The sequence below is a fragment of the Cupressus sempervirens genome, chromosome 6, assembly GCF_028749045.1.
Source record: "Cupressus sempervirens isolate cs-2001-9-10 chromosome 6, ASM2874904v1, whole genome shotgun sequence".
NCBI classification, from domain to species: domain Eukaryota; kingdom Viridiplantae; phylum Streptophyta; class Pinopsida; order Cupressales; family Cupressaceae; genus Cupressus; species Cupressus sempervirens.
Genome location: NC_143123.1, coordinates 559,985,299 through 560,057,387, shown reverse-complemented (window position 1 = coordinate 560,057,387; position 72,089 = coordinate 559,985,299). Strand labels below are relative to the sequence as shown.

The following is a 72,089-nucleotide window of genomic DNA, read 5'->3' as shown; positions in this document are numbered from 1 at the left end:
TTGGCATTATTGTCAAATAGGGAGATATAAGTAAAGAGAGGTATAAATACTAAGGGGGATAAGTTGTATATCAGGAAGATAGAGAGATATTCCAAAGAGGGAGATAAAGAAAGAGAAGAATATTATGATAAGGGAGATATAAGGGAGATACATTGAAGGATATTGACATAGCTCAAATTACCCTATACAAAGGAAGGACGTATAGTGATAGAGGGTGAAATTTCAAAGATATTATTTTCTTTTTGGTATTCTATTTAGTAGTTTGCCATTAATGCAAAAGACGGAGATTGTTGATATGATATTGCTTTGAAGTGAAGAACTTGTAATGGAACAATTATTATTTTTTCAATGATGTCAAACTTGCTACTAGCTAGCGAGGTGATTTCTTTTTGGTTTGAAAGCTATCATTTAGTTGATTGATGAAGAGGATTTGAAAAGAGGAGATAACAATAGCACCTAGAGAAAAGTTGACTTATTTGGTATGTAAAAGAAGCACTAAGACCAAGTGAGATGTTGATATATAGTGTATTTTTATCTACTTAAAGTTGGAAATGAACAATTACTCAATTTAAGACTAGAAGAAGTTCAAGTAAGAAAAGTGTCTGCTAGGCCTTCCCGAGTAGTCAATACAAGCTAAGAAGAAATTAGTAGAAGCCAAGAAAAAAATAAGAGGTGCTAAGAAAAGAAGAAAAATAGTGCAAAAAATGTGAATGCTAGTATATGCTGAGTAAATTTTAGATGGTGTCAAGCATCAATAAACTTTAGTGCTTGTCGAGTGAACTAGTGTTGGCCAAGTGATAGAATAGTAGAGATGCTGAGTGAACTAGTGTTGGTCGAGTGATAGAATAGTATAGATGTCAAGTGACAACAAACTATGTTAGATTAAAGATTTGATGAATCTAAGTTGACTATTTTTCTTTCTTGAATTATGTCAAACATGTGGAAAATAACTATAATGAGCTAGTGGCACATAATTCAAGGTAAACCATTTTGAGGTGAATACAAGGAAGATTGTAAAGTGTGTTTCTAGAGGATCCAAATGGAAAAGTGGGTACATTCATTGAATCCTACCTAATCATACCCAACCCTAAAATGGATGATTATGGTTAAGAAAAAAGAGATCTAAATTATCTATTTATAGAGATAGTCAAAAGAAAATGTTGTCATGTGCAAGAACCTAATGAAGAAACAAGATTCCAGTGTATTGCTTCATTAAGTGGTTGAATAGAAGAGATAAGAGTTGGCATACAAAGTAAGAAGGCTGAACAGTATGAATGCTTGAAGAGTGAAAAAGCTATCAAAGATAAAGAATATGAATGTCAAGCTGAACAGAGGACAAAAATAGAGATATGTAATCTCCAACTGAGTTCTGATTTGTTATTAGATAAAGTGTTACTATTACTTTTTAATCATTGTATCAATCTAGCATAAATCATTTGGATTAAGGTTGACCTAATAGCCATTTGTAAATCCTTTAACTAGGTAACAATCTAATGGAATGGTCTAAAGGCTTCTTACAAGGCTCACTCCTAATAGGGTTATTGAAATCCTTTGACTGGTTCTCTTTAACAGTGTATATTATAACATTTAATAGGGTTGGCCTTTCACAATGTATCACTTTAAAAGAGTGAGAATTGGTAGCATGTCACTAGTGGTTTTACGCAAATTGGGTTTCCATGTAAAATCCCTATATCAAATTGTGTGAATGTTCTTTTGTTGTTTCATGTTTACATTTCTACAAAGTTTTTTTGACCTAGGATAGTAAACTACAAAGTTTAAGTATTGTATGATCTAATGGAGGCATACATATTGAAGTTTTATGGATATGGGCCTACTAATCATTGAAAAATTTTATTTGTACATCTAGACCTTGGATAAATGATTCACCACCCCCCCCACACTTCCCCTAGTTATTCTAAAGAATTTTGACAATTATAAGGACCAAATTTGGAAGTGGGATTGTTATAATCATTATTATATAGTTTTTCATATACATTTGATAGAGAAATTTGATTCCATTATCTACTTTAGATTGTGTTATCTGTATGCACCAGCTACACATGTATTTATGGTGAAAGCATTTCATGTCCAATATGAGGGTTTCATGTGCTTGATTGATCTTTTGGTGATATCATCTCTATCTCATACATTTTTTTTCCTTGGATCAAATTACAAATTTTCTTTAATTGATTGTTTAGTTGATTGAATGTAATAAGTAATTTAAATATTTTCATAACATTAATATTTTGTTGATAAATCAATCCTCATTATTGTCTTATTTGTCTGTTTACAAAAGTTAAATTCAGTAAGGATGATTATTGAAATTTATTTAAGTATTCAACAATTAATACATCATTAAAGTAATGACAATTTGTCACAAAGGGATTTTTTGTTTGTCTCAAAGGGTTACTTTAAATATTTTGAATGATAGAAACTCCATCAATTAAGGCATTGGTCTATTAATTATTGTTTTGAATCTTCATGCTTATTGCAAAAAGGACATACATCTAACAAATAAAGGTCATCAAATTCATTATATATTTTACACCTACAAACATTTTTCAAGTTTGAAAATTCTTAAAATACTTAAATCTCATGAATTATCTTCTATAAAAAACCTCTAGGATGTGAGGTATAGGCTTACTAGCCTTGGTTCTGCAGAGCTAGAATCGTAGAGGTTTGCATTCAGTTAGAGTTGAACCTATCAATTGGAATTTTTTTATTCATAATTACCATAACCAGATCATCATTTCATAGGAAACCAAATGTACTAATTTTTCCACCAACAACAAGCTCTAGGTTCTTTCTTTAATCCATACAATGCTTTCATCAATCTGCAAATCATATGCTTTTCATATGTCAAAGGAAAACCATCAAGTTTTCAATGTATACTTCTTTGAGTTCTCTATTCAAAAACTATGACTTAACATCCATTAAGTAAAATTTAAAGTTCTTATTAGCTACATATGCAAAAATCATTCTCATTGTCTCTAATCTAGCAAAGATTGTAAAAGTTTCCTCCAAATAAATTCCATGTTCATGTGAATATCTGTTACAAACCAATCTTGTTTTCTTTCTCACAACTTAACCTTGTTCATTCATTATTTCTCTAAATACCCATTTAGTTCCATTAACATTCTTATCTTTAGGTATAGTATTCAATTCCAATGTTTTGTCCTTTTCAATCTTCTCTAATATCTCTTTTAGATATTTTATCCAAGAGCCATATTTACAAGCTTCATTATAATTCGTATGTTCAACTTGAGCTTTTAAACATAATCCATCACCAACCTTACTTCTTTTCATAACTCCTTTGTTCACACTTCTAATGATTTTTTCAACATGGTGATTCTTTGCTAGAATTGTGTAAGTGTGACTTTCCCATTTTTGATATCTACTCTATGTTGTAATCCTTGATTTTATCTTTTTTCTTCTCTTTTTAATTTAGTTTGGAAGTCAATGTTAGTTTTACAAAATAATTCCTATTGAAAAGCCTAATTGTTAGCTCTCTAATTAGTCTCTACATAAAAATTAGGATAAACTATCCCCTCTTGAATTCTAAAATTTTCATCAAATCTGACATTAGAACCTTCAATAATAATCTTCAATCTATAATTAAAACATCTGTATTCTTTTCTTTTCAATGAATACCCAACAAAAATTCCTTCATCACCTCTATAATCAAACTTCCCAGTATTGTCATCTCTCTTAAATTAACATTTTCTTCTAAATATTATAAAGTATTTCATAGTAGGAGTATGTCCAAACCAAAGTTCATAAAGTGTCTTACTGGCACCTTGTCCAATCTGTACTGCACTCATAGTGTATGCTACAAATTTCAATACTTCTCTCCAAAATATATGTGATACATTGTTCTCAAATACCATTTATCTAGTTGTCTTAACCAATGATTTTTTCCTTCTCTTATCTATCTCATTTTTATGGAGAGTCATAGGGGTTGAAATTTGTCTCTTTTTCCATTATCCTCACAAAAGTTGTTAAGCCCATTTGAAATAAATTTTCCACCTCTATATGATCTTGAGAATTTAATCTTTGAAATAGATTTGTTCTCAAATCTACACTTAAATATATTTAATTTTTTAGAGGCTTCAAATTTCTCTCTAACAAATGCAACCCACATCATTCATCTAAAATCATCAATAAGAAGGATAATTATCTCCATAGAAAGCACTTATTCTTGTAGGATGACTCAAATCAGTATGTGCAATCTCCAATTTCAATAAAGTAGTAAATATCTTCAGCTTACCAACACACATTCTTTGCAAATCATATTTTTAGGTTTCACAATCTTAGGTAAGTCTTTATTTGTAAATATAATACTAGCCTTCACAATTTTATCAAAGTTGATGTGTGAAAATATCTTATGTCATAGCCAACACTAATCCACTTATGTAGCGAAATATGTCATTTCATCAGGGTTCAATTGAAATACATTACATCTTTCTTTTATAAAAGTACAAATAAGTTTACAAACACTCAAAATATTGTATTTCAATCTATCCATAAACTTAAAATTTGTAGTGTTTGTCTTTCCATCAAGACTAATAGATTATTTTCTATTTATGTGACAAGTGGCATTACTTCCTACTCTAAATACATCACCATAATAGCTATTGAATTCCACAAATTTGTTCATATCTCAAGTCATGTGATGTGAATAGCCAATATCTATAATCCACTTTGATTTTTTCTTATTAATCTTTTATACTACGATTTTTATTTTTTACTCATTCCTTTATTTCTTTTTTAAGGTTTTTTTCATTAATGTCAACAACTATTATCTCAGGTATCCCCACACCATTATCATTTAGTAAATTTACCATCTTAAAATCAAGTTAACCATCTTCATTAACAAAGAAGAAATATTTAGGTATTACATGGAAATGTAGTGTTTTCTAGGCTTGAATGTATTTTCTCTCTTGGGACATTTAGATGAATAATGATCAATTTATTTACATGTCCAAGAAAAAAGCATTCCCTCTTTATAAGTAGGGCATGTCCTTGATCAATCTTCTATTTTTCCTATTGTTTTATTGCTCAACTACCACTAGCATAATCTCCACTTGTACTAGAACTTCTTGTCAATGTGTAGGTCTTTCATTTTTTACATTGAAAGTAGTTTATACTACAAGAAATTCATCATTATGTTTCGTCTATAACTCACTTCTCTTCAACCTTTCAAGAAGAGTCTCATCTATAAAGTTATGTGTACATAGAATAACTTCTTGAATCATTTACACCTTCTGACTGTAAGAAGGTGTCAAGATCTTCAAAAAAATTCACATAATCTCATTTATTGTTTACATGTTTCATAATTAATTAATATATTGAGATTTATTTTAAATATATAATTGATTCACCCTCCCCCCCCCCCCCCCCCCCTCTAATTTATCTTGGTCGAAATTAGATTCTAATAATTGTATCATAGCATTAGGTCATTGAAGGAAAATATTAACAACTTGACGATATCTATGGTGACTTATTTCAGAAAAGAAAGACCAAAGTTTGATGGAGTTAACTATGATAGTTGGAAAGAGATATTGAAGGCCCACTTGATATTCATGGGTCCAGAATTTTTGTTAGTTACATTAAATTATACAACTATGACAAAATAATATAGGCTTCACTTTGCCACATTATATATGGTGTTTAAATGTGAGATGGGTGAGTAATAACCTAGTGTACTTGCCATTTATTTTCTCAAGATCAAGGAATACAAAGTGTCATTGATGTGTTTTATTGTATTCCTTTAGTTTTAGGTGTCATTAATGGGAATTTTTATATTCTCAACTTTGGCGCCCCGATAGTTTTTGAGAAATATTTTAAGAATATTTTCCATATTGAGAGGTATTTCAAGATGCTTTTGGAAGAGTGATACGTTCATTTGTTAGGCAATGAATTCTCACTCCATTTCGTTATAAGGAACATAGGTTAGAGAAGAGATATTTCTTTAATGTATTTTGGTTACTCCTATAGACTAGACCATTCACTATTGTTTATGAGGCAAGAGAAAAACTTAACCATTTCTCTAATAATAACCTCAAGATCCTCTTTATGTGTCTTACTTGAAACTTTTAAAGATGTTATTCTATTCAATGATCTTATCTTCTTTGTTAAATTGTGAAATTATTTATTTTTCTATCTTGTGCATTTTTATGTATTATTGTGGATTCTTAACACCAAATGAATATTGCTTGAAAATATATTCACATTGTTACATCATTTCCTTTACTCTAGATTATATTATTTTATGAGAAACTGGTATATAATATCATCTTCTATACACTAAAAATATCCTTTCATATGACTCTTGGTCTCCAAGATATTTTTAATGTAGGTGAGATTCAAAAATTTAATTTCTTATTTAATTTGGTTTATTTTATCTACAAACTAGAACATCTTAGAGCCTATTGGTTGCTCTTCCTTGTACCATTCTTTTGAAAGAATACACAAGTTTTAGAAATCCATCCACATATTTGTAAACAAGATTAGGCAACTTTTAGTTCTGCTTTCATCATTGACATATTAGGCTAAATAGGAGTTGGCATGATTTAGATAATTTGGAAATTATACCTATTAGTGTGAGAGAAAAGGGACTAACTTCAATAGAAAAAGATATGTCAATTCAGTTCTTGTTTAATATAAGTAGACCTTGAATTATTTTATGTGTATAAATATATGCTCTATTTGAAATGTCTATTAGAAAAAACTAATGTATGTTTTCCTAGAATAAAAAATTCCTCATATATTGACTTTCTTATAATAAAAATCTTCCATGTAATTATCTCGTACTATAGTGTCCTAAAATAATTGAATATGGTGAATTTTTATTATATTATGTAATTCAAAGTATAATAGTCATTTCATTATTCATGATATTAGACTATAGACATGCACCAATTTGGGGGAAAAGACTCTTTTTTAAATCCTTTAAACCTTGAGGTTTGTTAACAATGGGTGCCCTCAATAGATTTCATAGGATTCAATAATTTTGGTTCGTAAAACTATGTCATCCTACTTCAGGAACCCATGTGTTTCTCATCTAGAAACTTACAAAAAACCTCCTCTTTCTCATAAGGAAATCAAAAAAATTTCAATTATCAACATTAATGTTTGCATAAGAATAATTCCAAGATTATAAATCTTCATCTAGTACTTTCTAAATGCTTCTTGTTAGGGAACATAAGCCCATAACATTACAAGATGTGAACAACATGGTTCCTTTGAAATTGATGATTCCTTCCCTAGCTTCAACAATATCATTTTTTTCCTCATTCAATCACATCTCTAGAAATATATTGTTGTACATGTATGCTTATTATTTGATAGAGTTTCTTTTTTTGGAAATTTCATTTACTCCTCTAGGGAAATTATGAGAGATACCAAAATTTGTAATGTCCTTCCTTGACTCTCTAGCTAGCTCTTTTGTTTTTCTCTCTAAAGAGAAGTGACTACTAACCAAATTAGATATTATTTGATTCTTCCATATTAATTTGCAACCATTCATCCTTTTCCATGACTTAGTTATTATCCAAGCTACCTTGGTTCCAATAGACCTTTAAGGAATACTATGGACTAGTCTTGTCACATGCAATTTTAATTTAATAGATAATATTGTCCCCTAATTGGTCCATCTATTTTTTTAAAAATTACCACATGTCGTGACTAACTTCTTTTCCCTTTTGGGACATCTAGCTTAGGGATTCTATTTGGGATTCCATTTTATACAGATCTTGTATTCCTTTTTGAAGTTTTTGTTTCTCTTTTTCTATTTGTTCCTCCTATAGAATATACTCCAAAACTTTTCTATAGATTTATTTTATTACATTAGCCTTTTCTTGATCATAATCAATTTACCTAAATTTTTATACAGAAAGGAATCTCATCCAACAAACCAAGTTGTAGATCAGAGATCATCTAGTGTTTCATCTTGACAGGTGGATTAGTCAAATCCTTTAACAAGGTAGACCTAATAATCTTTTGTTAACCTCTACAAAGCGCATACTCCATTGTATGTTTGTAAATCCTTTCACAAGGTGGACCTAGCAATCCTTATTGCTCCTAATAGGGTAGATCATCAAAAGTGATTGTGGTAAGCTTTAATAGGCTAACTTTATACTATAGTACTAAAGCTTGTGGGCATCATGCCCACCCCAGTTTTACTTTCTACTTGGAAGGTTTTTGGGTCACCAAATCTTTGTGTCAAAGTGTTATGAATCCTTTCATGTTTTTAGTTTCTTATGCATGCAATTAGATTAGATTTTATGTGATGGAATCACAATTTTCCCAATCTATCTTTACATCATGGGGTATTCTTGCTTGCTTACCTTTTTATTAGTCGAGTTGAAGTTTCTTCAATTTTTGTTGTCAAAACTTTTAAATGGTTTCTACAATTTTTTATTATTTTTCTTAGGTTGAGCAAAGCCACCAGCCTAAAATCATTTTCCTAAGAAACATGAGCTTCTTGAATGGTATGTTTTCATTTACTTGCTAGAACAATTTACATTTTTTATCATAACATGTTGACAATTATGTATGGCTTTTTTGTGAATGCTTGATTCAATTTATATGGTTTCTACTTATTGAGATATCCAAAGCATAATTTATCTTTAAAAGCGAACAATACTACAACACTTCCCAAATTTTCTATAGGGCTTCCATAAACTAGTATTATATGGACATTTCTTCCAATCTAATCATTTTGTAAAATCATCCCATATTATGTCTTGATGCATTAAAATTATAATTTGAGTCAAAAACAAAAAACTAAATCCTTTGAAGAACAAATATTCCAAATTTTTTTTTTTTTTTTTTTTTGAGAAATTTATTGACATGCTACGCCCTATGAGGAAGAAGCTATATGAGATCAATCTTATACCTATGAGACCACCCTAGTTTTCAACACCATAATTTATGATATGCTTGATTGGACAATTCATTATGCACTATTTTAGGAAGAAGGTGCAATTGGTCAAATGATCCTAAGTTGGTGTTGTTGGAAATATTCAAGACTATGCTAAGTTACTGAGAGGGGAGGGGTGAATCAATAACTTCTAAAACTTCAACAATTTAACTCCTTATCCAATAGTCTAATTAGAATTTATTCCATCACATAAAATATAATCTAATTGCATGCATAAGAAACTAAAAACATGAAAGGATTCATAACACTTTGACACAAAGATTTGGTGACCCAAAAACCTTCCAAGTAGAAAGTAAAACTGGGGTGGGCATGATGCCCACAAGCTTTAGTACTACAATATAAATTTATCCTATTAAATCTTACCACGATCACTTTTGATGATCTACCCTATTAGGAGTAATAAGGATTGCTAGGTCCACCTTGTGAAAGGATTTACAAACATACAATGGAGTATGCACTTTGTAGAGGTTAACAAAAGATTATTAGGTCTACCTTGTTAAAGGATTTGACTAATCCACCTATTAGGATTAAACACTAGATGATCTCTGATCTACGACTTGGTTTGTTGGATGAGATTCCTTTATGTACTAATCACCTTGCTATGATAAAAATGACTTTGTTGCTCCTTTTATTATTGTAGACTTTGTAATTCACTCTTTCTACTCTTATCTAATTATATTTGTTTACATTGCATTCACATTTAGATCTTCATCAGTCACACTTTTTACACATTTAGATATGATACAATACATTAGATTTATACCAATCTAATTATACAAATTACAAAGTTGGTCACAATACAAGTTTACACAAATATAATAAAGTTGGCCCATATGAAGACACTCAAGTTTTGAAGAATGACTCAATGAGGCTCTGATACTCGACATCCACTGTCAATACTTGGCATTGTCATGCACTTGGTAGATGTAGAAGCTTGGTCCATACTGATCACTTCCAAGTAGTCTTGAACTCGGTCTACACTAGTGACTCAGTAGATACTATGAAACTCATCATATAAACTAAGTCTCTTGGTTTACATTGTATGACTTGGTAAACACTATCACCTCAAGCTTGGTATAAACTAAGTCACTTGGTTAACACTGAGAAGCTTGGTTAACACTAGGCTTGCATCACATAAACTATGAACTCGATGAACACTGTATAGCTTAGTTTGCACTGGTAAACTTAGCATACACTAAGATGTGTAGTTTACACTGCTAACCTTTATTGTAACTGTGATTGCTCAGTAACCACTGGGATTTTTCCAAGGGACTCAATAGCAACTGTAGAACTCGGTGACAAATGAAATACTCGGCAAACACTGCGAACTATACAATGAGCTCGGTAGCTATATATAATTTGAATAAGTGTGTGTCACTAATAACAAGCTTGACTGATATGTCAACAATCTCCCCCTTTGACATTAGTGACAAAAAAACTTATCATACAAAAGTGAATTTAAAAGGTTTCTTGAATACCTTTATCCATCACCATGTGATACTAGCTTGGTAGAGTTTTTTTTTTTTGAGATTTTTCAAAATTTATGTTGTAATATATATATCTATACATGGTAAAGTTATTTCATATAGTATAATGTGCATCTTCTTGCTATATACAACATATCTTTCTCTACATATCTTACTCCCCCATTGATTTTTCAATTTATTACATTTATCCTCCCATAATATATGTCTTTCTGCCTGTTTTTGACATTAATGCCAAAGATGTATTCTATTTACATAGTAACACCAAAATGAGATAAAAATTCTAAATCTACCTTAAGAATGATTGCAAAAGTTATATCCCAATTTTCTTGGAGGACCTTATATGTGTGAAGTGTAATTTGTACTTTTGCTAACAATTTTATGATATGGTCCGCTATGGAGAAGTTATTGCCATGGATAAGAGTTTTTAAATGTACAATGTGCTTTTATAGTGCATCCATGTTGAGAACAATCATATTCTATATATCTATCAATGTAGATCTGATCCTTGCTTCTTCTCTAAGTAATTCTGCTTTCATATCTGACAAAAATCTTATCTTTTGGAAATGTGCAGAACTTGAACTAGGGTCAAGTTGCAATTGCTGAGCACTAGCTTTGAGATCTTCATCTATTTTGGACAATTTTTCCTTTATTTCCTTGCTAAACTTTGAAACATTACATAACTTACCATAAAGTGACAACACATTTGTACAAGATGCTTCCAAAGAACACAAAATCATAGAAAGTTCTACTTGATAAATAGCTATCTCCTGAGCAACGTGCTCCAACACTTTATTATAAAACTTCTTTACTACTTTTGCACTAGCTTATCTTGTCCCTTAGTATCTTCATTAAATTTTTGTATTACCTTTTCTAGCTAAAACAAAATTGGTTGTGAAGGATCAACCTCAATACCTATTGATGAAAGGCCACACCACCCTACCAACTCATAACCAAAATTGCAACACTATGGAGACAAAGAGAGACCAAATGCTTCCCAAGCAATTTTATTATACTTGAAAATCCTTACAACATCCACAAGATGATATCATAGATATGACTTCTTTAAAAAGAAGTTTACAAATTGTTCAACATAAGAGAACTCGTAAATAAGAATTTCCACAAGAAGAGTCTCCACACCAAGAGCTTCACCAAGAAGAACTTCCAAACTAAGAGCCTTCACCTCCAAAGCTTTCACCTAAGAACTTCTACTTGAAGAGCTACACCTTAAGAGCTTTCACACCTTGAAGCTTGACCTTCCAAAGCTTGATTAGAAATGCTCATATGCCTTGCTTAAATAGGCACTTACCACCCAATGCATGATTTATCCACAACCTTCTATAATTCCACCTACACAATATCCACAACCTTCTAAGATTCCACCTACACAATATCCACAACCTTCTAGAATTCCACCTACATAGCTCAATAAATGGAATGATAACCATTTCTTTTTTCTATTATGCCACTTATGCACCTCAAAAATAGAAATTCCTTTTTTTTCTTTTCTTTTCTCCTTTTTCCTTTATTTTATTTTATTATTTTTCCTTCTATTTTCGTCACTTTCTCTCTCCTTCAAAAAATTTTTTTTTTAAAATTCCCATGAAAAATGCTCCTACATCAAACTCTCTGGTAGATAGAAAAGTTTGTCCCACACTTTGACGCCAAAAAGAAAGATCTACAACCATCTTCATCTTAAACACCATAATCTCAATCATCTAATCAACGTGCTCACTCTTAGGAACAAATTGAACATACTGCTTCATCACTAAAACCTCATCCACATCAATAACTAGTGAATCCACACTAGCAACAATAAACTCCATATCAGCAGCAACAAACTCTACATCACCAACAATATGTAGATTTCCATCAACGCATACCAAAATCACAACACCAACAGTCTCATTGCTCACAACAAGATTCTCTGCAACATACAAGCCACCACCAAAAACAACTAGATCATCCACGACTGAGTGCTTTACAATCTCCATGTTAGAATCAATGAATTGATCATGAAAGCTAATCTCCATCTTAACATCAACAAGGTTAGGAATATCTTTAGCAACAATCTCTAGCTACTTTGTAAGTTTTGTATCAGACTCCACAATCTAATTAAGAAAATTAAGTTCTTCCACCTCAACCTTGTGATGCCATCTTCTCTCTCAAACAAGTCTCTTAACTGGCCAAACAACTCTCTTCTGGATTAGTAGACTCCAGCTCCACAAACATCTATGGAATGCCTTCCTCATCCTTTCCTTAGCCAAACTAGTTTCAAATTGATCAACCTCCTTATCTTGATCAGCCAAACTAGCATCAATCTGAGCAGACATCTCAAAAAACTTCCTCTCCACTCTATCATGGAGTTTTGCAATCATCTCATGGTTCAATCCTCTTGGATCCATCTCCCAAGATCTTTGTAAACCCTCTGCAACAAATCATTCCCACACTCCTTGTGACAACTTTGAATTGTTTGCAAGTCAGATCATAACCTGCTACCTCACATGAATAATCAGGAACCACATCACAAGTCTAAGATAATGGATCTGCAATCCACAAAATCTATGTGATCATACCTCAACAAGATCAACCTTACATCTTTGCACCCATTGATCAATCTGTATGTCCTCCCAAGGTCCTAGTGCAAACTGCCTCAGCTTGAGCAAACTATCTACGTACTTAGAAACTCCTACTCTAATACCACTTGATGAAGGGCCACACCACCCTACCAACTCATAACCAAAATTGCAACAATATGGAGACAAAGAGAGACAAAATTCTTCCCAAGCAATTTTATTATACTTGAAAATCCTTACAACATTCACAAGATGATATCATAGAGATGACTTCTTCAAAAAGAAGTTTACAAATTCTTCAACATAAGAGAACTCCCAAATAAAAATTTTCACAAGAAGATTCTTCACACCAAAAGCTTCACCAAGAAGAACTTTCCAACTAAGAGCCTTCACGTTCAAAGCTTCCACCCAAGAACTTCTACTTGAAGAGCTACACCTTAAGAGCTTTCACACCTTGAAGCTTGACCTTCCAAATCTTGATTAGAAATGCTCATATGCCTTGCTTAAATAGGTACTTACCACCCAATGCATGATTTATCCACAACCTTCTAGAATTCCACCTATACAATATCCACAACCTTCTAGGATTCCACCTACACAATATCCACAACCTTCTAGAATTCTACCTACACACCTCGATAAATGGAATGACAACCATTTTTATTTTATTTTTCTATTATGCCACCTATGCACCTCAAAAATATAAATTCCTTTTTTTCTCCTTTTTTTCTTATTTTATTTTATTATTTGTCCTTCTATTTTTGTCACTTTCTCTCTTCTTCACAATTTTTTTTTATAAAAAATTTCCAATGCAAAATGCTCCTAAATCACCTATGGCCTCTGCCAAAATTTTCTTTGCATCCTCGATAATTTTGAATTCCTTATCTCTCTCCTCTCTTAATCTTTGTTGGTTAGCCTTCTTCTAGAGGAGTTCACCAAATGACTGCATTTGGTCTAGAGTAATCTTATAAATGTCTCAATTTGGGATTACAATTTCCTCATCTAAATCAATTTCTTCCTCCATCTCTTTTCCTCTACCCAAAAATTTTGTGCTCGGTTGAACCTTGGGCTCAACTATCCTTACAATCATTGCTTGTGTACCCAGAATAGAAACAATAGTAGACATGCTAGGAGTGGCTGTGAAAATTGATACTACACTTACTAAAGAAATATTTATAGAAATTCCTAAAGAATCCAAATTGATGTGCTAAAAAATGAAGTAGCCAACTTGGTAGAAGAAGGAAGAGTCTACAACTCGATAGATGAAGTGGAGGTCACTTCTGTCAATCATGTGCTAAGCTAAGTGGGAGAAAAGAGTGATTAGACATTTGGGTTCACACAAGTAGTCACAATCAAACTTTTTGGGGTTGTCCTCATGCTTGATGTTGTTACTAGGTTACTTAGAGAGTGAGGAAGTTACATAATAACTACTATAGCTATCTTAATTGGATCAGTTTCCTCATAATCTTGTTTGTCTTCCTTGGTAGCCCCTTGTCCTTGTTCCTCGTCATCTTCGTCACTGTCGAAATGAGTTGCTTCTTCAATATTTTCTTCTTCATCTTTCCCCTTATCCTCTTCATTACCATCATCATCTTTAACATCAATAGGAAAATCACTTGATTTTTGTAGAAGATAGACATTCTTCCAAGTGTTTGTTGCATTCTTCACAACATGTTCAATATCTTTCATCAAAATCATATAGGTATTAAATTTTAGAGTCATTTTTTCTCTATTTTTCTTTAGTGACTCTTTTACTTCAACATCTAATATGCTTAGTACTAGTTGCCTCAAGGTTTTCCCATATATTTTTTTTATAGTTTGCATGGAAAAATCTCATCTTGGCTTGATTTTCTCCAACAATTCATTAGGAATTTGAGAAGAAAGCCAATTTGGTGAGTATTTCCATTTTCCCATCTTATCCATCATCAAATCTTCTATCTACTTCTACTCCTCTACTATCTTGATTTCACATTTTAACGATTTGAAGTTGGTTATATAGGCTCCTCCTTCTAGATCTGTCGATATGTCTTGGAAGGTGGGTGGACATTTTCTGAATACAATGTCTCCTCCTTCCTTGTTAGAGTCTTCTCCTTGTTAGATTTCTTCCTAGAGGACCTTCTTGTGAATACTGCAGTAGTCAACTTTTGTGGCTTGGTGATAATCACCTTGCCTTTCTTCCTTAATGAGTCTTCTTCCTCAAATTTGCCATCATCCTTTGCTTCCATGTCTTACACTTTCTCATACTCACCTTTTCTCTCATTTAACAAAAGGGTAGAACTAGTTTTCAATTTAGAAATCATTTTCTTTCCTTTTTTGACCACTTGAGGGAGCTTTATTTCAAGTTCAATCTTGGCCTTTTCTTCATCATATGTTCCAAAAGGATCAACTAGCTTATTGATAAGTACTTCAATTATATCTCAATATTAACCTAAAATCCAAGAGGTTTTACCCATGAAATTCTAGGCTTAACTACTTGAATGTAGACTTTGTCACAATCCACCATGAAACATGCATCATCCTTATAATCTTTAACTTTTTTCTTGGGGATTCAGTATCTATTTTTCATTTTCTCCTTAAATGCATCAAAATAATTTTCCATAATACTATTATATTTTTCACCCATTTCAGCAATAAAACTCATTTATCTGATATAACATAGGCACATCTTTTCTCCAAGAAATAGTGCCTTTTGAAGGGAAGAATTTCTAAACATAAAAGAATAAACAAGTTAACAAGGAGCCAAACTTACAAGGGTAGTTCTTTCATGTCCTTATGCATTCCATATTCTTGTTGAACTATTTTTCAATAATTGTTTGGCAAGATCAAAAGATCAATTGTTCTTCACTAATTTGTATGCCAAGTCCACAACTTCACATGAAACACTACTCAACCTACTAGAGTTGTATATATTATGTGAAATGATGTGAATACCAAACTTCAACTCCATATCTAAAACACTACTAATTTTCATTCCTCTGCCATCCCATTCTGCTAGGGTTTTCTTTTCAAGTTCTTCCTAACCTAGGGTTTTTGTCATTTTGGCTTTTGCTAGCATTGGGAGACCAGTGATTCAATGAATCATCTTCTTTTTTATCAACATTGGTTGTTCCAACCACAACTGATCATTGTGCACTTAACTAAGGATAAACCTAATCCATTTAACTTGAAATTCACTATGCATGTGAGGGATGTCAGTTAACCCTTTCGTTTCTAGGTGTTGGTGCTCTAGTTTCAAAACTTCACTAACACACAACTTATCTAGGGAATTGTCAATTTTCAATGTACCAATCTCTTGAATAACACATTTGAAATGAGTGTGAATATCATTGATTAGAAGTACCTTTGGAGGGATTTGAAATTGCACTCTACTCAGATCTAGAGTTTCAATGATCGTAGGAGTGAGCTTGAAATCTAGTTCCTTCCATTCCACTCCACAAACCAACATGTTAGATCCTCACTTAACCTTGCTGCTACTAGATGATATCTTCACTCTATAGGGTTTGAGAGAATTTGAAAACTTTCACTAAAAATTCACTCAAATCACTTGGAAGCTCTAAAGATCATACTTTCACAATAGCACTTGAAATTTTATAGTAAGAAATAACTTTGATTTCATGCCTTTTGTTAAAAAATTCCATAAATGCTCAATACAAAAGGTAGGTCAATTGACATCATATTTGATAGATTGTCATCCATTACTTTGCATTGAACACTCGGTGAAGCCTTCATGACTTGGTGACCATATGCATATTCATTACTCTCGACCTTGCTTAGTAAATTCTGTGACCCAATCTTACTCAGTAGAGAAAGTAACTCGGTAGACATTGATCCCTTTGTATCCTAAATATAGATTTGGATCATTTTGTTCTTTCAATCTAGAACTATTTTGGATGTCTTCCTTAATAGCATAGTTCTAGTTTCTCCTTTGAGAACTTAAGTAGAAATGGTAGAGTCGCCCAATTTTTGAGTGACTTGATCGCCATTGCTTGGGCTTGTATCCTTGGTAGAATTTGGAACCCAATCCTATCTCATTTTTTTTCAGATGTTATTAGCCTTTTCCTTCTTCTCATCTTCAATTCTACTAGTATTCATGTAGTTCTTGGCAAGATGACCAAGCTCTATACAAATAAAACATCTTTTGGTAGTATCTCTTTTCCTCAAATGATGCTTTACACAATTTATTCCAATGTGTCCAAATTATCCACAATAATGACATCTACATTAGGTATTGTAGTCCCAGCCAAATATTTCTTTCACAATTTTCTCTGCTGGATTTAACATCTTGATTTTGCATTCTGATGACTTGTGTCCATGTTTCTTTCATTTGTGACATTTTCCTTCAAATTTTGGTTTCTCTTTGCATTCATTAGCCTTGTGACTATGCTGACTGCAATTATAGCACTTTCCATTGAATTTAACTTTTCCATTGCTCCAACATTTATTTGAAGTATGACCTATCTGACCACAGTGATTGAAATTAGGTCTTTGACTCTTTTGAGCTCCTTGCTTGGATGATTTTCCTTCTTTTGTATATCCAATTCTTGCTTTTCATTTTTATCTATAGAGATTTTGCTCATTCAATTGATTCATGTCATGTTTTGATTTCATCATTCCTTCATTGATTTGCCTCTCAAAGTTTAGATCATTACATAATCTTTCATTGATTTTCCTTTTACAATTTAGATCATTTCTCATTCTTTCATTTTTGAATCTCAAGCTCATGACATCCTCATTTGCATTGGAGAGTTGATCTTGATGAGATTTTCTTGGTAAAGGGATTATTTCTGAATTTTAGTATTCCTTCCATCTATCTCTTCTTTTATCTTGTTTTTCTACTCCATGATTTCATATAGCCTTATTGACTAAATTTATTATTCTCTTCTTGGTTTTCTTACTTCTTCTTGCAAGGAACCATTATTTTCTAGGAGTTCTTTGATTGCTTCATTGGCTTCATCTGAATTTCTTGAATGAAGGTCCTCAATTCTTTCTTCCAAGTAGAGATGATCATTCATTTGAATTGCAAGTTCTTTTCTTCTTTTCAGGGATTGAGAGAGTTGCTCCTTTGCTTTCTTGAGTTGGGCAATGGCCATTCCCAAATCTATCTTCTTGTTTTCAATAGCTTTGTCAAATTTGAATATCTCCATGGCCTTGATCTTTGCTCAAGTTGTTAAGATTTCTCCTAAGAACCACAATGCTCTAATACCAATTGTTGGAAATATTCAAGAATATGCTAAGTTACTGAGAGGGGAGGGGTGAATCAATAACTTCAAAAACTTCAAAAATTTAACTCTTTATCCAACAGTCCAATTAGCATTTATTCCGTCACATAAAATCTGATCTAATTGCATGCATAGGAAACTAACAATATTAAAGCATTCATAACACTTTGACACAAAGATTTGGTGACCCAAAAACCTTCCAAATAGAAAGTAAAGCTGCAGTGGGGATGATACCCACAAGCTTTAGTACTATAGTATAAAGTTAGCCTGTTAAAGCTTACACTAATCAGTTCTGATGATCTACTCTATTAGGGGCAATAAGTACTGCTAGGTCCACCTTGTGAAAGGATTTACAAACATGCAATGAAGTATGCACTTGATAAAGAGATTTACAAAAGACTGTTAGGTCTACCTTGTTAACGGATTTGACTAATCCACCAATTAGGATGAAATAGTAAATGATCCCTAATTTGCAACTTGGCTTGCTAAATGAGATTCATTTATGTACTAATCACCTTGCTATGATAGATATGACTTTGCTTCTCCTTATACTCCTGTAGCCTTTGTAATTCACTCTTTCCACTCTTATTTGATTATATTCGCTTACATTGCATTCACATTCACATCTTCATCATTCACACTTCTTACACACTTGAATATGATACAATACATTACATATATATCAATCCAATTATACAAATTGTAAAGATGGCAACAATACAAGTTTACACAAATATAACACAATCGGCCCACATGAAGACACCTGGGTTCTAAAGACTGACTCAGTGAGGTTTTGATACTCGGCATCCACTATCAATGCTCGATATCATCATGCACTTGATAGACATAGAAGCTTGATCCATACTGATCAATTCCAAGTAGTCTTGAACTCTATCTACATTGGTGACTCGACAAATATTGTGAAACTCATCATATAAATTGAATCTCTTGGTTTACATTGTATGACTTGGTAAACACTATCACCTCAAGCTCGATATAAACTGAGTCACTTGGTTAACATTGAGAAGATCAGTTAACACTAGACTTGCATCACATAAACTACAAATTCAGTGAACACTGCACAACTCAGTTTGCACTAGTAAACTTAGCATACACTGAGATGCACAGTTTACACTGTTGATCTTTACTATAATTGTGACTACTCGGTAACCACTGGGATTTTTCCAAGGGACTCAGTAGCAACTATAAAACTCGGTGACAACTGAAATACTTGGCAAACATTGTGAACTATATAATGAGCTTGATAGCTATATACAATCTAAATAAGTGTGTGTCACTAATAACAAACTTGACTGATATGTCAACAAGTGTTATGCTTTTGAAGTAATCATAAAGATTTTTCTTCTAGCCAATGAATCCTTATGTTTCCCTCCTTGATCTAAAATTTTCTTGCTTTTAAAACATCCCAAAAGCTAACTTCCATGTTTTTATGTCTCCTTAATTAAAAGTATCCATCTACAGTCTACATCTTTTTGTGGTCTCTATTATGAGCATCACCTAGTGATATCATTCTTGCATGAATGATGAACAAAAGAATCTCAAATGGTTTAAATCTTAATCAAAGTGTGGTTTGCCTTAGAAAATTGTATTGTTTTCCTTTTCATAACCATTTTACCTTGAAAGGGTTTTAAGATTACATCTAATAACATAACATAAAAATTAACAACTTAAAAATAAAAATTAGGTAGACAAATTTTTATATCAATCATCTTACACCAAAATCTCATAAAACATTATTGAATGTAATTCAAGCAAACCATCTTGAATGGACATCATGAAAGTTCACATATTTATTGGCTAAGTTCAATAGCAAACTATTCACTTGATCGATTGAATAGGATGTGCCTATCCTCACTACAAATTGCATCATTGACTAAATTTCAAAAAACCACAAACAATTTTTATTTTATTTTTTGAAATTTTCAGCATTTGATCTTCATGATCTGTATATTTTGTGATCAAAAATCTCAAAATTTTTGAAATATTTTCATTATGTTTTTATGAATCTCTAAAAGAATCATGACTTTTTTTTGTCTTTCATACATTTTGTTTCAAGATTACCCAGCGGCAATTCAATATACTAGTCGTTATGAGAAAATTGGATTCCTACATTGAAATGTGTCCGTTGAGGGAATATTAGCGGGATTGGTAAGCTATCTACACTTCGGCGACTTATGGTTCTGGGAATTCACTGGCCCTTCTTGAATAAGGCTTTCAAAAAAACGTTCCATTTGTTTATAATTTAATAAATGGGTATCTTAATTACCAATGACATTGTTGCCGGCTATTTCCATTGGTCTGCTTTCCCATGTACCAAGCCGGTATATTTGGGTCAATGGCTAGTTAAGCCTGGATGAAAACGTGTTGTTGAAACAACAAATCAGATTCCTCATTTTTTCTATCCTTCACATAACAGGGTGCAAAAATCAGTTCCTACAGATGTTATTTCTTAATTTATAAAATACTCTAGGCATTTATCATAGATAGCAAGCATGTTATGTTCTCAACCTTATATGTACCCGCAACTAAGTGTTCTCTCACCTCATTCAATCCAACATTAAATCCTCTTGTCTGGTTTTCAATGGCTTCAAGCCCTACCTTGAAATCATTCCTTAGCATTATAGTTCTTCTTCTATCATTTTCTTGTTGCTTTGCTTTCAAAGAAAAGAAACTTGTCTTCTACATGCATGAGATTTTGACTGGAAAAAACATGATAGGTGTTGCAGTTGCAGGGATTAATGGATCAACTTTAAGCCCAAACTTTGGAACAGTAATTGTTATAGATGACCGTGTAACTGATGGTCCAGAGCCCACCTCCAAGACAATTGCAAGGGCTAAAGGAATTTATACCGTTTCAGATCTGAGAGGCAATAATGTTGAATTGAGTTTCTCCTTGGTGTTTGAGAACAAGAAATATAATGGGAGCACCCTTGAGATCCAGGGAGCAGATATATTTCTTCAGAATAAAAGAGAAGTGTCTGTTGTTGGCGGGACAGGAGACTTCAGATATGCTCGTGGGTATCTCATAATTGAAACCGTTAAAAGTGAAGGTTTCAATGCTATTTTGAAGTTTAGTGTAAATATACGATTAGGGTAGGCTAGGTAGATTTATTAGATGTTGTTGATTCTCTCTTTACAAATAAGGGTAATCTCGTTTGTATGCTTGCCTTGTGGATTACATAGAGAATAAGAGGCTTTAGGTTTTTTTGGGTGATGTTTAATTGTGACTTCTTTTCTATGAAAGAATTACTTGAAAGTTCCTTGTGATTGCTTTTGTATGGTATATCACATCCTTTAGTCTCTTATGATTTATTCATAGCTTTGTTTTGTGCATTCATAGGATGACTGACGTGGTAATTTGTTAAAATCTTTTCCCAGTGAATGACAAGAAATGCTTCTACTCATTTTATTATTCGTAACGTTCATATTATATTATGGAAACACTAGATATATAGAGTTAGAATGGTTAATAGTGACAAGGAAACATATTTGAATTTGGATTGAATAACTTTCTTCAGAATGGTATTGATTCCACGGTTTTCGAAAATTCTTGATTTGGTTATAATCAAGAAGTTTAAACCAAGTTCCTGCATACATTTAAATTAGTCTAATTGTAATTAGTTAGTGAGCTGCCAAGTGAATGAAATTCAAAAAAGCCTAGAGGTTTCTAGTGGCTTGAATGGAAAGCCTCTATATAAAGATCTATAATAATTTGGAAGTAAAAATTATACCGATAACAGAAATGTGATATAAGTGATTAAATATCCAAAGATCGAAAGAATTTATCTGATAATTAAGTGGATTCTACTCCTTTTTTTAATCCAATCTTTTTAAAGTATTGATTATTGTAGAGTAAAATATTGTAAACCCTTACATGGAATTTTTGCCATGCATTTATAATTACTATAGTGTCCATTTGTGTAACACTTGAGTAGATCCATTGAATTAGCCACTAACATCACAATGTTCAAATGCATGGAAAACACTCTTTCCTCCTCTTCTTGCCTTTGAATTTATCCTTTCACCTTCATTTTAGGATCTCTCAAAAAATTCTTGAACATCACTCAAAGTTATCTCGCTCTCATTCTCACTCTAGAAGTTCTCTCTCATTCTCGTACAAGGTTTTGTCATTCAAAATTCTCTTCCTCTCTTATTTCATGATAACAATCTCCTGTAATAGTCTACTTAGGCATTCTTTCTTTCTTAATCCAATTCGCTACCATCCTTCTATCTCACTTGTGTCTCTAAAAATTCTGGTATTAATCATATCAATTTCAATTAATGTTATCCTATTTCATGCAATAAGGGTTTTTTTTTTTCTTCTAATAATAGGGTTTGTTTCTATCAAAATATTTAATGTAATATAGGGGTTTTCCTCCATTAAGAGGGATTTGTTTCTATTACGTAGACCGAATACTCTATATTGTAAAATCTTTCCACTTCCAAAACAAAAATATATTTTCTCCTTATTTATACTAAAATATTTCCACTTGTTTATCTATTTTATAGATATATGAATGTATATTGTAAATATGGGTCCCAAAGGAATCTTGTGTTCCTTCAGTTCTGTCAAATTTACACTATTACAACAGTAAATAATCTTTAAATCATAGATCCTAGGCTTCTAAGGTAGTGGAAAGGTATCCATAGTACAATTTTGTTCTTTGGAAAATTTGTTGTTAGAACATTTGATTCTAAGATCTTTAGAGTATGTAGAGAAGCTTACAAGCTTTTAAGGAGTTGGGTCAAAGGTTGATGTCAACTTGGAAATGCCTATATTGGAGTTGTTTGCTTTATGTTAGCTTAGTGCAATCTTGAAAATAGTTGTATACAAACCTATATTCTTCTTAGTTATTCAATAAGACTCTAGCACATTAGAGGAATTTATGATTTTTTCTAATACCTTGAAGAATAATCAATTCATAATGTAAATATATCATATCTAGTTTTTGGATTCCTATTTTAAAATAGAAGATATTTTACATTCTTTGAATAAATCATTTAGAATCATTTTCTTTCCCATGTAACTACATTTCCATCACAATTGATCTATATACTACTGTGATTCCAATGTAGAAGTTCAACATTTATCTCCTAACCTTAAATTTCCTCAAAAATGACAACCTTGCAAAAGAGAGTATAGAAAGATCAAATTGTATTTTATGTAAACATTTATTGTATGAATTGTGTAAGAGACCTTGATCATATAAATTTAAGGATTTAATAAATAATAAGATAAGGTCACTAGACATCTTAATTCTATAACATGATATTGCTTATCAAAACTTATGTAGAAAAAAAGGATAATATTAAGTTACAATGTATTGATAAATATGAACTCTAAGGGTATTTCAAAGACCTAAGAAAATTAACTTGCAAATAGGACCCCATGGTAAATCAATCAGGTGAAATATAATATTTAGTTCATGTCCTCATTTATTAAAACTTGTAGAAGTACAAAAAAAAAAATTTAAAAAAATTAAGGGATGAATGAATGTGCTCCAAAATATGGAGCCATGTTAGGAACCCTTATAAAAATTGTGTCTCATGAAACTTATTTAGGATGCAAATTTAGTGAAAAGTATCATTGCAGGTTGAGGATAATCTTCATTATCTCAACTCAAAATAGACAAAAGGAGAAAATATAATGAAAAAAATTCTTCAAAAGAAGAAATAAAAATCACAATCATGTACAAGTGAAAGGTGAGGTAGAAGCCTTAAATTTCCTTGAGTAATATTTCTTTCTGGTTCATGTCATATGCTCAGATACCTAGTACATTGATTGGGCGCAAGAGGTAAGTAAAAAAAATTCCAATGCTCTCCAGACGGGAAATTTTTACAATACATTCTACATATCTTTCATCTCGATTTATATGTTGGCCTCATTGCAATTATGGCCCAACCTTCCAAGATTAAAGAATTTCACTGATGATGTTAAGTCGTATGAGTTTTTTCCATGTCTCTAATTATAGAATAGTTATGAAGATTATGTTAAGGTGAATGATTTTTTTACCATGAGGATTTGCAAGGAACTATAGGTATGCCCAAAAAGGAGATTCAACCCACAAACCATGGCCACCATCAGTCAGTTTGGATGTTGCTTTACTCAATTCTCATCATTTTCTTATTTGCATCTTGCAAAATTTGATGGATTTCCCTTGAAAGTACCAAGGAATCCAAGTGACATGAACATGTTGATTGAGATTATAAGGGAAGCTCTACAAGTGGACATACTGAGCAGAAGCCTAAAGAAGAAAGGATATGAATTCTCCATGAAAGTTTGAGCCTTCAGCAGTAACACCTAGTTTGATGCCAAGAACATGATGAAGGTGTTCAAAAGGAAGTATAAGTTGGACATGTATGAATTCCTAATGCCTATGTTTGAACCAAATTGGTATGCTAGAGATGTCCTGTAGATTGAGAGTGTGATAAAAATACATCACTTCCATTGAGGATTATTGGGTCAATTACAAAGATAAGTTTGAGAGCCACGATTGAGCCTTTGCAATGTTGATAGCTGACCAAGTGAAGATGTATAAGGTAAACATTGATGTAGATCGAGTTGAAGAGGATGGTCAAAATATGTATAGCTATACTTATTTGACAACGCTTAGGAAAAATCCTATAAGTTCAAAACCTTTTGAAGATGCTATGAAGGATCTAGATATGATGATGGCCAAAATCTACAAGAGAAATGGAAAGTGGGTTGAGTGGACAATGGCACAAAAAAGTAGGATCAAAGGCATGCACACTCAATCCTCCTCAAATGCAACTACACCTTCATCTTCTCAAAGTTGTGCTCCAAGCACAATCCTACCTCTCACTCAAGGACCTACTCAGCCAGTTGGAGGAGGTGATCAAGCTCCTAACGAGAACATAACACTTGTTAAAACTTGTCAGTATGGTTCAATACTAGTGATCAAAATGAAGATAGAGTCCAAGAAGAAGAAGGCAAAAGAATTAAAGGACATGACATTCACAGTATCTCTCTTGCCCCACAACAATCCAATTCCATCAATAACCACCACCTTACTCCCACCAAGTATCCCCCAAATACAATTTCTCGACCTTGGAGATAGAGGGAGTAGTGAAAGTGAATCTATGAAGTTAGATGAAGAAACAAAGGAAACATCTGAAGAAGAGAAAGAATCTAAAGTGGAGAAAGTGTCCAAAGCTCCAATACTTATTTCCCTAGCACCAAAGAATCCTTTTTCTTAAGCTTCAAAGACATTGACTCCTATTAAGAGGAATTTTTTTAGTGTAAATGCACTAGGGACTATGTCTAAGGTAATTGGCACTTCTTCATGGCTCGACATTCATGCTATCATCTCCCAGCTACTAGAAGACAAGAACTTTGGGCAAATTAGCAAGGAGTGGAGTGGAGAACTCAAGTCTGAAGGACTTGCAATCATAGAGCTACTCAGTAACATAGTACTAAAGATCGAAATAGAGAATGATATCACCTTGACTAAATGTGTTACCCTATCAATAAGAAAGCTCAAGAGTGAGGATTGCATCTCCTTATTGAAAATGGTCATCCAAATGAAGGATAAGGAAGTAGTGGAGGCAAAGATCCTACCAAAGGGAGATGAGCCCTTATTTGAATGCCAATAACGTATGCAATTCAAAGCTAAAATGATTTCAGCGGTATAAGAAGGATTTAAAGAAATAGAGACAAAAGTTAAAGAGGAGTAGGACAAAAATTATTAATTTCTTAAAGGCCTGCATACTAACTCCCAAACTAGTGGACAAGGGAAGGGAATAGTAAGAGTTTTTGTCATGCAAAATAATTTCTCTAGTTATCTAGATAATCTAACAAAGAAATCTACTAATCATTAGAATAGAGTCTCAGATCTCCAACAGCTTAGTGGGCATGTACATGTGGCAATGGACGAAACATAAGAATGGTTTAATGCTATCAAAGACTTGGCTTGAGAACACTCCAAGTGACTCTTGAGATACACCAATGTTTATGTTCACCAAAACTAAGATCTTATCCTAATCATTGTCACCGCCAAGGCTTATAAGGCAAAGTTAGAAAAGGGAAAGAAGATGAAGTGACATCTCTCCCACCCTTTCACATTTTGATGAGCAACTGTAACTAATAACCAGCTCCTTGTCATTTGTCATTTTCTTAAGGAGATGAACTAGTTGAGTTCCTTCTTGCAATAGGTATCTCAGAATCCTATATAGATACCTAATTGAGAGATTAATGAAAAGTCGGCTAATTTTTTGTGTGAAATACTTCATGTTGCAGAGACAAATTGAATGTGTTTTATATCAATTATTTATTGTTCCATTTCTTGTGATAGTTTAAGATATCTCTTTTAATTGAATTGAATTAAGGTATAAATAGATCTTTGTTCCCCTATTCAATGTAGTGAACTAAGGATAATAATAGTGTTATTTAAGGTTAAAGGATTTTGTCCTACATTATTTCTTAAGCTGGTCTCTTGAATGTTAGAGTTATAAACATTCTATTAAAGTGGCTAATTTATAGATAGATTTTACTACTATATCATCAAATTCTACGAGTTCATAAGTTTTATGAGTTCACAAATTTGATCAGTATTAAGACCTGAAACCTTGCCTAAGTTAGTTCCTATTTAGGCCTAACTTGGTTGACCTCTCCTATTATGTGGTCAAGATCAAACCCCTTTAGAATTAGGAACAAACATATTTTTTGCACATCATAACCATAAGGGACTTGTACCTATTAAATTTAGAGGGAAATTAGTCATTTAACTATGATTTCCCAACTATTGTTTTACCAACATTAGACTAGAACTACACAATAGGATGAAGGGATGACAATACTAAATAAAAACTATGTCAAGCAAGTATACAAGAAAGCTCTAATTGGTTTAATGAGAGGAGTAAGATAGATCTAGGTGCTAAATATATACAATGATCTCAATTAGGATATGAAAGTACCTAACTATGTTGAAAGGTGAAATGAGCAACACCTTTAGGTAAGGTTTAGGAAACACTTTCATTGACACATATAAATGTTTTGTATTCTTTCAATTCCTTTTTGCATTCTGCTTTGTTCTTAACTACATATTCACCAACTTTTACATTTTCACTTTCCACAACTTTGTTAGTGTTATAATTCAAAAACTTGTAAGCCTTCCTCTTAGTGGAGTATACTAGAAATATGCCTTCATCAATTTTAGCATCAAGTTTTCCATTTCTATTTTCCTTTAGTATATAACATTTTCTTTCAAAAACTTTAAAGTATTTCAGATTAGGTGCATACCCATACCATACCTCAAAAGGTGTAATGTTTGTACCTTTCTTGACTTATACTCAGTTCAAAGTATAAAATACTATATTCACATCTTTTCTCTAGTATTATTTTGACACATTCTACTCCATCATCAGTTTTCTAGCACAATCCAGTGTTGACCTATTCCTCCTTTTAGCTATTTCATTTTGATGTGGGGTTCTAGGTGCTAACATCTATCTCTTCATTCCCTTATCATTTGAGAAAATTTTGAATTCATTAAAGATAAACTCTCCTACTCTGTTAGATCTTAAGCACTTTACACTTTTATCTATTTCCTTTTCAATTCTTGCCAAATACTACTTAAACAATTGAAAAACATCATATTTTTATTTAAGAAACTTCACTTTCACCATCCTAGATTAGTTATAAAAAAGAAGAATAAAATATTTATCACCAAAGTATCTTTGCACTCCAATAGTCCAAAAAGGTGAGTATGAACCAATTCCAAAATATCATTAGATGAGTATGTCTTTCTCTTCAAACTTGACTTTGTTATTTTTCCCAACTGACATTGTTTCCATATAGCATTATCAAGTTTCTTTAATCTTGATAATCCTCTTACTCCTTTAGTCTTACTAATGCTTACCAAATTATCAAAGTTTGCATGACTTAAACTTTGATACCATAACCATATATCATCATATTGTGCAAACAACCATGTGTCATCAGATAAATCTAGATAGAACAAGTTACCTCTCATATGTTCTCCACTTCCAATTAGTTCACTAGTAGCATCAAATATCTTGGCCTTCCTATGATGGAATTCAACTTTGTATCCTTATTTGTTCAACTATGAAGCACTCAACAAATTATAGTTAAGTCTTTCACCCCAATGAACATTGTCACATCTAATCTTACTAGTCAATTTTATTGATCCTTTTACCTTTCATAGGAAATGGTGCATCATTACTAAAATTGACACAACTACCTTTATATTGCTCCAAATTTTAAAACTTACTTTTATCACCAATCATGTGATGTCAGAAGTCACTATCAATTATCCATCTATCGCCTTTGCTCACATATGAAATTAGTCTAGTTTTCTCATCTTTTTGAAAATCTTCTTTCATAAAACCATGGACAACTTCTTCATCATTACTATCAGACTCATTGTCAATTTATTCCTTAAGAATATAAAAATTTCTCTTACCTTGATCTATGTAGTCCTTATTTCTTTTGTTGTCTCTGTCATTTCTTCTTCCTTTATACTTCCTTTCCCTTCTTTCGTCCTTGTCTTCTTTATTGGGACATCTTGTAGCAATATGACCAAATTTTTTATATGAAAAACATAATATATGAAGTTTACCTTTCAATTTTCCTTTGCTTCTTGGAAGTCTTTTAGTCATTAATGCTTCAAGCTCATCAATATTATCATCACAGATATCATTGTCACTATTCACACACTTTCCTTTTCCTTTCTTATTAAGAACTAGTTGAGATTTGAATGATAGTTTGATAGTACTAGGAGTAAAATTATCAGTTTGACAATTCAAAAGCAGTAAGCCTACCAACTAACCGTTTCATAGTCAGATTGTTACTAGGTGTACATCTCATCTCTTTTATTGGAGAGACACTAACAACATAAATATCAAGTAGGGTTCTCGATAACTTGTTGAACATAGCTCTATCATCAATCTTTCCATTGGATCCTCTTATAGTTTTTACCATCTCTTTGACTCGTCCATGGTATTGAGAAATGGTTTCACCTTCTGCCATTCTCATCTCATCATTTACTTGCCTCTCAAACTTTCTAATTTTTCTTTTAAAACATTGTTTCTCCTCCATAGATACTCTACAATGTACCCCACATCTTTTTGGAATTAGTGCTCTCCTTTATATCATCAAACTTGGTATAGCTTAGGGTTGATCCAATCTCCAACATTGTTTGATTTTTTTCTTTCTTCTCTTCTATTTGTTGATTTGTCAAAGGTCTTGTTAACTCTATATATGCATCTTCAACGTAGTTAATTTCTCCTTCTCCAATCTTTCCAAATGCAACTTCATCAAACTCTACCATATAGGATAATTCTCCTTGTTTAGCCTTGGCACCTCCTTTTTGTACACCTTGATTTTTGGTTTCAAGTAACTTCAAACTATTTTGTATAAGCATAAAATCTCTAATACCAATTGTTAGAATGATTTAGAATAACTGAGATGGGGGTGTGAATTATCTATCCTTATGTCTAGATGTGCCAATTTAGCTTGAAATCACTTCAAATACTTCAGATCTAAACATTTAGTATCTCGGTCTAAATAGAAAATAATCAAAAACATAAAACTTGTAGTTTTCTTACCTAATAGTAACAAACTTGCATGATGTAAAATATTAATAGTAAAACGTCTCAAATAACACCCACACAATTATGACATGAGGACTTAATGTGGAACCCCAATTTGGGAAAAGCCACTAAAGCAACATGTCACCAATTTTTCTCTCTTTTGAGTTAAGCTCTATGAGGAGCCAACCATGTTAAAGATTAAAAAACACATTGTTAAATGTGACCTTATTAGGAGTGGCCTTGTTAGAGGAATTTATAACATTCCATTAAAAACTCACCTTGATCAAAGGATTTATAAATAATTGTTAGGTCAATCTTCATTAAAGGATTTCAAATTAATATAATGGTTAGAAAGTAATATTAGGTTGAGATGATAAATACAACTCAATTTACAAATAAAAATAATAATGTAGCTCATATGTTGATCCACTGATTGACCTCAATTATCATCTATGTCTCTTATCTGCCTGATAGTCCTTCAAGTGATCACACTTCAACTTTTCATAACTCTTATTGCCCTCCTACTTAGGTTCACTAGTCAATAGCATCAATAAAACATCTACTTGAATTAACCTTCATTAGGTCACCCTTATGCCTCTTTTAATAGGTAGTTCTAATCTTTCTCCACTTCAACATCACTGTAGATCTTAGGATTTGGTTAGATTCATTGAATTCTTCCATATTTTTATCTCCTCCTTTCTTTTCTAGAAACTTCTTTAAATTTCTCTTTTGACTCCATGCATATAAACACTCAAACATGGTTTCACTTGAATTAAATGCTCAAGGTCATCCATCCTTATCTTCAACATACTTTTCATATCCAAATAATTCAATCACATAAACAAAAAATAGAGATTTCCTCACAAAATCAAAATGCTTTGATGCAATAGTAGGCAGCAAAAGTCTTCAAGCAACAAGAAATGGTGGAAATGCTCAAATTACCTCAACACCCAAGGTGAAGGGTCCTAGTTTCAAATACATATCATAGGTATGGAGATGGGGTTAATGGGAGGTTATGACAACCCCACAAGACAAGGTAACCTAATCACTAGGTCTACCCAAGTACCAAGCACCAAAAACTCAATATGCACTACTGGATTCCCTTAGCCAAAAGAGGGATCAAACCCCAAAAATTGAATACAAAGACTAGGGGTGGCCTAAAATCACTGATATGGCCTATTTAGGTCCTAATAAACATGAATCCATGATTCATTTCATCAAAGACAACACATAATATGAAGTTTCTTTGAAAAACCACTAAATTGGCTTGTAGCCCTCTTAGAATGAGAAAGAGGTGTAAATTTGGATTCTTCCAAAGTACATGGTGACTTGACCAGTTATTTTTATACTATTTTGGGTCTTATGAAACATGCTAGAGTTCCTAAGCATGGAGAAGAATGGAGGTTGCTAGTGTTGCAACATTAAACTGGATTTGAAGGCCTAGTTAGGGCTCCATTTGCACTACAGGTACACTTTCTAAGAAGGGAAAACACAATACAACAATTAGGACATGTGTGGGCATGTAAATGAGACAAATTTCTGGGATCTTAGACTCTAGTGAACTCAAGAACTCAATCTAGAAGGACTATTGTAAATGCTAATTTGGTGTACTCTTCATGAAGCACACCTAGGGTATGGTGGAAAACTCACCTACTTGAATCTTCTAGAAATCCAATTTTATAATATGAAATTAAATTATTATATATTTTATTCCACCAAAGGGCATCAATTTCCCATCAGGGAATATGCCAAAATAACCTAGCCCTAGCAAATTGCTGATTTCTAGGCAACTGGCAATAAAAAATTAATAACTTTCAAACTATGAAGAGTTAGAACATAATACTTGATGAAAAATGAAATAGATAAATTTTTTTTAAAATTAAATCCACTAAGACATCTCCAATCATCTGTACACATCCGCACTGGGGTCTGCAAAATGTGTTTATGCAAGGAAAAATGTTGATTTTATTGCTTTCAATGCCAAAATTACATATCTATCCTTTCACCAACTTATAAGGGCTTATATAGGATGATACCAATGGTTATATGAGTTATTTTAGCCAAATAATCATTTGGGAGAGGATTTTACAAGTTTTAGCAACTTCTTAAGAAGTTGCTCAAAGTTGCTTTGACAACTTTTAGAGCAATTTTTGCATATTTTGCAATTTTACATATCTAGTGACCAAAATTGGTCCTAACCTTATTTTTCTGATCCTTAAAGGATGTAAACATGAAAAAAATGAAATAAAATGTAAATACCTATGCCTAGGATCATTAATGATGAATAGTTAGACAAGGGCTTATAAAATGCCAATCTTGTAACTATGGCCTTACAATGAGATCTAATGTTATATCTATTATTCCTAAGCATGAACAAAGGCCACAAGGACTTTAGTTTGAAATCTTCATGGTGCTTATTGAAGGTAGAGTGGGTGCTCTTGCACCATACTCCCCTAGATGTTGAAAACTCAAGTTCCTACTTGAGAGTAGTTGTTCCACCGAAGTACCATGATGTTGTATTTGATCTTCAGTAAGCCATGTAGCATCAATATTTGGGAGGCCCTTCCATTTGACTAAGTACTTCATGTACTTCCTTGATCTGGTTTTTTTGAGTACCTTGGAGTCCAAAATGGCTTCAATCTCCATTTGTTTTCTTTGTGGAAGGTTAGTGAAATAGTCCTCATCCTCAAGGCTTGTGTCCTTACCTTGCTAATTGTTGGAACCTACTACAAGTTTGTATGGTGTGAGATCTACAATGTTAAAAATTGGGGAAATTTGCAAAGTTGTAGGAAGGGATATCTCATAGGCATTGTCACCTATTTTGTTCAATATGTTGCAAGGTCTCGCCTTCTTCATTTGCAACTTGGATTACCTACCCTTAGATAGTCTTTCCTTCCTTAGGAATGCCCAAAAAATGTCTCCTACTTGGAAGTGTGCCTCTTTCCTTCTTCTATCAATACTTTCTTTGTACTTCAAGGTAGATTTTTGCAAAGTTTCTTTCACTTGCTACTGTACTTTGGTGTTGAGTTCTACCAACTCTTGGCCTTGTGCACTAATTCTAAAATTAGAGGGATGTTCCATTAGATTCAATGGTCCCTTGGGATGCAAACCATACACTGCATGGAGAGGAGTTGTACCAGTTAACCTATTTATGGAGTCATTGAAGACAAACTTTTCTTGGGGCAATATGGTATCCCAACTTTGTGAATATTGCTTGTCTAGACATATTAAAAGATTTCCTAGGGACCTATTTACAACCTTAGTATATGCCCATCTGTTCGAGGGTGATAGGCTAAACTATAAGTTAGATTTGTGTCCAAATTTTTGAAGAGTGTCCTCTAGAAGTGGCCTTGAAACTTTACATCTCTATCTAACACAATTGTTTGAGGCAAGTCATGAATCCAAACTACTTCCTTGAAGAAGAGACTGGCTATGTGAGATGCATCATTTGTGCTCTTGCATGGCACAAAATGTGCCATCTTACTAAATCTGTCTGCAATGACAAATATACTATCATAACCTTATTTGGCTTTGGGTATCCCCATGACAAAATCCATTGATATGGATTCCCAAGGCCTTGAAGGGATTGGTAAGGGTTGGTAGAGCCCTTGATTTGTTGTCATTCCCTTAGCTTGTTGGCAAATAGTACATGACTCAATGAACTTCCTAACATCATTGTTCAACTTGGGCCAAAAATAACTCCTTTTTACCATCTCTACTATTTTTTCAATGCCAAAGCAACCTCCTAGGCCACCACAATATTTTTCCCTTATTATATTTGCTCTCATTGAGCATCTTGGGATGCATAGCTGTACTCCTTTGAAGAGAAGCCCATTTTGAATCAGATATTAAGAATAATCAATATGATATCTTCCCTCCATCTTTGTACAAATCTGATATATCTTTTCAAAATCAGGGTCATCCACGTACAAGTGTTTGAGAGATTTAATTCCAACACTTTGAAGTTGCACTTCTTCAACAAGACCAATCCTCCTACTTAGTGCATTAGCAACCTTGTTTGCTACACCCTTTTTATGCTTAATATTGAAGGTAAGGCTTGTAATTGTTCTACCCATTTAAGATTCTTGATTGAAAGTTTTTCTTGTGAATTTAGAAAACTCAATGCATGATTGTCCATATAGATAACAAATTCCTTTTGAATCAGATAATGCTTCCATTTCTTGAGAGCTTGGACCATGGCATAAAGCTCAAGGTCATATGTAGAGTATTTCCTTTTAGCTTCATTCAATGTCTCTAAAAAGAAAGCAACTAGTTTGCCTTCTTGGCTTAGGATAGCACCTATAGCCAAATTACTTGCATCTATCTCCATAGTGAAGACTTTGTTCAAATCAAGGAAAACCAAGATAGGATACTGAGATACTCCATTCTTCAAGTATTGGAATGCATCATTTGCTTCCTTTGTCCATGCAAACTTGGTTTTCTTCCCACCTTTTATCATTTCCAACATTGGTGCACATACAAAACTGAATTTTTTCATAAATTTCCTATAGAAGGTTGAAAGTCCATGAAAGTTTCTCACATCACCTAGATTCTTTGGTGGAGAACAATTAATGATTGCATTTACCTTCTCAATATCCATCTTGAGGGTACCTTGTGAAATTACAAATCTTAGGAACATAAGTTCCTTTTTCATAAACATACATTTTTCCAAGTTGATTACCAACTTGTGCTGATGGAGTCTTCTTAATACATGTTCCACATGATTAAGATGGTCTTCCATGCTATGGCTGAATATTAGTATATCATCAAGGTAAATCACAATAACTTTTTTAATAAAATCTATGAATATATCGTTCATAAGCCTCATAAAAGTGCCAGGGGCATTGCTTAAACTAAAAGGCATTACTAAAAATTTAAACAAACCTTCAGTTATTTTCAATGCTATCTTCCATTCATCTCTTGGCTTGATTCTGATTTGACAGTAACCAGAGTTCAAGTCTATCTTGGTGAAGTAACAAGCACCTCCTAGTTGATCCAATAGGTCTTCAATCCTTGGCATGGGAAACCTTTACCTTATGGTGATGTTGTTTAGAGCCCTACTATCTATAGATAACCTCCATTTTCTATCCCTTTTATTGGCCAAGACTAAAGGTATGACACAAGGACTAAGACTCTTTTTAATGAGTCCTCTTTCCAACAATTCAGTCACTTGTTTTGCAATCTTTGCATACTACAATGGTTTATTCTTGTATGGTGCCTTATTAGGAAATGATGAGCTTGGTATAAGGTCTATTTTATGGCTAATATCCCTAATGGGAGGGAGGCTAGTGGGCAAGTCACTAACAGTAACATCTTTGTAATTTATCAACAATTTAATAATCTCATTTGGTATGGGCTCTTTTTTATCAGATCTGATGTTATCCTTGGATTTTGAAATCAGAATAAATGAATCCATATCAGATTCCTTTAAGGTTTTTAGCATCTCTTTTTCCTCTGTGATAACCACAGTGGGTTCTTTTTTAGACTTATTATCAGGCAGGGGCTTCATAGTGAAGGTCTTCCCATCTTTGGTGATGGATTAGGTGTTCTTCCTACAATGGTGCTCGGCATCAACATTAAATGGCTAGGGCCTGCCTAAAAGAATATGGGTTGCATCCATCTCAACAACATCACAAAGGACCTTGTCCTTAAAATCAAATATAGAAAACTCTACCCAGGCTTATTCTATGACTAGCATTTGTTGGCCTTTGGTTAACCATGATACATGATAGGGTTAAGGGTGTGGCTTCTTAGGAAGATTTAACTTCTGCACCATTTCACAAGACATAAGAGTTTCACTTGAACTAGAATCAATAAGAACATTGCATACCTTTCCTTGACATTTGATTTTTGTCTTGAAGAGATTCTTCCTTTATGGAGGTTCTTGAGTTTGTGGCACTTGAAGGAAGACTTGTCTCATCATTAAACATGCTCCTTCCTCTGGTTCCAATTCTCTAGGATCAACATTGTCTTCTTGCTTATCTTCTTGGACAAATGTTGCTCTCCTCTCACCTTGATTGTTATTATTCCTCTTTTAAAGGAATCTTCATGCATGGTGTCCTATTTGATTACAATTGAAACACTTCAAAGGTCCATTACCTCTTCCTACATTTGTTCTTCCTCTATTGAAAGATCTTCTTCCTCTATAGTTTCCTCTTGCATTAGAGTCATTATTTTCTTTGTCTCCTTGGTCAAAGATATTGTTATTGCTACCACTACTTTGTCCCTTATTCCAAGAATTTCTCTTGCCTTTAAAATTCTTCCCACTATCATTGTTCTTTGCTTTGCCAAAATCTTACCTTCTCTTCCATTTTTCCTCTACCTTTAGTGCCATTTGATAGCACTTGTTAACTATGGTAGGGCAATGTAGGCTAACTTCCTCTTGAATGGGCACTTTCAAGCCATTCATGTATCTTGCCAATTTCTCCTCCTCATCTTTTGTCATATTGGTCTTCATACATAGTTTTAGGAACTCCTCTATGTATGTGCCTACATCCATGTCTTTTTGTTTCAAACTTTTCTTCCTCCTATGGATTTGTATCTCCATAACCCTCAAGTAAATAGGTCTCTTTGATCAAAGCTATCATTCTATTCCATGAATTAATCATGCTTTTTCCATTCTTCACCCTCTTTGTTTGGATGAAGTTCCACCAAGTTAGGGCTGCCCCCTTTAACTTGGATCTTTCCATCTTTACCCTTTGCTTTTCAGGGATGTCTTCACATTCAAAGAATTTCGTCAAAGCCTCTATTCAATCCAAGGCTATATCTGCATTCATCTTGCCATTAAAAACTGGCAAATCTATCTTCTCTTCCATGGTTTTTCTTCCCATGGATTTCACGGTATCAATGGGAGGCCTTTAGTCTATAGGGATACATTTTTTAGAGTCATCCTCCTCTTCATCTTTAGACCCATTTTGATCATCTTTGTTCTCAAGCTTCTTCTCAAGTTCCTAAAGCCTCCGAGTTAAGGCCTTATTTATAGCCTTTTGTACTCTCACCATCTTTGCTAACTCACTGTTTTTAACCCTTTTAGGGATATCCTCACTCTCAGGTTCAGACATGGCTCTGATACCACTTGATACAACAAAAGTCTTCAATCAGCAAGGAATGGTGGAAATGCTCAAATTCCCTGAACACCAAAGGTGAAGGTTCTTAGTGCCAAATACCTATTACAAGAATGGATATGGGCTTAATGGAAGGTTATCACAACCCTACAAGACAAGGTAACCTAATCACTAGGTCTACCCAACTACCAAGCACCAAAAACTCAATATGCACCATTGGATTCCCTTAGTTGAAAGAGGGATCAAACACCAAAAAATGAATATAAAGACTAGGGGTGGCCAACAATCACTGATATGGCCTATATAGGTCCTAGAAAAAATGAATTCATGATTCATTTCATCAAAGACAACTTATAATATGAAGTTGCTTTGAAAAACCATTAAATTGGCTTGTAGCCCTCCTAGAATGAGAAAGAGGTGTAAATCTAGATTCTTCCAAAGGACATGGTGACTTGAAAAGTGATTTGGATACCCTTTTGGGTCTTATTAAACATGCCAAAGTTCCCAAGCATGGAGAAGAATGGAGGTTGTTGGTGTTTCAACTTTAGACTAGATTTGAAGGCCTAATTAGGGCTACATTTGCACTGCAGGTACACTTTCTACCAAGGTAAAACACAATCCAAAAATTAGTATATGTGGGGGCATGTAAATGAAACAAATTTCTAGGATCTTAGCCTCTAGTGAACATGAAGAACTCAATCTAGAAGGATTGTTGTAAATCCTGATTTGGTGTACTCTTCATGAATCACACCTAGGGTATGGTGGAAAACTCACCTCCTTCCATCTTCTAGAAAAAAAATTGTAGAATATAAAATTTTATTATTACACCTTCTATTCCACCAAAGGGCATCAATTTCCCATGGTGGAATATGCCAAAATAACCCAGCCCTAGCAAGTTGCTGATTTGTAGGCTGATTTTTGGGCAATCGGCAATAAAAATTGACTAACTTTCAAACTATGAAGAGTTAGAACATGATACTTGATGAAAAATGAAATATATGAAATTCCTCAACTTTCAAATCCATTGAGACCTTTCTAATTGTTCATACAGGTCCATACCAATGTCTACAACATGTGTTTATGCAAGGAAAAATGTTGATTTTATTGCTTTCAATGCCAAAACTACATATCTATCCTATCACCCATATATAAAGGCTTATATAGGATGATCCCAATGGTTATATGAGTGGTTTCATCTGATTAGTCATTTGGGAGAGGATTTTACAAGCTTTAGTAGCTTTTTAAGAAGTTGCTTAAAGTTGCTTTGACAACTTCTAGAGCATTTTTTTTGCATATTTTGCAATTTTGCATATCTAGTGACAAAAATTGGTCCTAACCTTATTTTTATGATCCTTAAAGGATTTAAAAGTGAAAAACATGAAAAAAATGTAAATACCTATGCCTAGGATCATTAATGACCAATAGTTACATAAGGGCTTATAAAATGCCAATCGTGTAACTATGGCCTTACAATGAGATCCAATGTTAAATCTATTATTCCTAAGCATGACTAAAGGCCACAAGGACCTTAATTTTAAATATTCATGGTTCCAACCATATTAGCACCATATTAGAACCAGCCATATTAGCACAAAAGAAAAATGGAGAAAGGAGGATGTGTAAAAAATCTTAAGCTATCAACAAGATCACAACCAAGTATACATTTCTATTGACATAAATGGGTGATATTATGGATTGTTTAAGTAGGGCTATGTATTTCACTAAGATAGATTTGAATAGTGGGTACCATCAGATTTAGATTAGAGAAAGAGATGTATAAAAGAATACAATCAAGATAAGGGAAGGATTGTATGAGTGGTTAGTAATGCTTTTTTGGCTAAATAATGTACTGAGCACATTCATGTGGCTCACAAATGAGGTGTTGATAGAATTTATCAATAATTTTTTCATTGTTTACTTATATGATATTTTTGGTCTTTAGTAATAAATTTGAGGAGAATATCATGCATACTTGTAAGCTAATTGAGAATTTGAGGGAATAAAAGTTGATGTTAAACCTAAAGAAGTGTATTTTTGTGAAGAAGGTGTTCATTTACCTAGGATTTGTATTTTCAGTAGAAGGTCTAAAAGTGGAGACTAAGAAAGTTAGGGCTATTCATGAATGGCATACTCCAAGGAGTTTTATGGAGGTAAGGTATTTTCATGGAATGGTTATTTTTATAGAAATGTTATCAGAGATTTTATTAGTATTTTTGGCCCCTTGACAAAAATAATGAGAGGTGACATAAAATAATTTAGGTGGACTATAGGAGCATATAAGAATTTCAATTTGTTGAAATAGAATATTATAGAATAACCTATTTTAGCACTTCTAGACAATGATGCTAGTGGTATGTTAATTGGAGCTATTTTGAGTCAAGAAGGTAGACCTATTGATTATCTCAATGAGAAGTTGAATAATACCAAAAGAAAGAATTTTATTTATTATCATGAATTTTATGCTATAGTTCATACATTGAAGAAGTGGAGACATTATCTTGTTCCTATGGAGTTATTTTTCCCATATATTGATCATCAACCTTTGTAATATTGGAATTGTCATAGAATGATGAACCAAAGTAACCTTAAATGGGTTGGACTTTTGGATAGTTATACATTTATTTTAAATCATATGAGTGAGAATTCTAATATAAATGTAGATTCTTTTAGTAGGAGATAATAGGAGACAACCTTTTTTGATAGAGATGTAGATTGAGGTTGTTGGGTTCAAGGAACTCAAGAGTTTATTTCCAAAATATTTTAGTTTTAGCAAAGTTTGGAAAGCTTGCATAAAATTTGTTACACTTGAGAGGATAAAGTTGATGTATTTCATATTCCAGGTTGGTATGTTTTTTAAAGGGAGTAAGTTGTGCATTCCAAGAAGTTCTTTGAACAAAAATCTCATCAAGGAGAAGCATAGTAAGATGTCAAGAAGTTTATATATATTTGCTGAGAATATCAGATGGTGAAAGGAGTGAAGAAAAATGTGACAATGTGTTAGTTATTTCTTGTACAAAAGAAATCATGAGAGGATGTTAGCAAGGGTTTTGTTATTCATTTACCAAGGACTCAATGATGGCATGATTCAATTTTTTTATTGGTTGATAGGTCTTCAAAGATGGCACATTTCATTTGCTACAAGAAGACTAGTGAAGTTCTTCATCTGGTGGACTTATTTTTCAAAGAATTTGTGAGGTTACATGTCTATAATAGAGTATAGCTTCAAAATGAGGCACCCAATTGGTGGGGTATATTAGGCATACATTATGCAAGAAATTGAAGATAAATTTGAAGTTCATCACATTACCCACAAACTGATGGACACAAAGGTTGTGAATAGGAGTTTGGGGAACATGCAAAGACACCTGGTTGGAGATAATTGAAATGGTTGGGATCTAATTTTATCATAGTAGGAGTTTTAATAAAATAATTTTATGAAAAGAAGTACTCATAAATCACCATTACAGATTGTATATGAGTGAATTCAAAAATATGCTTCTCGATTAAGGAAATTTGCTAGAGGAGGGATAGGTAGTGTTGAAGTAGAGGATACATTTTTTAACAACATTCATGAGGAGGTGAGGAGGCACATTACAATGTGATGTAGGAGCATCTTGCATTAGAAAATAAAGGGTGACATATGTTTTAGTTTTATTTATTTTAAGGAACAAAAAATTATTTTAAAAAAAGAGAAGAAAAAAAATTGTGGGGAGTGAAAGTGATGAAAATTAGAAGAAAAATGTAAAATACATAAATAAAAATTGAAAAATAGGGAAAAGGGCATTTACTAGATGCCAATATGTAACTTGTGGCTTAAAAATTTATTTAATGTAACTTGCTAAGTCAACTTGTTGCTTAGTTTGGTATAAGTAGAGGGTCTTCTCTTCTCATTATTCCTGATCCAACGTGGAGGAAATGAGCTAGATAGGAGTAGCTAAGAAGAGTGACATTTGAGAAGATCTAGTAGCTGATGTTTGGGAAACAATAAGGTTTCTTTGTGTCTTACAAGCACAAGTTTAGATTCGTCATGGGGTTTTCTACTAGAATGTGGATCTAGGCTAGCTAGGGTTTGGATATTTGCAACAACTTGCTAAATTACTATTGTAAATTTTCTTATATATTTGGTTGTAACTCAGAAGGCCTTATAGCTAGGCATGTTGAATGTAAATCTTATGATTATATTATGATAAATGATACTATTTTGGATCTAAATATCTATGTTATTATTTATCTTTTGTTGTGTGCTTATTTCTTGGGGGCTAGCACATCTCCTCTAGGGATTCTCCTACCTTGCATTGCATCAAAATGATGAATACATAGTATAAGGCTAAGGAAGATGTGAAAAAGAGGTATAAGGGATTTTTGGTTGGGGATGAAGTCATATTTTATTTGAGGAAGGAGAATTTTCAAATGGGTACATATAACAAGTTGAAAATGAAGATGTCTTGACAATGCAAGCTGCTTAAAAAGAATGATTCTAGAAATGTCTATGAAGTAGAGTTTCCTTTTGAATTGAATATTTTACCAGTATTTAAAATTTTAGATGTAATATAATATCATGAAGGAGGTGATGGAGATGAAATTAGAGAAGCACAATGGAGTATTCTAGTAACTGCTTCAATTACAAAGGAGATTGAGGATGTACTAGATACTCATGTTAGAAAAAGTACATAGAAAAAAAAACATGTGAAGAATATCTAGTTAAATAGGAATGAAGGCCATTAGAAGATTCATCATGGCTGATAAGAGAGCATGTTTATTGTCTTAGTTTTCCTCTAACTACTTGAAACATGATAGGGTCACAACTCAAATTACCCTGGGTGTTTGATTTAGGAGCATCTTGGGTGTAAGGGAAAACTTGCATCACCCACCAATATTTTTGTTTAATAATTTTAAATAAGGGCTATTTCAATAAAAAGTTACTATTTATAGACAAATAATATTTTTAGTAATTGGCTCATATGATCTCAGAATGTTCTAATTTCATAGGTGGAGATTCATCTTTGCCATATTGACCTACCAATGGAGTTTTATTTTCATACCATATGTATTATAAATATTATTGAGGTATTTGGGTACCAAACCTTTCAACTCAAATTTCAAGGCCTTAGAGGCCCTAGAATGAGGTCAAACCTAGGTTGACTAACACTTGTACATGTCAAGCATTGATGTTTACGAATTGATCATTCTGCAATAAAATTTATGGCCTCCAAAATTTGAGATACCTAAAGATGTAGTCAGGGGTGACCCTATGTAATAAATAGAAAAATAATAGTTAGTAAGGGTTTTGTCAGCCTTAAAGGTTAGGGTTAATGTCTATAACCTTCCAAGGTGGTGAAAATTTTCCTATATAAGGAAGCCTCGTAGTAATGTTTAGACAATTCTTGGTGGTAGCTCATGGCTATGTGTTGAAGAATGTTGTAAAGAAACTACCCATGTGGCTTTTCATATTGTATTTTAGAAAATCTATAATTCTAAATTTGTGGAGATAATAATACTCCCATTTTTTGTTCTTTTGAAAATGCTATTGTTCTCTATTTTTGTGTATATGTGGTATTAAGGGGAGTACCCTTCATCAAGATTATGGAAGGATGGAGCATAATAAAGATCACTTGTAATGTTTTTTATAATGTATTATATTATACATGAAATCTATGTTTAGTCCTTGGTTTGACAGTTTTACTACAATCATATTTTCTTCTATTATATAGCATTTTTATATAGGTAGGTAGATTAGATGTAACTTGGAATATGTTGGAAACTATTGAATAATAAACTAAGACATGTTTACGTTCATTCTTGCACTTGGTTGCGTGTTGTATAAGAAGATCATGTAGTATTCTAAATAACTATTTTAGAACTCTAAGATATAGAATTCATAGTAATGGTTTTTTCATTAATTTAAAATTAACCATTGGATAATTTAGTGCCTTTTACTTTTGGAACATAATGGCATACCTTAGAAATGGTCCTTAGTTTAGATTAAAGGACTTTTTCCTAAGTGACAGAAATGATTCCCTAGCAAAATTTTCTTAAGAAAATCTTTGTGTCTAAACAAAAAGCTTTGTTATCTTTATTATAATATCACCAGAATGAATTAGGGATTGTGTTAGAAGGTTAAATAGACTCCCTTGACATTGTAAAGGTCCTTTAATATATGAAGTGAAACCTAGTTCATTAAAGCTTCAATAATTTGTAGCTTTCCTATGTTGACTCTTGTGCAATGTCGATTTCATTAAGCTTGCAAGTAAAGTTGAATAATATCAATGGAATAATAAATTATATGATAGATATCGTGGTTGTTTTTCTTAATCTTTTATTTCTCTATGGGGATTTGGTAATGAATAAGAGTTTCTTTGAAGGTTCCTAGTATTGTTCCAAATGCTCAAAGTCATTCCCAGGAGACTATAGGTAATGCACTAAAGAAAATAGGGACAATGAATATTAATTTGTGAGAGAACTATGTCATTATTGATTTCATAATCACTAGTGGATTTTAGGGTATATGTAGTTAATAGATGGTCCTAGTCTTAAGTTAAAATGCTAATAAATTTCTAAGGGGTATAAGGCTACTAACATTCTCAAATTTCCACAATCTATTTGAAATGTGTAAATTTTATTTATGGATTTGATTGTGTAAGTTTATTTAGCATCAACATTTTGGAGAACACGTTGTGATCCATCATCACAATGAGAAAATGTAAAAATAATAATAATGATATTATTTGAGGACAATATGTTAAACTTGTTGACAATGACTTGGTTGATTTGATAAGGATCTCATAAATGGCTATATTGTAGATGATGAACAAAGGAACCTAATTTGAGTAGATTGAGTGATGCTATTGGCAATGTAGAATTTGGAATGAACTTGGAAGGTCATTAAGTAGATGTCATAGATGGAATTTTAGTGTTGAAAGTCTATTTATATAAGTTTGAGGAACCTATCGTTGTTCCATGAAGGATGTTATTTTGTTGCTAGGAAAGAAAATTGATTCAACAAGTTGTCTTGCTTCTAACATGATTATTTTGATGAAGGTTTATTGACGGGATCATCCAAATCCTTAAAATTTAGTTGAGTGTTCGAAGTATTGCATCACTACTACTTTAACTTGTTAATTTATCATTTTTAGAAATATTTCTAATTAATTAAAAATCTTTGAATGTAATTATATATTTTTTTAAATCGATTAATAAAATCTTTATATCTAGTCCACTCATTTTTCATATCTTTTTCTTTGTCTCAAATACAAAATTAATATATCATTTATTTAATTTCTAGTAAATTTATATGCCATACATCTTGATTGTTCAATAATTAAATAAAACATATATCATATATCATATATCATAACGTTTGAATAATAAATAGACATACATCGTGTTTCCCTTATACATATTCAATAAGTCTACTTTATCATTAGAAAATTGATCATACGAGGCAGGAGCTCCATAATAAACACATTGAAAAAGTCCAACCTGAAACTAGAATATTTCATCCCGCGGTACGACAAAGTTCTATAATAAATAAATTCGAATAGTCCTGTTTTTATAACATTAAAAAAATTGATCATGGCGGAGCAAAACGTTGTCTAATAAATAGGCCCAAAATGTCCACTAGATCGTTTGGGGCCACTTCAACGTAAGCTACGGCTCGTTACATTCTTTTAATATCAGAAACCATGTGGACGGGAAGAATCGTGTCTTCCAATGCTGCTTACAGCGATGGTGAATTCAAGTTTTCGGTCTATAAAATACTGGTAATAGGAAAGACAAACCAGGTAAGGATCTTGCTTGCAGATAATTACATGGATTTCTCACCGTTTTCTTGGTACTACGCCCTCAGCCTCGCCACTTGTTCCCTCTTATTCTTCTTCTTCGTATGGAGAAGGCAGAGTAAATCAAATCCTCCTCTTGCCCCAGGCCCTACTGGTTTTCCTATTATGGGAAACCTCTTTCAGCTGGGAAGGCGGCCACACGAGTCTATGTATGCCCTCTCTCTCAAACACGGCCCACTGATGACTCTCCTTCTGGGAATGAAAACAACAGTGGTCATCTCTTCTCCTGCCATGGCGAAAGAAGTTCTCAAAACACACGACAGCATATTCGCGGGGCGGCCGGTATCAGAATCAATCAAGGCCATTTCCCATCACAAATACTCGCTAATTTGGGGCGAATACGGGCCTTACTGGCGCCAACTCCGACGTGTCTCAACGACTCAGCTCTTCAGCCCGAAAAGACTCGGAGCTCTGCAGCACCTCAGAAGAGGTCAACTATTTCACACCACTCGACTCATTTTCGAGGACAAGGGTGTTAAAAATAGTCAAAAAAAAAAAAAAAAAAAAAAAAAAACTCGTGTCAGTCAAATCCACATCAGCTTCTGTTATAATCATTACAGATTTTCTTGCTAAAAGGATATGGATGCTGTCCTCCAGAATAAGTCATACAACTCTATCAAATCCACATCTCCTTGTGGACTAAGTCTTACAGCTCATGCAGCCATCCTTTAATTTCTACCACTAAAGACTCTTTCAATGGGAGAAATTACAATAAGAAATTTAAACATGATAGATCCCGGCATTAAGCCTTTTGAGGTACCCATTTACAACATAGAAAATTCATTTTTCTTGTTAAGTGGTTTTAGCTTACCACAAACTCTTCAAAAAAAAATGCTTTAAGATCTTTCACCCAAACAAGTGGTTTTTGTTTACCACAAACCTTTCAAGACTTTTAGGTTTTTCACCTAAATAAGTGGTTTTGGCTTACCACAAATTGTTCAATAGATTTACTTAAACAAGTGGTTTTGGATTATTACAAACCCTTCAAACTTCACAAAACCATTGATTCAATGATAGGTAAACCAACTCTAAACTTTTCTCTAGCATACTAATATTGAGTCCATATGAAAAATAATCCATCTACCAAGTCACATGGGTACCCAGCCGTTGTGCTCGCTAGTTCTCTAGGAATATTTTTCAGATACATGGTTCATCAAAATAGTAAAAAATTTTGAAGTGTCGAGTACAACCGATAGTAGACCTCTGGCTACAACCATCACTATTGTGATCTTCATATTGCAAACATTGACTTCAATGATCAGCCTTTCTTTTCATTTGACAACAACATATTTTCTCTAGCTTGCTCCAACTTGCATTTCCACAACTCTTTTTCTCTATCAATTTGTTGAGGTTCCCCAATTTCTTTATTTACTAACCTCCATAAAGCCTTCTCTCTTAGAGCATTCTTGACTGCAATCTTCCAATCTGCAAAATCGCTTCCATCAAAGATAGGCAAAACTTCATTTGAAGAACCCATGTTAGCAAAAAAATCAGCCTTCAAACAAATCTAGCAATATTCCAGCAGTGTAACAGCCCTGCAACCAAATATCATTCCAAAAAAAAATCAGCCCTACAAACAAACCATTTCCAGCAATATATTTTCCTTCAACAAAACCCTCTACTTCTAAATAAATCTCCAGCTGAACCTGGCTAAACTAGGTTCTGATACCATACTGAAAATTAAAACTATAAAGAAATATGGTGCAGCCAGATCAATGAAATAATTTTGTTATCTGCTGTAACCATGTTTCTTTATAGTTTTAATTTTCAATAAAGGGAAAGGCTGTGGACATCGGGGGGACAGTTTTCTCCAAGTCCCTGAATGTGATGGGCAACATGATCTTCAGCGCAGACGTCTACGATGCCCACAATCCAGCCTCTGCGGGACTCAAAGATACCATGTGCGAATTGATGAAGCTCGGCGCGGCGCCCAATTTGGCCGACTATTTTCCGTTTCTCCGGTTCCTCGATCCGCAGGGATTGTCCCGTGAAATGGGCAGGCATTTGAAGGCCATGTATGAATTTTGTGATGATTTCATACAGGAAAGACTCGCCGGAAGCAGCCAAAGCGGTACGCTTGAGGACTCCGAGAAGGATTTTCTCGATGTTTTGTTGGATTCACGGAGTGAAGATTTCGGTCTCGTTCATATTCAAGCCTTGATAACTGTGAGTGACGAAAATAGCAATAAAATTAATGGGTATGAAAACTTTCTATATTCTCCACATCCTTAATCTTTGTTTCTGGTTTCAGGAACTGTTTATTGCCGGTACCGACAAGACCACTACCACAGTAGAATGGGCCGTGGTAGAATTCATTCGAAATCCACAGAGATTAAAACGGCTCCGAGAGGAAATGGACGAAATTGTTGGTTGCAGCCGGAAAGTGGAAGAATCCGACATAGATCATCTGCCTTATCTTCATGCTGCCGTGAAAGAGACTTTCCAGTTGCACCCGCCAGGCCCTCTGCTGCTTCCCCGCAAAGCAGAAAGATCGTGTGAGATTGGGGGATATTTTATACCCAAAGACAGCCAAGTGATTGTGAACGTGTGGGCTATGGGGCAGGACCCTTCTATTTGGGAAAAACCTTTGGAGTTCATGCCGGAGAGATTCTTGGAGGGTGAGAATAGGAAAACAGAATATGGAGGAGAACACTTTGACCTAATTCCGTTCGGCGCAGGGAGAAGAATATGTCCGGGGCTTCCATTTGCAAGCCGTATGGTTCATCTGGTTCTGGCTTCGTTGTTTCATTCGTTTGAGTGGATGCTTCCGGATGGGATGAAGGGTGAAGAGATGGATATGAGTGATGAGTTTGGAGTGAGTCTGAAGAAGTCCCAAAGATTAAATGTAATTCCAATACCACGTCTCCCACATCATACGTATTAACCGTACCTAATCCGCTCTGGTTTTCGTTTTGGATTGCGTGGGAGCTGGTCTCTAGCTAGCTCAGCACGTCTTAGATACCAGACACAATATGCTTTCCGTGTCACCCTCCTTATAATATAAGCTACTCATCCTTATCTTGTTCTGTGTAGGCATGGAAACTACGGGGATTTTAATAACCTCGTAGGAGAAGGTTCAATAGGAGGATTTTGAGGTTCATTGTAAAAGCCGTGATTGAATTTTGCAGTTAGTAATTATAACATAAATAACTGACTATTTGTTTTGTAAAGTTCTATTTATTTAATATATTTAAACTCTTTCAATCTTTAAATTCTTTTTAATATATAGTATCTTTATAAGTGGATTGTGATAATCTTAAAAGTCCGTATAAGCTATTCATCCTTATCTTGTTCTTTGTAGGCATGGAAACTACGGGGATTTTAATAACCTTGTAGAAAAAGGTTAATTGGACGATTTTAAGGTTCATTGTAAGAGCCGTGATTGAATTTTGCAATCAGTAATTATAATATAAATAGTTGACTATTTATTTTATAAAGCTCTATTTACTTAATATATTTAAACTCTTTTTCAATCTTTAAATTTTTTTTAATATAGCATGTTTACAAGTAGATTGTGACCGAAAATATATAAATACTTGAAAGTTATTATATATGCTTTTTAATGTAAAATTTTATTATGTTACAATTGGCTTATTGACTTTTAGTTTGGATCATATCCAACCATCTCTATTAGACAACAAAATATTTTAGACCTATTATTAGATAATTTGTAAAGAAAAATATCTATAATTTTTATTTAAAAAATCATGCTAAATTATTCAAATCTATAGTAAAATAATTAAATTAAAAGAATTCAACTGATACTTAAATCACCACAATTTCTTATATATATATATATATATAATATCAAAATTTGGGAGGGAGGGAGCGATGGAGGGAGGGAGAGATGAAATGAGTTCAATTTAATGGAAGTTATCATCTTTAAAGAACATTTGACTTGATGAAAATTGTCATCTCATCAAAGTCTTAAAACTTATATCAACTATATTCTCATAAATGTTAGAATAGTTAGATATTTTTTGATGGCTATCTATTTCCTTAGCTATTTTAAAAATAATTTCTTAATATCAAAATCATCTTAGAAAAATCAAAATATAGTTTTACTTCAATTTAACATTGTGATCAATAAGGAATGGAAGGCTTCAAGCAGACGGTAGAAGGGCGGGATGGGATTCTTGGTTCGAACTTAGTTGTTGGATGTCTAGAGGGAAGAGCATGGACATCTTGCTTGGTTTTTGGATTTATTCCTAACATTATTCTATTTCCAGAATCTTAGGCGTATCTAGCAGAAATCTTTGGTAAAGAAAGGCATTCGGGTGTCTTTTCTAGGAACAACTATGGAAGCACTTCAACTTCCTTTATCTTTTCTTTCAGCTCTAGATGTGAAAGGGGGATCTAGAGGTCCTATGAAAGGGATGTTATAATGGAAACAAAATGAGTGGGAGAAATTGTTTGGGGTCGAATCCTCTATGAGGGACCCTAGATGATTGGAAATATGGCTTTGTCTTTTAATAAATGAACTCTCAAATGGAACTTGTTGGAATACTTTAGCATAACTAAGAGGGGGGTTGAATTAATTATCCAAGGTCTAGATGTATAAATAAAACTTTTCATAGCTTATTGAACCCATAAACATTTATCATCATGCATGCATCCATTAGATTATGTAATCACTCAAAAACTTGTAAGTTGTACTATTAAATCAACTTGCAAAAATGCAAACATGAAATATTATAGATTCATTAACACACTTGACACAATGATTTACATGAAAATACAATTTGGAAAAAACCACCAGTAACATGCTACTCTTTTTCACTCTTCTGAAGTGATGCCCTATGAAAGGCCAACCCTATTAAAGGTTACAATACAAACTATTAAATGTGACCCTGTTAAAGGATTTCAATCACCATGTTAGGAGTGGGCCTTGTTAGAGGACTTTAGACCATTCACTTGGAATGTCACCTAGTTAAAGGATTTACAAATGATTGTTAGGTCAACCTTAATTCAAAGGATTTTACCCTAGACTAATACAATTATTAGAGAGCAATAATAAGGCTTGATCTAATATCAACTTACAACTTTATTTGCAAATTATAGATCTTTGTTTCAATCCTCCATTCTGCTTGGACTTCACACATTTTAACTCTGATAGCTTGTTCACCCTTCAAGCATTCGTACCCTTAAGCCTTCTTGCTTAACATGCCAATGTAGACTCTTCTCTTAGGTCACTTGATGAAGAAAAACCCTTGACTCCTTGTCTTCCTTAGATTCTCACACATGACAACCTTTTCTTTTGACCAGCCATTCGTATAAATAGAAAATTAAGATCTTTTGCCTCTAATTATCCATTGTCCAATTTAGGGTTAGTATATATTAGGTAGGATACAATGAATATACCCCTTATTTCATGTCTCTTCTAGAAAATTCTCCATGAATCCTCTTTGAATTCACTCAAAATAGTTTACCTTGAATTTTATGCCACTAGCTCATGAATCTTATCTTCCACCTGGTTCACACAATCTAAGAAAATGAACTTGTCAGCTTAGATCCATCGAATTCATGATCTTTCAAATAATGCAATCACTTGGCATTATCTAGCTTCTGATGCTTGGCACATACTGTATTGCTCGACATCCTCTGTAAAATTACTCAGCATGAACTAAAGTTTACTGGTGCTCAGAATCAACTAAACTTTACTCGACATCCACTATTTTGCTCGGCATACACTAGAATAAACATTTACTTGGCTTAGATTAATTTTCTACTAAGCTTGCATTGACTTTGTTCGGCACCTACTATCCACTTGGTCAAGCTTGACAAAAAAAAATTGTTTAACTTGTTCTTCTATACTTTCTTCGTGTAACAAGCCTTTGCAACCTTAAGTAGATTATCAATACATCATGTTATGATTGTCTTAACTAATTCTTCTACTTCTTTACATAATCATAACTCAACCTTTCCTCTAGGTACTATTCTTACTTTGTTTGATCAAATCCTCTTCATCAATCAAATAAATGATAGTACTTAAATCATATAAGCAGTTATCTTACTAGCAAAGAGCAGGTTTGACATTAGTGACAAAACAATCATTGAAACATATTGATCACACTTCTTCAACAATATTCTTCAATCTATTCTCAATAATCTCCCTCTTTTACTATTTTCAATCTATTCTCAACAACCTCCATCTTTAGCATAGATGGCAAACCAAACTGACTAGGTTAAAATAGTAAGACCAAAAAAATACCAAAAACAAAATAATTTCTTGTACTAAAATCTCTCCCTCTATTAACAACTTTCATCTTCTGGATAGGTTACAAAACTCTTCCTTATAACTCCCTCTGAATTACTTCTTATATGTCTCTCTTACTAGGTAAATGTTACTATTTCTCTTTCTTTGTTCTCTTGATTTTCCTAATCAGTAACTATCTCTCCCTCTTTCTTGCATTTCCTTTGATCAACAATTATCTCCCTCTTTGGCATTGTCATCTTAACATGCAGATATAGGCTTCTTCAGTTTCTTCCTTTGTCACCTTGCTTGTGACTAATTTGAAGTGTCAGTTCTTCGACTACTTTAGGCAACTTCTAAAGTAAGATTTTCTACACCAATTTGTAATATATGGAAATCAGCTTTTTTGATGTAGGGCACTCCTTTTGTTACTTAGATAGCCTTTGATAGGGGTATCACCCCTAATTTATCTCTTAGATACTCATGAGCATCCTTAGGTAATGCTTTTGTGAAGATATCAACAATTTCCTCTTTTGTGTTGACATATTTCATCTTCACCTCTTTATCTTGATCTAATTCTCTCAAGTAATGATACTTGATTGCAATGTTCTTAGTCTTTGTGTGCATCACTGGATTCTTTGATATATTGATAACACTTGGATTATCACAGTAAAGTTTCATTGGTTCTTTGATCTCTTCCTTCATACCTTTGAGTAGTTGTTTGATCCATATAATGTTTGTACAATTTATAATAGTAGCAACATATCCAATTTTAGTAGTAGATTGTGAAGTGAAATTTTGTTTATTGCTAGTCCACCTCACCAGCCTCTTGCCTAATAAAAATGCTCCTCCACTAGTACTCTTTTTGTCATCAATGTTTCTAGCCCAATCAGTATTAGTATAGGCTCTTAATTCAAATTTCTCTTTTTTTCTTATAGTATAGACCAAACTCCTCTATTCCTTTCAGATATCTCATTATTTTGTTTATAACCATCAAATGATTTTACCTAGGATTAGTAGAGAATCTTGCAACTATCCCTATAGATAATGCAATGTTAGGTCTTCTATGTAGTACTACATATTGTAATTTTTCAATCATAGACCTATACAATGTTTGATTTACCTCAACTAAATCATCATTCTTTGACAACTTGTGTCCTATCACCATAGCTGTACTTACTGGTTTAGAATCCTCCAGTCCAAAAGTTTTCAATATTTCTTTGACATATTTTTAATAAGTGATGTATATACCATATTTCATCTAATATACTTACAAACCCACAAAGAACTTGATCTCTCCAAACATAGACATCTCAAATTCTTGCTTCATTTCATTTACAAAAGCCTTACATAAAGCTTCTTGACCTCCAAATATGATATCATCAACAAAAAAATTGGATAACAAAATACCTTTTCCTTTCTCTGTCTTCATGTACATATTTTTGTTATCATAAATCTTTTCAAATCCAATGTTCACAAGATACTCATCAAGTCTCTCATACCATGCTCTTGGTGCTTGTTTCAAACCATATAGAGCTTTGCATAATCTACATACTATGTTCCTACTGTTAACATCAACAAAACCTTCTAGCAATTCTATGTAGACTTCTTCTTCTAATATGTCATTTAGAAATGCAAATTTAACATCCATTTGATAAAATTTGAAGCCTTTGTATGCAGAATAAGAAAGTAAAGTTTTTACTCATTCTAATCTAGCAATAGAGGCAAATGTCTCTCCATATTCAATTCCTTCTTCTTGTGCATATCCTTTGAAAACTAATCTTGATTTGTTCCTTGTGACTTCACCATTTTCATCTAGCTTGTTTCTAAATACCCACTTGGTGCTAATCACATTTTTGTCTTCTAGTCTAGAAACTAGAGTCCATGTTTTATTTTTCTCAATTTGTTCAATCTCTTTTTCCATGGCTTTACTTCAGTCCATATCTTCTAAGATATCTCTCACTGATTTTGGTTCTTTCATGCTTAGTAAACATGTATCATTTCTCAATTTTTTCCTTGTCATTGATCTAGCATCTTTATCTCCAATAATTTATGTAGCAAGATGATATCTCTTAACATATTTAGACAATCTTGATTCAACTCTAGTTTTCTCATTTTGTCTTTCAACTTCAGAGTCACTATGTACATCTCTATCATGTAGCTCAGAATCTCTTTCATGTACACTAATCTTAGAATCAAAATGTGCATCAACTTCATTCTACAATTTAGCATCTGAATGTAGCTTGGTTCATGAATGCAAGTCGGCATTCATGGTATGTGACTCGACAGTCACTAAAACTTGTTGTTGGTTTGTAGCTTGATTTGCAGCATCTTCTTCAGTAGTCATTCCTTCATAAGAGTATACAAATTATTTCTATTCTTCTAGTTCTTTCATAGTTTCAGCCTCATACACTTCTGTATATTCATCAAAATTTATGATTGCACTTTCCACAACTTTGTTAGTGTTAGTATTTAAACACTTATAAACTTTACTTCTTGTGAAATATCCTAAGGAATATACCTTCTTCAATTTTTGCATCTATTTTACCATTCCTAAAGTCTTTAAGAATTTAACATTTGCTTCCAAATACCTTAAAGTATTTTATATTGGGTGAGTATTCATACCATACTTCAAAAGGTGTTGAATGCGTACCCTTTTTGACTTATACATGGTTCTAGGTATAGACAGTTGTACTTACAACTTCTCTCTAGTATTTTAAAGAATTATTTTTCTCCATAATGAGTGTTCTAGCATAGTCCATTATAGATCTATTCCTCCTTTCAATTATTCTATTTTGTGAAGGTGTTCTAGGTCCAGATGTCTATCTTTTGATTCTTCTATCATTACAAAACATCTCAAACTCATTCGATGTAAATTCTCCTCCTCTTTTAGATCTCAAACACTTCAGACTTTTACCTGTTTCCTTCTCAACTGTTGCTAAGTACCACTCAAATATTTGAAAAGCATTAGATTTTAGTTTTAGAAACATAATTTTCATCATTCTAGAATATTCATCACCAAGCAACACAATGTACTTATCTCATTTGTAGCTTTTCACTTCAATTGGTCCACACAAGTTAGTATGAACAATCTCTAGTATTTCTTTAGAGGTATGAGTTTTACTCTTAAAACTTGACTTTGTCATTTTTCCTTAGTGACATTATTTGCACATGATATTATCAGGCTTTTTCAACTTAGGGAAACCTCTAACTTTTCTCATGTTACTGATACTAACTAGGTTATCAAAATTAAACTAACATAGCCTTTTCTGCCATAGCCAAAAATTATCAAATTTTACAACTAGACAAGTAGCATCCTCCATATCAAGATAGAATAGATTACTCCTAGTTTGATCACCCTTTCTAATTAGTTTTCAAACTCAACCTTACATCCCAAATTATTCAGTTGTGACATACTCAACAAATTATACTTAAGTCTTCAACATAGCTAGCATTGTCACATAAAATCTTATCTATGAGTTTGATAGAACCTTTTCCTTTTATCAAACATGGTGCATAATTACCAAATCTTACACTATTTCCATCATAAAAATTCAAGGTAATGAGCTTACTTTTGTCTCCAGTCATGTGATGTGAACACCCACTATCAATGATCCATCTATCATTCTTGTTCACACAAGTCACAACTGTAGTTGCCTCATCTTCATCAAATTCGTATATCATTGCAACATACACTAGTTCATCATCATGTTCATTAGATTCATCTTTTGTTTCCTCTTTAGCAATATAGAAAGATATTTTGTGTTTGTCTTTGTAGTCCTTATTGTCTTCATCTCTCCTACTTTTGTATTTGTTCCCACCTCTATAGTTCTTCTTCTCTAGTTATCTAGCAGCAATATGACCAACTTCATTGCATTCAAAATAAATGATAGGTAATTTACCTTTGGACTTTCCTTTACCTTTGTGGAATCTTCTTGATAGTAGTGCTTCAAGTTGTTCTACATCCTCCTCATCTGTATCACTATCACTAGACACATACTTTATCTTTTTCTTCTCATCAGGTTCCTTCAATGAAACCTTAGCTTTGAAAGTAGATTCAATATTTTCAAGTTTGTAATTATCAAAGTTAGATAGATCAAAAGTAGTGAGTTTATCTAGAAAACCTTCTAGTGATAGATTATTCCCTGGTATACATCTCAATTTTTGAATTGCAGAAACTCTAATAGCATATATAGGCATTAGTGTCCTTAAAACTTTGCTTAGTATAGTATCATAATCTATTTTATGATTAGCTCCTCTTATTGCATTAACAACTTCTTTTATCCTTGTCACATATTGAGCAATATTTTCACCTTCTTCCATTCTCATATCATCAAACTTACCTCTAAGACTTTTAGCTTTGGCTCTCAGAATATTAGTGTCTCCTCCATAGATAGTGGTTAAGGCATCCCACATTTTGGCATAGCTTAGGGCAAAGGAAATCTCAAGCATTGCCTAGTTATGTTCTTTCTTCTTTTTCATATCCTTGGTAGTTGGGGCTCCAGTAGGATAAATATACTTAGTAGTAATGGTAGACTATGCATGCTCTCCAATTCCTTAAAGGTGTAGCTTCATCAAACTTTTCCATGCATGAAAGTTATCTATGTTGAGCTTCGTACTTCTCTTTTTGACATCTTGATCTTTGTGCTTCTAACTTACCTTCAAACTAGTCCTCTTAAATAGATGGCTCTAATACCAATTGTTGGAATACTTTAGAATAACTAAGGAGGTGGGGGGAGGGGGTGAATCAGTTATCCAAGGTCTAGATGTATAAATAAAACTTTTCACAGCTTAGTGAACCCATAAACATTTATTACCATGCATGCATCCATTAGATTATGTAATCACTCATAAACTTGTAGGTTACTGTTAAATCAATTTGCAAAAATGTAAACATGAAACATAATAGATTCATCAACACACTAGATACAATGGTTTACATGAAAACCCAATTTGGAAAAAACCACTAGTAACATGCTACTTTTTTTCACTCTTCTGAAGTGATGCCATATGAAAGGCCAACCTTGTTAAAGGTCAAGACACACACTATTAAATGTGACCTTGTTAAAGGATTTCAATCACTCTATTAGGAGTGAGCCTTGTTAGAGGAATTTAGACCATTCACTCGGAATGTCACTCAATTAAAGGATTTACAAATGACTGTTAGGTCAACCTTAATCCAAAGAATTTTACCCTAGACTAATACAATAATTAGGGAGTAATGGTAAGGGTTGATTTGATAACAATTTACAACTCCATTTGTAGATTATAGATCTATATTTTAGTCCTCCATTATGCTTGCCCTTCACACATTTTAGCTCTGATAGCTTGTTCACCCTTCAAGCATTCATACCCTTAAGCCTTTTTGCTTAACATGCCAATGCAGACTCTTCTCTTAGGTCACTTGATGAAGCAAAACCTTTAACTCCTTATCTTCCTTAGGTTCCCACACATGAAAACCTTTGCTTCTAATGAACCATTCCTATAAATAAAAAATTAAGATATTTTGTCACTTATTATGCACCATCCAATTTAGGATTAGGATAGATCAGGTAGGATACAATTAATATACCCCTTATTTCATGTCTCTTCTAAAACCTTCTCCATAAATCTTCTTTGAACTCACCTCAAAATAGTTTACCTTGAATTCTATGCAACCAACTCATCATTCTTATCTTCTACCTAGTTCACAAAATCCAAGAAAACGTGTCAGCTCAGATCCATCAAATTCATGATCTTTCAAATAATGTAGCCACTTGACATTATTTTGTTTCTTGACATCCTCTATGAAATCATTTGGTGTGAACTAAAGTTTATTGGTGCTCTACATCAACTAAACTTTACTTGACATCCACTATTTTTCTTAGCATACACTAGAATAAACTTCTACTTGGCTCAAATTGATTTTCTACTCGACTTGCACTGACTTTTCTCAACACCTACTATCCACTCAATCAAGCTTGCTAGAAAAACTTTTTTTAACTTGTTCTTCTATACTTTCTTGGTGTAACTAGGCTTTGTAACCTTAAGTATATTATTAATACATCATGTTATCACTATCATAACTAATTCTTGTACTTTTTTACATAATCATAACTCAACCTTTCCTGTAGGTGCTATTATTACATCTTTTGATCACATCCTCTTCATCAATAAAATAAGTGATAGTAGTTAAATCATATAAGTAGTTGTCTTACCAACAAATGGAAAGTTTGACATCAATGATTGAAACATATTGATCATAGTTCTTCGACAATCTTCTTCAATCTATTCTCAACAATCTCCCTCTTTTACTATTTTCAATATTTTCTCAATAGAACTTTCATGATAACATTTTTTCCTTTGTCTTAGTTTGTTTTGGACTCCTTGGGTTGTTGTTGGAGTTTTGGGATGAAGCATATTTCAATGTTTTAGTCAACTTCTAGTTATTGATCTGTGTATAACAGCTAGATCTATGATCTATGTCTCAAGGATAGAGAAAAGAATAGATACTTAAGTAGGGCTCTCACCCCAAGATTGATGTTGTGATGGAGGTGAAGTGTCAGAGGGTGCCTCTTTTTTAAATGGGTTGATCCAAAATCTCCAAGTGATGATTCTAGGACATTTGGTCCCTTGATCATGAATTTTTGTCTACTTTGTGGAGTCAATGATTAGGCCCTAGGAGTCCTATGTCTCCATAGAGTTCCTTTCTCAAGTCCCTCATACATGTTTCTCATAGGATGATCAAGATTTGAAAGATTCTGTTAAGAAGAACTCTCTTTTATCTTCTTTTAATCAAGACTGGCAAATTGTGAATCATAAGAGAAAAGTTAAGTAGAAATTGGTTTTATTTGTGAACAAAGTGACCCACAGTCTTATCAAACTGGATATGGGAGGTAAGAAATTTGCACATGGTAAGAAGAATAAGAAGTCATTGGAGTCTAGCAGTAAAAAAGATATTGTAGATGGAAAATAGAAAACCATCTAAGAGAACTACTCCCTAATTTCTAGAGGAAGATTTTATCACAGAATATATGGGGATTGAATGTTCTTAATAAGTAAGACATTTTGAGGAATGTGATTTGGGATAATAAATTAGATGTGGTGGTAATTCATGAAATTAAGTTGTCTAAAGATAAAATTGAAATCCTTTCTCTCTTTAACAATGAAAAAGTAGCAGTGTGATTTTGAAGGAGCTTCAGGTAGTGTATTTGTGTTCTAGAGCACCTTTTTATTTATTTAAGGTGAGGTCCTTTTGGTTGAAAATAATATCATTTTATTAAATTTTCCTATATATTAGAGGCATTTTTTGCCTAGATTCTTTCTAATATCTATGGTCCTAAATCCAAAAATAGGAGGTTGACATTCTAGGAAAGATCACGGTCTTTAAGAAATTTAGTTCTTGAAATCCCATGGCTAGTAATGAGTGATTTTAACTCCCCTTTGAATGATAATGACAAGATGGGGTAACTTTTACCCAAGCTCATTTGGATGGTAAGCTGGACTTTATCAATTTTATTAATTTGAATTCTTTGTTGGATATGGATCTCAAAGTATGTTCTTGTATGTGGTCTAATCAGAATAAGGACAAACATCTCATTTAGGTGATTCATTTAATATATTTCACTGTTTGCTATCTTCTATCACTAAGATAGGGTCTGATGACTTCCCAATTTTACTATTGCTAATCCCTAGTTTGTTAAACACATTTTTTCATCTAGGTTTGAAAGGATGTGGTTGGAACACCCCAATTCTAATTCTCCTATCCACAACTAGTGCAATGTGCAAATTGAAGGGTTAGCTATGTTTAGGATAGTTGAAAACTTACTCTTATTAAAAATAAAGTCAAACTTTGGAACAAGGAGACTTTTGGAAATATCTTCCTTCAAAAATTAGCTATTGAAGTTAGTCTAGATGAAGTTCATAAATCTATTGAAGAGAAAGGGGATTCTCAGGGTTTTGTTCATAAGGAAAGAGATTTACTTGTGAAGTATCATGATATTGTGGACAAAGAATAACTTTATTGGACACAAAGATGAACAAAACTTTAGCTGAAGCCTGAAGACAAGAATACTAGATTTTATCATCTCATGGCTTCTAGACAAAGAGCTTCTAAGTGAATCTCAAATATTTCTACTAAAAATGGTGATGTGCAGTTGATAGAAATATCTTTGAGGCTTTTGTGAATTTTTTCTCTAATATGCTAAAAAAAATGCTAATCTTTATGCTATGAGTCAAAATTTTCTCTTCGCTTCTATTCCTTCTTTACTAGATGAGGATATAATTAGAATTTTGGTTGTCATCCCCTCCATGGATTAAACACAAAAAGAAATGCTTTCCTTTTTAAGGAGATAAATCCCATTGACCTAATGGTTTCCCAATGTTCTTCTTTAGACATTTCTAGAAAATTATTGGGTCTAAGGTGTGTGTGATAGTTAAAGATTTTTTTTGCTCCAGAAAATTGGTTAAGGAATTTAATTCAACCTTCATTATCTTGATTCCTAAAAATGAAGGTTCTAGAATTGTGGAAGCTTTTAGGCCAATTAGTTTTAGTAAATCCATTTATAAGGTGTTTCCTAATTCCTAATATCCAAGGGTATGTGTAGGATCATGGTCAACCTTGAACTATACCCTTAAAAGTGGCAATGAAAAATTAGTAAATTAGGGTTAGGTCAACTTGACGTGCAATTTTCAACTTGTTATTAACTTTTTAGCAAAATGTTGACAGAAAAGAATCTCTAGGAAACTGAATTTAGTTTCTAAACTACTAGGGCTTATTTGAAAAAAATTAAAATTAAAAAAACTAAAATAATAATAATAATAATAATAATTGATTTGTCAAATATTTGAATTTTAATGGAATAGTAGATAAATTTTAAGACAAAGATAAGAATTAGATGTATGTCTAACCACCTTAATCAAAATCAAATGATAATATTTTTCAATAATATTGTAGATATAAGAATTAGACTCATCCCTAGATGTGACACATATTTTTTGGTCTTTTCATTCTAAATAAACAATTAATTATAAATTTTCTACTATAGTATTTTTGGAATAAAAACTCTCATGTCTAACTACCTTAACTAATTCAAAACTCTGCAAAAAAAAAAAATTCTTTTTTTGGTCATGATATTAGAAGAACATGTTTGTAGTAAAAAACACACAAGAACATGCCAAAAACATATATTTTGGACATTTTTAAAGTTGTCCATGTAGGGTTGGTATCCAAAGATATATTAAGCCTTATAAAGGTATTAATTTTTTGGTTTGGTATTAGGTGTGAGCAGAAAAAAATGGAATAGATTTTCAAATGCTTTAAGGCATTTTAGAACTACATATTTTTTAGATTGCCACTTTTTGGCACACAATGATCTTGCAGATACCCCCAAATTAATGAAAATCCTACATCAGCGCAATGGTTTTGTATTGGATAGGAAAATTTTGGATTCCACCATCAAATTCCATAAGGTGATTCATTCAACCAATAGTTTGAACTCTCAAAATTTCTCCTGAAGTTGGACTTTTCCAAGGCCTACAAAAATTGTATTTGGAATTTATGTCCAAATTTTTAAAGAAGTTTGGTTTTTGGGGAATATTTGACTCAACTTGTTTCTCAGCTGGCAGGGACTTCTCTGTCAGCAATTATTGTTAATGGATCCTCTTCAAAATAATTCAATCCTACAAGAGGATTAAGACAAGGTTATATTGTCTCCACCATTATTTTTTGGTGATGGTAGGGACCCTAGGAAGATATTTTAGTGCCCGAGCATCTAGTGTTTTGATAGTTGGTCTTATGTCATCCTCTAATGACCTCACTTGCCCCCATGAGAATTTTTTTTGATGACATAATTATGATGGAGAAATATATGATTATGGAAGCTATAAGCTTTAAATATTACCTTTAGGTATATACTAAGGCTTCTGATAATTTATCAACAAGGGGAATAGTCCTATCTTGTTTATCAATATCCCTATTCCTAGGTAGGAGAAGATTGTGATAATTTTGCTGTAAAGTAAAGAGGTTATCAAATTCCTATTTGGGTATTCATTTATGGTTAAAACCTTTAGTGTCCTTCTAGGGTAAGATAGTTGAGAGATTAAATTCCAAATTGGATAGTCAAAAAGGTGCCTTGCTTAGTCAAGCAGGGAAACTTCAACTTATTAAGTCTACTTGACAAAGTTTTATGGTTTATGGTCTCAGTTTATTTAAAATACCTGGTAAGTTCATGGAAGCCATTGAAAAAATCTATAGGAACTTCCTTTGGTCTAGTGTTCAAGAAAAAACAAGGATGTTGGTTTCCTAGGAAAAAGTATGTAATCCTTAAGTGAATAGAGGTCTAGGTATTTTCTTGATAAAATCTCTTAACTCTATTTTGTTGGCAAAAAAAATATGGCATATTTTTGAAGATAATAAAATTGGAACAAAATACTAAAGAGTAAGTACCTAATCAACAATATGAATATTATGAATTTCCTTAGCTGCACAGATTAGTTAATGGGTTTGGCATATAGAATGGCATTCAACAAGGTAAAGAGTTAATTAAGTTTAAAGCTAGATGGAAAGTGCATGATGGAAATAGCGTGGAATTTCTAGAGGACAGGTTGATTTTCTAGTAACTGATTTCTTTGTTCATGAGGTTGGAACATTTCAAGGATAGATGTATTATTTGGATCAGATCTACAAGAGCAGAGTATTATCAAAATGACAACTTGTTGATCTCTCAACTCTTGATCCTAATTTTGCTTCCATAATGACTAGTGTCAACTTTTCTGTTCTAGTAGGAAACAAACTAGATAGGGTTATTTGGCAGGGCAATGCTAGTGGTTCTTACTCAATATCTTTGGGCATTTTCTCTCTACAAAAACATATCTCCATACCCCCCCCCCATGCATAGGCTACAACATGGAACGAACATATGATACCAAAAATTAATATATTCCTTTTCCTAGCACTCCACAACAAGATACTAACGATTGAAAATTTGATGAAAAGAGACATGTCTTTTTCTAATATGTTTTTTCGTTGTTAAGGGGCCCTAGATTCTATAGATCATATTTTCTTACAATTTCCTTATTCTTGGAAGACATGGACGTGTCTTTTCCAAAGTTGGAATCTCTAGTGGATCTCTACTAGGATGGTGATGGAGCTTTCAACTATGTGGCATGGCTCTCTTCTTCCAATGGAAAAATGTTTATATCTTTTTATTTTTTCCAATGTCTTATGGAACCCTTTGAAAGAAGGAAAAAATAGGTTCTTCAAGAATATGTTTCAAACACTAGCTTTGCTAGCTACCAGAATCAAACTTAATGTTGTGGAAAATTATCATAGTAGCCACAAAGGCAAGGTGGATTTTGACAAATAGATCATTATTGATAGTTCTCTAATCCCTAAAGATAGTAATAAAGTTAGAAAAGAAAATGTGAGATGTAATTTTCAACCAAAAGGGTGGAGCACATTGAATTTTGATGGGGCCACCAAGGGGAACCTTCAGGCAAGTGGTTGTCTTGAAATTATATGTAATGAACATGGAATATGGTCAACACCATGATGGTTCCTCTTGGATGTCATAAAAACCATGTAGATAAAGTGATTGGTCTTCTCTATGGGTTAAGGCTAGAGGCCAAGTATAGATGGAAGTGGTTATGGATAGAAGGAGGCTCCATAAATATTCTAAATTGTTTCCAAGAAAAGGGTTAAATCCTCATGGCTAATACATAATATAATGTTAGAATGCTTTTTTATTTTCAATACTCTAGAAAATGTGGTCATTAGCCACATATATAGGGAAAAATAAAACATGGCAGATGTTCTTACAAAAAAATCTATCACCATCTCGAAACCCATAATATGAAATGAGTATTTATTAGGGTATGGAAATCTAAAGTAGTGATTGATCATGACAAGGTGTTTTGTAAATTTCAAGATTTTGGAAATCCTTTTATTAATGAAAATTATGTATTGGGACATTAAATATAATGATGAATGTACTTTTATCAAGGTCATGCTTCAAAATATAAATTTTCTCATTTTTTGGGTAGTTTTTCTTTCGGGCTCTTATTTTGACATTTCTCTTTTTCTAGAAAGTTGCATTCCAAGTTCATTTGGTCTTGAAGAATGTTGAATAATTTTCACCATGGGCTTAGCTCTGAAAATGAGGGATTTGGGGAACTATGATATTTGAAAATAGAACTAGAAGTGTGGGAGAAGTTGGATAAAGGTGATCTAGTTCCTCATATTACAAGAATGAAAGATGTCAAGCTAGAGATTACTAAAGCTTTTATCAATGGCTAGAATGTGATCAAAATGACTATTGTGGGGCATTTCTCGCTTTAGATATAATGGTCATGATAACAAGTCTTCAAAGAAAAGGTATAATTTTTTACCAAAATAAAGAAATTGTTGGGGAAGCGGTTAGTAAATTTCTCAAGGGTGAGGATGGGGCTCTTGTTAGAGAAAAGGATGGGGATGTGGGTTGTGGCTACTTCTTCCATTAAACAATTGTGTAAACTTGTTCTTAAAGATATAATTCAATATGTAACTTGTGATGGGAGGCATGATAGGGCTCATAGTTATGATTTTGTCTTTCTTAATCACCTTTTTCCTAAAATTAGGGTTTGTTTCTCATTTTATTTATTATGTTTACTTGCTCATAGTATCAAGGAGTATAAGGTGAAACCTAGAAAAAAAATTCTTCATAAAGGGTTGATGAAGTTAATTTTTGTGCTTATGATGGATCATGTTAAGGAAACTCTCTCTTAACCTATCTCTAAAATAAATGATAAAACCCTAAAACCCCTACTAGTAGCAAAGGTAAAGGAAAGAGATTGATGGCCAAGATAGGATAAGTGAAAGGGTGGTTGGTTAAAAAAAATAAGAATAGTGTGAACTATAAGGAAATGGAGTTAGACTCCAAAGAATCTGGTGATGAAAATGTTAATGGTTTGGAAACAAAGGAGGAAGCTAAGAGTAAATACTTTGATGGGTCTATCAAAAAAACAAATTGGCCTTCAAGTACTTTTCCCTCCCCTATTTCTATTCATTCTAAGGAGGTGAATGTTGGTTTTTAGAAGAAGGAGGGAGGAGGAAAAAATAAGGAAATAGGTGAAGAAGATGAGGAAATTTAAAAGGTGGAAATTGATAAAGAAGAGGATGATTATGATAAATAGGCCTTGTGCTATAAATATTTTAAGAAAAATATCACTCACAACATTTCTATTAAGACTAATAATTTCCCTCTCAATGCAGCTCTTGAAGAGTCCAAGGACAAGAATGAAGAAAATAGAGAGAGAGAGAGAGAGAGAGAGAGAGAGAGAGAGAGAGAGATGAGGGGGAGGGGGGTAGGCAAAGGCAGTTCTGTGTTAGAAATACTATGGTTGTGGATGAGATTTGTGTTAAATTATTGGAGGATGACCTAAAAGGTATTCACATCCACCCTCTACTGGGTGTTCTTGAAATGGAAAATTAAATTCAATGTACACTTTCAGGATGGAGCAATTAACTTTCAATTCCATTAAAAATCTCAACATCAATTATAGAGCCTTAAATGAAAAAATGGAATAAATTGAGTGCAAGCTCAATGGGGAAGTAGGGAATGGTAATTCGGGTGTTGATGTGGTGGAAAAGATACATGGACTGATTGATAGAATTTAGAATTTGGAAATAAACATGTATACTTTGCTCAACAATTCCTAGAAGTTGACAAAATCTTTTGTAGAAATAATAAATAAAATTGCTGAAAATTTGGATATGTAGGTGGTCCCTATTATGGTCTTGGATTTGGGTGAGTCTAAGGGCATGAACCTGACACCTAGTAAGAAGAGAACCAAATATGATACCAGGAAGCTAAAGGCCAATATTGGTTAATAGATTAAAGAGTATATCAATGTGACTATCAAGAATAATAAAAAAAAGGACATGGTACTAGATAGAACTTAATGCTGGTTTGGTTTATTTGGACCCCTTGGTTTTTGGATTTTCTATGTTTATAATCATAGAGTTGTCATTTGGTTTTGATGATGTTTCTAGTTCCTTCTTATCTTGTGGTCTTTTGTGTGAAATTGTCTATCTTGGGGCATTGGTTGTTTGTTCTAGCATGGCTTTTATGGTTAAACTTTAACTCTTATTATGTAAAGATATCAAGGGTTTCAACTCCCTTGTAAAAAACATGGCTTTACCCTTAATCAATTTTTTTTAATCAATAAGAATAGAATTTCTATCTTTCTTTAAGAATGTAAAAGCATTGGGTTGCAACCCTCAAGGGGCCTTGAGAGATGTAGATCCTATGTCTTTTGGAATAAGTCTCTATTTCATGGTGACTTTCTTGGCTTTGTTGGAGTTCATTCTTGTAAAGAATATATTAGGTGGATTTAAATTTGACCAAGAAACAAAGACATGGACAAGCCTAAGGATGAGCTAAATCTTAGTTCTAGACCAACATTAATAGAGTCATCAGGACTCACTTCACTTTAGGCTTTGCTAAGTGAAGGCAAGAAAACCTAAGGGATTTATCTTATTATCTTAATATGTTTTCTCTGCAAGAAATGTCCCCTATACAGAAATGATCAATATCTTCTATGATTTTCTGAAAAACCTCCCAACTGCAATAGCCAATTACAATTTAAGGAAAGCACAACAAATAAACCATGACTAACACTTCTAGTTCTTTCAAAACATGAAATTGGAAATTGATATTTAATTAAAGTTTTGATATCTTACAATAACCCGAGTATGCAACAACTAAATACATGCAATCTCTAAGTTGATTAGTCCCTTATCCATTGCGTATCAACTAAACCTTAACATACACATGGAAATCTAAAGTATACTCATATATCTAGAAATCTGATCTATCTATTTGACTTGCAAATAGACATCAATCTTCATAACAACTCTCATACTTATGGTGAAATCCTTCTAGTGTAACATGCAACTCTATCAATGTAAATAAACATTTACATGGATCTTTGTTCCAACAACAAATTCATCCTCGCATACAACATTAAGGGATTACAACTGAGTTCAAGCTCTTCGTTCTCAAACACAAAACATTATAGATAACAGAAGAAGGAGATGAGAATCAAAATGAAACTAAGAAAGTTAAACTATTGCATTAATTTCCTTGAAACCAATACATCATCTGTATGTCAAAATTCAGTATATACAAAATGAATGAGTGTATAATATGAAATGCTTCAAAAGAAATACAATATGTTGTTCATAATAGAAGAACACTAAGAAAATGATATCACAACTCTAAAAACTACAGCCAACCTTGTGGTCTCAGACGTTATAAAAATTGGAACCCTTACAAAGAGCAGAGAAGGGAGATATATAGAAGAGAAGATATTTCTGGAATTGTAATCTCAAATTGACATCCATCCCCCTAGAAATCTCTTCAATTTTATGTTTCCTGAAATTGAACTTCCTCATCTGCCTAGAACCAAATACCATAAATGATGCAAAAAAATATGATATATCTCATTTTAAAATAATCAACAAAATATCTTATGGAAAAATATTAAGAATTCCTCATAAACTATGCTGAAGCTTTAAAATCTGATGTTTGCATGTCACTTCTATCTTTGCCATGAAATTTAAATGTACTATTGCCAAAAATATCATTTTGCAACCAACTACATTTAAAACCATCAAATCATCCCTCAAGTTGCTAATAAAGTCATACGTGATGAGATTCTGGCCATATATGATCTTAATTTCATTTGGAAACAAAATTTGCACTTTCCATTGAGTAGCCCCCAAAAACACAAATCCACCTATAGTCGCTTCTAGCAAACACCTGCACAAAATTTGATCTTGGAATTGAAAAGTTTGCTTCTTGCCAAATTCGTCAATACATTACACTGCCTATTTCACACAAAAATTGTGCCCCTGAGAGCAATTTGAAAATCTAGCCCCCAGGCCATGAACAACATTAAAAATTGAAAAATTTAAAATTCTTATATAGCTAAACTACATAAAATATTAAAAATATTCAAATCTTTTCAACTTTAAAACTCAGAAACTCTCATGTATTTAGAATCTTATTAGAATTTTATTATTTATTTCATATTTCCTATACTCTCCAGTTGACCACTGATACGTGTCAATCGTCCTTTTACCTTCAAATTTTCCATTTACAAACTTATGACATAGTCGTAACATAGCTGAAAACTTTATTTATAATATTAATATATTAATATTTCAAACTCCCCTGTAGCATCATGGGTCCTCCTCCCCCTCACTATGATCTTACAAAATTTTGTAAGATCTTAAAGCCTCAAATTTTGTCTTACAACGTTACAAAATTTCGTAAGATTGTAACCATCAAATCCAAAGCCCCTGTCACCTGACTTGGTGTAATATCATGGGCCTTAAATCTTAATCTACCAACACTACAAATTGGTGTAACATCGCACATCTCTAGCTTTAGCATTCTGATCTCACGACGTGCCTCCTAGAGTTGCCACATGGCATTCCTCCATTTCAATACTCCTTTATTTGAATAGTCAAAATTAGACTAGCATCACCCATCTTGGTCGGTTGGGTCCCTCCATGTAAGCTTCATCCTATCCAATAGCATGAACCTTTCTAGTTACTTCTATATTGTGCACATTGGGTTATGAACATAATTTTTTACCACCAGTTGCCCAATGTGGGACAAACAAATGTGAAACATGCTTACTGTGACAGACACCCTACATTGACGCTCCTTTATTTGAAACTATCTATTGCTATGTTCATATTCTAATGGCATGATTGCATTCATCTACCCCCAACATAGATTATACCCTCCTTGTCATTGACTACTTCCTACATCCAACATGTCTCCTTTAAAAAAGGTGGATCTCCTATTCTTCCATCTGGTGTGGACACTTCTCTTACATGTTTGGAACTTTTCTATGTTGTGGCTAAGTTGATCTTTCTTTCAAGGACATGGACTACTATTTAAGTTTTGCTCCACCTATGGAGCCTTGGTGTCCCTCCTACCCTATAGCCATGAGTGTCTGCTCCTTGTCTAACATTACTGACTGCCATAAACTACTCCTTATCTTCTTGTTATGAGTATGGGCCTTTGCCTTGTTCTTCTACATGATGTATCTTCCCCTTTTCTTGCACATTTTCTCTACCTTCACTCCCCATGCCAAAACGTGGATCCTCTATTTTTCCCAGCATGGACTTCCTTCTATCCTAAGGTGAATCTTTCCTTACAGCCTGTCATGGATCTCCATCTCAAAATGTGGGGCTCCCCACTAATGGATATATCTCCAAATCTGTAGAAAATGTGGAGCCTCTAGTTTGAGATGCTTGCTAATGCATGGGAAAATACTTCATTCACATGCATGGTATCCTTTTGTGCTTTTGATATAGAATTCCTCCTATAGATGGCATCCCCATATTCCTCCATCCCCTGCTAAGATGTGGACTCTCCTGTTAAGCAGTTGTGGATGTTGGAATATCTCCTTTTTTTTATTTTGGTTATGTCAGTGAAATGGCACAGTAGAAATACCATAGTATTGTCCTATGCAAGCCTCAAGATTTTTCAAATCTGTCCACTTCTCTTCATTTCCTACCATGTCTTGGAAACACATATCTAATTGATCCTAGATTATCAATAATATTGATCTTTGTAACCTTGAATATTATTTTTGCATAATCATTGAATCCTAATTTAATGAAAAAGATCATAGCATGTTGTTATTCTGATGGAATTAGTTTGGCCCCAAAGCAGGTTCGGCTAAAAAAAAATTTCATTTTTGAACAATTGATATTGTAAAGTTATCCACTAATCATCTTGAACTAACTCGAATTAAATCAAGCATTGAATCATCACTTAAAACTCATTTTATCACTGTGATTATGTGATAACAAGGCATGTCGACTGGCCTTAAAAACTAATCCAAACATCTGACCAAGTCTTGAAACTTTGGATATCTTGTCTCTCTAACATATTCAACAGGCTTGCCAAATCTACTCACATTATGACATCAAGGTCAAAAGATATTGACCTCCAAAGTTGCCTACTTAAAATCACTTGTAAATAAACATGTCAGGAAACCACAAAGTGTGTTTGGTTTGAGCTTCAAAAATTGGGTAAATGGATGTTTGAGGGCTAGAAAACTGGGGAAATTGTTAATTTCTATGAGGAGAAAGAAATTTTGTGATTTGGGATCATGACGAATCATGTGACAAATTTGGTGAAGGTCTGAAGTTGGCTACCTAGATTTGTAGGACAGTGAACATCAGCAAAAGTGTGTTTTTTGCAAATTGAATGACCCTGGGAAAGTGTGTAGACAGATTCATCAAGACTTGAAAAATGCCACACTTGTAGTATTTTTAGAGGAGAATGTAGGGGAACAAACCATTCAATCTAGCCAATCATGGACTTAAAATTATAACATCTTGTACTGGGGTACCGATCAATCTGCACCTCTGACATCAATAAAAACTTATAGATTGCATTCAGAATCGCATTTGAAAACTAATCAAATGGATTCATCATAAGCTCAAATCAAGAACATAGCAATTCTTTGAACCCTAGAATATGATGCAAAAGGAAATTTATTATTTGGGTCAACTAGTCAAAAATTATAACTTGTCAAATAGGGCTACCCAAAATTATGAACAATATGCAGATTTTCAATAGTGGCAACTGACCAAATTTGAGACATTCAAAACCTAGTCAAAACATGTTGAAATGACTTGAAACTTGGAATATAGGTTCTTTGATATGCATACTAAACATCCTCAAAGTGGTTAGTCATGAATCGTAACTAGGTGAAAGATATTCAAATGCAAACATGCCCTCCTATCACTTTTTGACACAGGCAGAATTATGAATTATGATACTAGCCCAAAATAGAACTTCGAAAAATGGTTCGGAATTTCAGTCGATCATTTAAAAACAAATGCACATGCTAAATGAAGGGTGTTAGAAACATAAAAGACTGCTTAAGCATTAATACAACTATCGGGTACTTAAGCAAGAAAATGCATTTACAGGGCTCAAAACTTGGAATGGACACTCAAAATGGGAATGAAATTTTAAGCACCATCAATGGCTTTGTCTAGGGATGCATAACCCTTGTGGGCATGGCAAGGATTTAGATCTCTAGTAGAAGAAGACCACTCCGACAAAAACTCTCTCGAACAACTTACTGAAAATAAGGAATCTATTCTAACTGTACAAGATGGTGACCCTAGGCCACCGAAACTCCTCCAAACTTCTTAGCTCTATCATATTTCTGATTCTAATTAATATTTCTTTGAGGTAAGCTAGAAAAAAAAATCCATTAGTTTCACTGAACACATAAAATTTCTCAATTAGCTCAGCTAGTAAAACAAAATAACTTTCCTGACTTTCATAGTGCATACTAGGGACATCCTTAACATAATGCTCACTATGAAAACAAGGGTTAGCATGCTCAAATATACCAGGATCAAACTGATAACTGTCTTCAATAGATGAATCATGCATGCTATCAATTCTGAGAAAAGAATCAAACACACCTTGAAGATGTGTATCTCTATGTATAGCTAGATGACATTCAAATGAGTACACAGATCTATACTCACCAATATTATCCCTATTAATGATTGAAACCAATCCAGGGCTCTTCAATGATTCTTCACAATCAGCAATTGGATCAATCACATTAGAGTATTCATCATAAAATTTCATGCAAGGTGCAGGCAAATTTTCAATAACCACTTCATCTAACACCTTGCCATCATCATCACAATTGAAATGCTGATTAGCTCTTACCTCATATGAAATATCTTAAAACTTACTATGAAGTGTTGGCTTATTTTCAAAGACAACTCCATCAAGCATCTCATTTTCGATCTCACAAAATACAACATCATTAGAATAGTCACTATCATACTCAAAAAAAAAAACAATTTGATTTGTTACAGCAGTATGACATTATGTCACCATTAATCTCATCCTCTACTAAATCTAAAACCTCCATGTCCTCTTCAAATAATGGATTGATAACTCCATGCAAAGGTCCCCTTTGAACATTTTGACAAAATATGGGCCGATCATCATCAAAAATTTCTTCATATAAAGCATTAGTATTCACTTTAAATTCACTATCCATTTCATCTTCATGGAGACTCTCGGCATATGCAAAAAAATTAGAACTAGATGAAGACTCACTTGCTATTTCTTCTACCATGCATATATTATCAATAATTACATTCTCTTGATTATCATTTTTAGGATAACCATTATGGATAGACCATAATTCATTCCTAAACCTTTCACTACATGCTGCAACTTTATTGTCTGATGTAAAAATATTTGACAATCCTTCTTTGAGATCTTCATACTCAAATTCACTAGTATCAGTTGGATTCACCATTTCTCTATCTTCATAGCTGGAGGAAAAATCACTCTCAAATCCTTCATCAACTAACTGATTTGTATAATGCAAAAAATGAGATGCATTTTCACTTTCAGATTTAGAAAAATAAATCATATCTTCACTTTCATATGAATGTTTCCTTCCATCATTGCTTTCTTCTTCTCCTATTACATTCGACTCATATGAAGATGTCTCAACATCATTTCCCTCATCATTTTCATTTATATAATCACTTTCAGCATTTTGTTCTTCTGACTATGACTGAGATAAGTATGATTCACATTCTTCATCTTGTGTTGCCTCTCCATGGAATGTTGGATCAGCAATATCAAATGCATCATCAAAGACATAAATCTTAGCCTCCTCACTTGCACAAGACTAAGATCTAGATGTAGCAACTTCATGTCTAGAAACATTAGCAACATCATCATGTACATAATCAACACTATAAGAATTCACTGTTGTAGCTAATCCTTGATCTATAATATCATCATAGTGTTCATTTCTATCAAAGTCTAGAATACATCTTACTACTATAACATCACAAATATATGCGTATTCATTTGTAGTAGACTCGTTCTTCTCTACACACACATTCTAATTTGAAATTTTAATTTGATTATACATTACAATAGGGGTGTTGATATTCTGATTTGGAATTAAAGTGTCAACACTATATTCAACTTTTCTTTCATAACCATTATAGCAGAAATCATTCATCAAAAAATGACCTCTAGTCAATCCATATTTCAAGGTAAACTATTAGACAAACTTGATCATCCGGTCTACATTTCTCAAGGATCTCATTCAAGGTTCTTGCAAATCTGATA

At 33.1% G+C, this 72,089-nt stretch overlaps 2 protein-coding genes across 2 annotated transcripts; both read left to right on the top strand.

Moving 5' to 3' along the window:
* The first annotated feature begins 20,675 nt into the window (after positions 1-20,675).
* LOC149553491 (dirigent protein 1-like) lies at positions 20,676-21,509 on the top strand. Its single transcript, XM_089789910.1, has one exon. The coding sequence runs from the start codon at positions 20,742-20,744 to the stop codon at positions 21,339-21,341; it is 600 nt and encodes a 199-aa protein (XP_089646036.1). The 5' UTR covers positions 20,676-20,741; the 3' UTR covers positions 21,342-21,509.
* A 22,855-nt stretch (positions 21,510-44,364) lies between these two features.
* On the top strand, positions 44,365-47,884 carry LOC149553490 (cytochrome P450 76T24-like). Its single transcript, XM_089789909.1, has 3 exons — positions 44,365-45,188; positions 46,491-46,880; positions 46,966-47,884. Exons 1-3 carry the CDS (start codon positions 44,559-44,561, stop codon positions 47,596-47,598), a joined length of 1,653 nt encoding a protein of 550 aa, XP_089646035.1. The 5' UTR covers positions 44,365-44,558; the 3' UTR covers positions 47,599-47,884.
* Positions 47,885-72,089: the final 24,205 nt, after the last annotated feature.

Coding starts and splice junctions, on each gene's coding strand:
- LOC149553491 (XM_089789910.1), top strand. CDS start 20,742: ATGTTCTCAACCTTATATGTACCCGCAACTAAGTGTTCTCTCACCTCA.
- LOC149553490 (XM_089789909.1), top strand. CDS start 44,559: ATGTGGACGGGAAGAATCGTGTCTTCCAATGCTGCTTACAGCGATGGT. Junction 45,189..46,490: donor TCATTTTCGAGGACAAGGGT/GTTAAAAATAGT, acceptor TTTTCAATAAAG/GGAAAGGCTGTGGACATCGG. Junction 46,881..46,965: donor ATATTCAAGCCTTGATAACT/GTGAGTGACGAA, acceptor TTCTGGTTTCAG/GAACTGTTTATTGCCGGTAC.